We start from the raw sequence: 67,928 nt of genomic DNA on the forward strand, positions 1-67,928 counted from the left end.
CCTGAAAACAGTACTATTAGAAACGAATGGGACTAATTAGCCAACGATGATTTAAAAACACTTCGGAACGCTACATGAAAAGAATTAGCAGGAATAATCCAGCAATAAATTGAAAAATCATTTTAAGAAACTGACGTGCAATATAATTGGCAGCAAATTGAGAGATCATTCAAGAAATTCTCGGATAGTGAAGAAAAATTAAATCAACAATAATTCAATTAGAAATAATTTATAAAAAAGACTCACGCAACAAGAAAAATCAAATCAGCAATGATTAATTGAGATGTCATCATTTTAAGAAAACCAATAAAACTGATCAAGAATAAAACAGCAAACACAGAGCCATGGAGCGACCAAACCGTATACCTTAAATAAACCAATCAAACTAGTTCTAAAATTGTCCTCCCAGTATTCCTTCGCAAAATATTCAACAACCAACCTTTTATCTCCTTGACAAGCTCCCCTAAAGTATCATAGCCTGGGTATCACGCAATGGCATGACTCGAGACCTTTAATTAATATCCATAATAATATGTAAAAATTTATAAAATAGTCAAGATATATAAGAGAATCAAGATAGCACACGATGGCTGAGGTCAAGTGGGAAAGAAGGAGGACTCACGCCGCCAAAAAATAAGATGGGTTAAAGGGGCCGGAGAAGCTAGTCGGTGTCGTGAGGGGGTGAAAGAGGCTGATGGTGACGAGGAAGGAGGAGGCTGGTCGAAAACTCAAAATTGATGGCGATGCCAATAGCCAGGTGAGAGAGAGAAACTCTTTTCTTCATTTTTTTTTGGGGTGGGTATAATGTGTATTTATTCTATGCTGGGGGTTTTTAGTAAAATATTATGGCTAATCATTATCTTTCATGAAGCGTGTATGTTGATGAATTTTTTGATTAGTTTCTTGGCTAATCTAAAAGAAAGTTTTTGTGTATTAGTCTCAGTAACCATACTTGTTTAAGTATGAATTAATAAGCATTAAGAATGCTTGATTATCTTCTAAGTTTCTGTGACGGATAACCTAAGCATCCTTAGAAAGCATATAGAAGACTTTTTTTTTCAAAAAAAAAAAAAATCCAAGCTCCAATCGTGGGAACTGAACCAGGCCTTATCTAAAAGAAGTAAATTCTGCATGGTAAAAATAAAACAAAAAACCTGGCAAAGAGATTCTCTTTGCCTGGCAAAGAATCTCTCTATATCCACTTATTACCGTTGAAGGGCCCCATCTTGCCGCCAAAAATGACTACCATCTTCGATCACAACCGTCGGATACAAACGATAATAAAAACGAACAATGGGCCCATGGGACCCCACACCAGTGCAATTCCAAAGAGCAAGAAAACGAAGTGTCTCCTCCTTCCCACAAGTGTTCTTCAAATCATCACCATCCATTCAGTGCCTCCTCTCCTCCTGTACTAGTCTTTTTTAATCGACTTGGAGTCCACTTTAAGCGATTAGGATCCCAGATGGGTGGTTTTTCCTTTTTCCTTTTTCTGATTTGTTTTTCCATTTTGGCGTTAAATTATTCAACTCCTGCCATTTCTTGATGAATCCTTATCTGGGGTCATTGTCAATTGTTACTGTCTTTGTTTATTTTGTTTCTTGGCATCTTTTCTTTAGTATTTTTTAGCTTGCGGGTCTATCTTAGATTACTTGTTTTACTTTTCTTATCTCTTTGTTGATGACATTAATTGGTAAATTCTCAATCGTTGATTTAAAATTCTTGAATATATGGTGTTGTTTTAGTTTTGAGGAACTAGAGTTCCAAAAATCAAAACTTTGAGGTGGTGGAGTGAGAGATGTTTGATGCAGCTATGAATTTAATCACTACAGTTATTGGTTTTGGTATGAGTGCTACTTTTATTGTGTTTGTCTGTACAAGAATTATATGTGGGAGGCTAAGAGGGGCCGAGTCCAGGCAAATGCTTGAAATTGAGTCCAGAATCGATATTGAACAGGTAATTTTATTTCCTTGTAGCATCTTCTTGTTTGGTAAGAATTGCTTATCCGAAGATAGACATCAATGGGATTTGAGGTGATTGCTGCTGTCTTTCTTTTGATTTTGTTAGGTTTTTTTTTTTTTTTTTGATACATTGATTTTTGTTATATGTATTAAATTGCTCTAAATAGCATCTCTTCACATGGGGATTGAGATCAAAGGGTGGGCTGGCATTTTATGCAAGGCGTAAGATTTCGTGCATGGTTAATTATAACCATTCAATCACTCAAGTTTCTTAATATTTCTATGGATTTGATAGTGAAAATATTCTGTCATAACTTGGATTAGTAAAAGAAAGAATTCAAAAGATGGGGTAACGCCAATTTGGAGAATCCTCATTTGTTATCAATCTGAATGAATAGCGAATTTCATCTATTTCCTCCCTGCGAACAGGGCCGTAGCATTAGGAAATTCAGAAGACACACAGATGAAACAGCACCTTGTGAACTAGTATATGCCTACTCTACTTTTCTAAAGTAAATCAAAACTCGAATGGAGTTTTGGGTTTTTGACCTTATATTTTTCTGGCAGCCAGAGCATGGGATTAGTGGCCTTGAACCAGTTCTAGTTGCTGCAATCCCCACTTTACGGTTCACACGTGAGGCGTTCAGTTCTGCAGAAGATGCACAGTAAGTTTTGAAATCAATATAAAATGGTCTATCTTTGTAGAGTTTTTACTTTATTTTCCATAACAGGGAAAAATCTTTTTCTCCTGTTATTGATCAAGGAGCTTTTAGTTCTTTGTTAGCCTCGTAAGTGAATATGCCTTCCATTAAATTGTTTTTTCCTTTTCTTTATTTTCTTTGATGAATGTGAGCTTTCATTAATCAAAATCAACTAAGCAAAGAATTTCTACAAAGTCCATTACATTGTAGAAGTTCAATATTTGGTAAAACATGGTGTTCGAATCCGCGTGCAAGTCGTTCGCTCTCGGTTTTCATATTTAAGATGATAATCAACAGAATTGAGGCTCTCCACTCCCTTTTTCTTTCCTATTAGATTGAGATTCAACTATATTCAGCTTTTGGACTGGAGTACAAATAAAATGTTGTGGTCGTTGTTATCGAATTTAGTTCTGCTAGGCTATATTGATTGAAAATTTTAGATTATTATCGAAGCTGGTTTTGTGCTTTGAAACTGTCCACCAATAGAGCATTAAAGATGAAAAAAATCATTTATGTCATTGAACACTATGTGCTCTCCCCTGCCCTCTTTGCCTTCAGATTGAACTTCAATGGTTATGTGGTCATTGTTTTTGTTTCTGCTAATAGTTTTGTTTGCTTCTACTGAGTTCAGTCGAACATAAAATGAAAGTGAAATCCTGATGCTCTTGACTTCAGTGTACCAACTGATATTCTATGCATTACGATGAGACTAAATATTGCTTCTTTCAACAGGTGTTCGATATGTTTAGGGGAATACCAAGAAAAGGAAGTGTTGAGGATCATGCCCAAATGTGGTCACAACTTTCACCTCTCTTGCATCGACGAATGGCTAAGAAAACACTCTACATGCCCAGTCTGTCGGTTCCAAATACAAGACTCTTTCAAAGCAAAGCACATGAGACAGGCTGCAATTAGTATGGTCCAATCAATTGACAGTCCTGATACTCCAAGTGAACATTCTAGGCAATGGCTGCTACCCAGCTATCAGCATCAAGCGGGGAACCACAGTAATCAAAGGCATCTTGACCCTCTTCCTGGAAACTCAGAAATTACTCCCGGAGAACCCCAAACAAGCCATTCGTGAACCAAAGAAATTGGTGCTTTCAAGACATTAATTTATACCTTTATTCTTCTGAGCTCTGCTTGCATGTGTGCTTTAAGCCAACTTTTACACTTCGAGGCATTGGATCACATGGCGGAGTAGTTTTATACAACTTGAGATTTTGTATATTTCATTTGTACATAGCACTTCTTCAGTCCTTTGCATTAGAGTTACTCTTGGACTCAAGTCCAATTCATTGTGATAGAATTTCAATAATCTTGAAAGTTCAAAAAAGAAACTTGAACCATCCTTAGCATTTAAGAACTCCATATATATTGACACGGATGACTTCATAAATCTGCAATTTTCTAGTGGATCTTCTCTCCAACCTTTTGGCTTGATTTAGTGCAAGCTCTGGGTCCCTGAGCCATCCTCAGTTAATGGTTTGACTCCAAATGTTAAAATGTTGTATTTGCTACTTTTTTAAATATCCAAAAAATCAAATATGTAGATCAAGGAACTTTCAAGGATTAGCATCCTCGTAGGATTTATAGGCACAAAGATTCTTTATTGAAACATCGAAACCGGCTCCAATCACTTGCAGTTATAGGCACAAAGATCCCTCACTGTCTGATTAGCAGAAACCAAGGGGAACTATTGATTAATGCAAAAACAACCACTTTTCACTGTCCGATAACAGAGGATGTTCTTCTCTTCCCCTTCCATGTCAGAGAAGATATCTATCAGCTGGAACATTACCTCAATCCAATGTGAGATGTTGTACTATCTCTTCAATCGTAGCATAAATCTCTTCACAAAGCTTAACTCAACAATGCATTCAAAGTAAAATCATCGCCCATTACATTTTCTTTCTTCATTATGATGCAAGTACAATACATGACAATGTACAAGCATCACTATCTGTGTGAGAACATATCGGATTCTAGTTCCAAGCTGTTGCGTTGCCGAATAAAAAGCTCCATAGTGAGCGAACCTGTCAACCTGAGCTGTGTAAAGCACAGCATTACAGTCAAATGTCAATTTAATATATGTTACTATCAATTAGGACATGAATGCATTTGTCCTGTTCTAATCTAGAGATGGATATACGTGCTTGCTCTGGTCTAAAGGCTCCCGACCAAGTATCAACTGCAAGCATTCTTGCAAGCATCAAAACACCCAACAGGCTGTATTCTGTCAAACTGCATTTTCAAAATAGAATGAATAGAAAGAGTCCGAGAAACCTCAATGTTAAGGAATACAGACATCATGATGGTCCATGACAAGGCATATCTTCTTCACATCCAACTAAGAAACTCTTCTGGTGAATTCACATCACCCCATTTGCACATACAAAATTAATTTCTTTACCACTTTGAAATATTATACCAAGTTGCTTTAAATAACCTAAGATGATTTCCAGGTTCCAAATTCCCATTTCGTACAGGCCAAATTAAGCCTGCAAATAATCCATTTTCTTATCAATTATTGGAGTACGTGGCTCCTAAGTGTGGAAAGCTGAAGTAGAAAACTAGGGAGAAAGATCAAATGCCTCAGGTCATATAATGGTAGTGAATACACAAAATCATAGTTCACGAAGTTGTGTGAGCAGTATGGAATCATGAGGCACTTCATAATATACAAGCTATCATAACAGAACGGTGTAACGGAAAGGATCATCAGAACAATAGCTGAAAATGATTCTATAAAATGTTGAGAATTTACAATTATTATCAAGACGATATTGATAGAAAGATCAGCTTGTTATTCAAATGTCCTTGAATTGGGAGTACACGGCATGTTGCTGTATGATTGGCCGTTTGGAACCATGGATAATTTCGAGATAATAGTATCCATATTGTATTGTATTATATTATATTAAGGAACTGCTGATTAGCGTGTAAACCAGTGATAACCTGAAGATTAATTCAACATAATGATGAAACCAAAGACGTTGACTTGGTCACTTAGTTGGAATCATCGAGCCCCATAATGAAGAAAGAAAACGGATTCACTTACAAACCAGCATAAAAGCTATGGACAAGGCGTTAGAATTGTGGAGTGAGCCGGCTAGCAGGGAGACATGTCGCCATTTTTGAACCATAGGATTCCTGAGGTTAATCATAACCTTGCAGGAGTGACTCACTAGCTAACCCTCGTGCGAATCAGGATCAACCTAAGTAACGTCATTGGCCCATTTAGCCAACTGGGTGGAACCATTTTGTAATTATTGCAAATGACAGGTGTGATTCTAAACTTGTCTCGTGGCAAAAATCCAATCACAAGGTGACAACTTCTCCCCTTCCACAGTAGCAGCCATGGAGGTTTTGGGAATCTATATAGTCACCCCTTCAGATGACGATGACCATAGCCCCAATCCAAGGGTCACACGTTAGTCATCGAGGACAAAAACTTCTGTTTCCAGAATAACCCACCATGGCAATAAGAAAATTATTAGGTGATGTTAAGAATGGTACAAGCTGGTGAGGATGAGAGGGATAAAAACAGTAGAAAAGACAAAGTACGAAGGTATGGAATGGAACCCGCTAATCATTCTATTTCCAGGTGCTAAATTCCAACGGTAATTTAATTAAAAAACTAACTATCCCGCCGGATTCTTAAAATGGAGGATCCAACGTTCCAAATCGCTTCTTAATTTACAAGCTGACAAATTAGACCGCCTTTCTCTGTCAGCTTCCCTTTGTATCTTTTACTACATCATCAAGCCAGTTAGTTGGCTCGGATTCTTGATTAAGCCCTTTCTTCTTTTTTAGGCCTGAATTTTAAAATATTTTTGAAAATATTTGTATTTTTTCTATTTTAAGTTAAATTTTTTATATTTTTAAATTGTTTTGATATGCTGATATTAAAAATAAATTTAAAAAAATAAAAAAATATATTTTCAAGTAAAGTAAAAACACTTTGAAAAGTAATCGCTATCATAATATTAAATAGGCTCTCGTAAAACCTTCACATTAAAATATAATAAGAATGAATCAATAAGTTTAATGCCGGATAACTATTATGTGAAAGATAATATAATTTTTAAAAAAAATCTATTAAGGTAGGGGATATTTTATATTACTGAATTAGCTCATTTTAAATCTAGTAGGGTTAGGCATGGTTTGTTTTTGAGTTTGGAACAATATTTGAGTGCATTTCAAATATGTATTTGACTTGAAATTAACATTTTTTTTTAGTTTTTTTTATAGTTTTGATGTTAAAAATTAAAAAAAATAAAAACAATTATTTTAATATATTTTTAAATTAAAAAAAAACACTTTTAAAAAACACCTTTCACCACAATATCTAACAAACACTAACTAATTTCAATATTTTAAAAGGTAGTGAGGAAAGAATCACTCAATCCAAGGTCTTAAGTAGGAAAGGGGATGTGGTAATTAGTTTTATGAACAGTAAAATCTCAGTTAAACTAGTGTTATTAACTCTATCATAAAGTACAAATTAAGCAGGGTAATATCAGGGAGTCCATTACGTTACTCAACTATAATTTTTATTTTACTCAACTGTATAGCCAATCAGGTGATCAAAATCTTGTTAGCATAAGACAATTGTGATATTTTCTCAAGGATTTAATTTTAAATCCACCAAATGTGGACAGCCAGTTCTGACCCCATGAGAACGACTCCTATACATGAAAAAATATTGTCGCATTTGAGTGGTAACTACTGATTAATTCCTTGATTAGAATGAGAATTACCCCATGATTAATTGTATAGGAAAAAGTTTATTGGTGGATTAGTCACCAGCTAAGTCATAATTAGCTTAAGCCACTGCTAGAAGCACTGTGTAAACTGCAGAGTAGTGATTAAGGCTAAAAAATAATGGGAAAAAAACAAGCAAATAATTGAGATGGGTATATGCCTCCACTCAGAATTTAATGGAGGCAGGGCTGCCTTCATATATATAGAGCTAAAAGGTGCCTGATACCCTATATACATTTTCCCATGCAACATATGCAATTCTTTCCTGATTACTAATCTTAACAAAAGGCCTGATCACAGCTCAAATAAGTTTAATCTGTATGAACTTATTATAATATGCTGTTAATGGCAGAGCCTGAAACACTGAGAAACTCACCTACTGTCACCACTACCAAGGTGCAAGCAACCAAAGGTCCTACGGTTAGAAGATTTGTTGGAGTCAGGCAAAGGCCATCAGGAAGATGGGTAGCTGAGATAAAGGATTCATCTCAACGTGTAAGGTTATGGTTAGGAACATATGATACGCCTGAGGAGGCAGCTAGAGCCTATGATGAAGCTGCTCGGGCCCTGCGTGGAGAAAATGCAAGAACCAACTTTGAATCGGTTAATCCAAACTTGAACCAATCTGGATCATCCCCTAGTTCAAACGGTGGGCTCAATATGTCAGAGTCAGATGAGAGGCACGGTCTTAGCTTCTCTTCATTAAAGGCTAAATTGAGCAAGAATCTACAAAGTATCATGGCTAGGACAACAGAGAATAAGTCAACCAAAAATAGAGTGAGTGACCACTTTACTTTTGCTAATATATTCCACTTTAGGGGCCATCAATACCAAAACCCAGTGGATATGAAGAGCATCGAGAAAGTTGTGCAGCCAAGCATCATTGTGCCCCATGTATCAGATCATAAGCCTTCTTATTCCTGGGAAACTTCTTGTGTTTCAGATTGTAGCAATGAATGGATTGGATTCAGGCAGCATGGGTTTGATTCAGATGGATCTGATATTGGAGAAGTACTCAGCACTGTTAATGCTGATCAGATGATAGGTTGGGTTGATAGCCCAGATATCGATACTTGTTGTGGAGATCCTTGTTCAAGGAGTAAGAGGTTAAAGGTTTCGTCTTCTGTTGTGGTTCCTCCTACCTTCAGTGGGTCTCCATCCTTTTGTGCTTCTCCTTCCTTTAGTGGGTCGCCATCCTTCTGTGCTTCTCCTTCCTTTAGTGGGTCTCCTCCGTTTTGTGGCTCTCCATTTCATGGTGAGAACTAATGGCATATGGCACAACGGAAGTGAATGATAATGTCTCTCGTGGAATGCGATGAAGCTTCTTCTTCAAAGAGGTTGAGAAGCTAATCACAAACAGTTGGTGTTTTCAATGATGACGACGATAAGTTATTCGTCAGCATGTACAGTGAAAGATAGAGATCAAACTTTGTAATAATAATGCCATAAAGGCTAAGCCATAAGAGTCCTTTTGTCTAATGACAGTGCCAAGTTTGGTTGCCTCTATCTGGCTTTTGTTTAGATGGAAATTAAATTCAGTAAACGCGTCTCCTTCTCTGTCATTTTTGTGGAACGAAGTGTAGAATATTGCAGACGTTTTTTGTACAAACACCGTTGAAAATGCTCGTAGTTTTTTTGACAGTTTGCTGCAAGGGCACTTAAGGACAGAAGTTGAATACTGTCAAGCGATAACATATATAGGTCTAATCAAGTATGTAGCCTTGTATGGGTTCGGATGTGATGAATGTTCTTAATTATTGTTAAAGAATATGGAAACAAAAACCATCACCAGCTAGCTGTTTATTGTAATTAAGCTCATGTTAATTTCTTGGCCAATATCCCTTCATGTTAACATGACTGGCGTCATCAATTCAACATGCAAGCTCTCCACAATCAGAAAAGAAAATTTAGTTTTAGCACATAATACTGTTGATTTTATTATGAAGGGGTGTGAGTTTGCTATGTTTAGAAGATGCAAAATGCAAGCTTTGTCCCAGAAATGAAGAAGAAATCTCAGGCCTGCAACTATTAGAAGGCACTAACTGATCTGTAAGGAAAATCCCTGTTGTCCTTCTCTATATATAAGCATATACAGTGCTTTCTGCAGCTCAAAAAAGCTCATTAATTTTAACTCTGTTGATGGGGGAAAAGGGCCATTCTTAACGAATGATAAAGCATGGGATTTAGGAATTTTACATCTGTGAATAATCAACTGTGTAAGAATTAAGCAACATCATCTTAATTTAACATTTGGGCTGTCCGAAACCAATATAATAATGACAAAGCAGCTTGTTTCCACTCGAACGTTTCACATCATGAGCACCATCCTCATTCTTTGTTTTCCTTGTTAACGCATAGTCACTTATCAACTAATAGCAGCAAGCAAGAGTTCGTTGGATATCCTACCATGATCAAAAGATGAAACAATTTTGATGCATAAGAAGAAAAACAAACAACAGGAAGTACAACACATGATGTTTGTGTCTGCTAGCAAGTGTGTGTTCCACGCTTGATCCCTTGCTATGATAGATTTCCAGCAGTTCATCGTGCCATCAATCAAAATCATGGTTCATTGTTTTTCCTATCAATCAAAGCAGCTTGTTACTTTCTACAGACTAAAATACTAATAGAATGATCAATGATTGAGTAGATTTCTATTGGACTTTTGTGCTTTGTAATTATCTTGAGAAATGTTCTGTTGCATGATCACCTGTGGTCACTACAAGGCCAAAAAGGCGTTTTTTGTAGTCTATGATCAAGTACAGAAAGCCACTCATTTTGAGATTCCGAGTATAAACCTTGCCCGTAAAAAAATAGTTGAGATCCAAATTAATTTTGATTATAAATTTTTTTAACAAAAACCTAAAAAGAATTATTTTTTCTAAGCGTGACCATAAAACTATCACGTAAGAAAATTCCAATGCTAAAAAAAAATATAGATTTCAAATTGATTAATTCTGGGCCCAATTATCCGCATAATGGTCAGTTTTAGCTTTCGGGCTTGGTCCCCAGTTGAAACTAGTTTGCTTAGAACCCACAAGACATGTTCTCTGTCCAATTAAGAGAAACCTATAAAAAGAGAGAAGATGACGCCATATTTCGACATAAACGTTGTCGTATCCTTACCATTTAGTGGCCTTAACTGACTATCCGGGGTCGGTCTTGTCTTCAATTTCTGGTTTGCAGTTCGTACAGTTACGCCGGCCAAGGGTATGTCTTCTGTGATTCTGCCTCCCTCGCAAAGACAACAAGGCACTCTCTTGCTACCTTTCTTACTCTAATTCTAGAATTTCTTGATTCTGTATTACTATTTGTTAATATCTTCTTTTTTGGCTTTGGATGGTAAGGTTTGCTGGAGTTGACGAGGAGAATGAAGGCTATATTTTGCGGGAATCTTGATTATGACGCGCGGCAGTCTGATTTGGAGCGTCTTTTTAGAAGATATGGGAGAATTGATAGGGTGGATATGAAGTCTGGTTAGTCAATATTTCCTTCTTTTGTTTTTTTTTTTTTAATATAATGTTTCTGTCTCAGAACTAATCTAAAATTAAAGTCAGTGGTGCATTTTACAAGCTGTTTTTGGGGTGTTATTTACTGGCGTTAATGATCCTCTCGACTGGCCACTTGACCCATTGAACCTTGTGAATTCAGAAACTAGGGTATATAAGAATCTGTTTGTAAGCTGTTGATTGGAATGCATTTACTTGTGTTTCCCACTTTGAACATTGCAAAGTTGCCAGAAACAACATAAGGCGTAATGATCCTTTTGACTGGCTACATGAGGCATTGAACAACTTGGATTCCATCTTATTGCTAGCTAGATAGATGCCTATCTTGGCCTAATGGAAAGATCTCTGGAGTATACGGATTTCTGATATGCTTTTGAAGAAAGTAAGTTGGAAGATGGAGCTGGGGCAAGTGAGTCTTGTCTTTGTAGATCTACCTATGTCATAATCTGTATTTACCATGAGCACCCTAAGCAGTATTCACCATGTGTAAATGGCACACTAGCTAGTCGACCACTTTTGCTGTATTTAGATGTGCTGTGACAATTTTGATAGGGCTAATGTTCCATCACCTGGACATCCAGTTGGGAATTTAGCTGATTTTATTTTCCTTGTGTAAATAGTGCATTAGTCCAAAAGATGTGTGGTATGACTTTGAATTCTAGATTTTGATATCTAGTTGGCACTTTGACACCAAGAAACTTACCTCTTAGCTGAAAGTTAAATGCACTTGAAAATGAGATTATTTTACCTTTTTTTTCTAATTTTTTCATGCCATTTATTAGTTCTATAGCTGTTAGGGAAAGCTGTCAGCTGATATTTTAAGGGTCAATTTGTTCCTTGGAAATAATTATTTTGAGATGTATATGTATTATTTTCAATGGAGAAATCAACACATTTTTCTTTGGTGTGTGAACCCGTATACTCAAAGATTTATTTGACGCAGGATTACTTGGAATGTCTATGCTCTTCTTGGTTGGATATGCTCCTCTGCATTTCTTTTTGTGGCACATTTTCAAGCATCATCTTCTTCATGTCTTTTTTCCACAAGAACCAACCTGATCCACCACGGAACTGTCATCCTTCATTCCCTGAGACACCATTGCCTTAATTTCCTCATGAGTTTTGGTCAATGTTCTAATTTTGGAATCTTTCAGCATAGAAATCATGATGATCTCAAAGCCAGTGGCAGGTGTCCTATTACCGCCCAACAGGTCTTCTTTTGTATCTATTTTTTTCTTAAAAACAAAAAACTAAATTAGATGATATTTCCTCATAATGTATAATGTCTCTGTTAAAGGATGCATGACTCAAGGATGATGCTTCTTCTGGGTTGTAACTGTTTTTTTCCTGGTTCGTTAACATTCTGGTTTTGTAGGATTTGCTTTTGTCTATATGGAGGATGAAAGAGATGCTGAGGATGCTATCCGTAGGCTTGACCGGGCTGAATTTGGGAGAAAAGGGCGCCGTCTTCGTGTTGAGTGGACTAAGGTAGGTTTGGTAGTTACTTGAGGTGTGCAAGCCATGGAGTCTAATTGTTTCTTAGTATCTGGCATTCCATATCTTTAGTGTATATTGGCTCCATTCATCTATGTGTTCATACAGACACTCTACATGTATGGGTATTGAACATGACCTTTATATGTAAGTTTGTGAGCCTGCGGTGTTAAAAATCTCAATTTCTGGCTTGCACATAAGAAGACCAGGCCTAACTTGATATTTAATAAATTTATGAAAATTTTAGCTAATCCTCTTACCCCCTTTCTCCCATCCTCCCTCCATGAGTATGCAACTCTTGCAATTGCTTCTGTTTGTTTTTCTTTACTTTCTCAAGGATTAGTTTCCATGTTAATGGGGAAAATGTATTGACTTCATATATACATGGTTGTCCTTTTTTATAATTAATCAATCACCCAAAATTATCTGTTGCAGCAAGAATGTGAAAGTAGAAGGCCTGCTGGTTCAAGAAGATCATTGACTAACACGACTCCATCAAAAACTTTGTTTGTCATTAATTTTGATCCAGTTCATACCCGAACTAGGGATCTGGAGAGGCACTTTGATCCTCATGGAAAAATATTGAGCACAAGGATTCGGAGAAATTTTGCATTCGTTCAGTATGAATTACAGGAAGATGCTACGAAGGCATTGGAGGCAACTGACATGAGGTTGCTTTTTCTTATAAATACTGTAGCTGATTACAGTCTCTTTTAGTAACTCTGTTCAAACATTGTCTTACTGATTGTCAATAAAAGAAAATGTGATTAAGTTGTTGTGTTAGTACTTGTGTTTTCTAGGTTTAAAACAAGCTACTTTGACCAAGTTTAATATGCTTCGGTGCAATATCTTATTGTTCAATTTGTGAGAGTCCTGAAAATCCATTATATGGCCATATCAAGTGTTTTCATTTAAAAGTTTTTCCAAACTCCCAATAACGTTCTCACTTTTACCGGCTTAAGAATTTTTTGTCAAAAACCTCTTCTTATTTTTGTGGTTTCTTTTTTGATACTGTGGTGCAGCAAGTTCATGGATCGGGTCATTTCGGTGGAATATGCTGCTCGAGATGATGAAAGAAGGAATGGTTACAGTCCTGAGAGAAGAGATCGTGACAGATCTCCTGACAGAAACTATAATCGTGAACGATCCCCGAGTCCATATCGTAGAGATAGGGGCAGCCCGGACTCCTGTCATAGATCAAATACTAATTCCAGACCTGAACCAAGAGGAAATCATAATTACGATAAAGCTGAAAGTCCTGAAAATGAAAGATATCGCAGGTTTATATTATTTTCAACTAGCAATTCTCTGTTATTTTTGCTTTGTGCTCGTGTTCTAATTTTTCAACAATGTAACATGTGAATATGCTAGGCTTACAAGCATTTTGACCCTATTCTTTTCAATGCAGTCGCACCCCACCATCTCGAGAAAGGTCTCGTTCTTGAGATGCAGCAGAAGGTTCGCAGTCTGTCCTTTCCTATCTTTCGACAAGTCACCACACGTAGCTGGGCTACTCCGTTAATGTGCATTATGTATCAATTACTATTTTTTTTTTTAGAGGCTTCTTGTGTATTGACATGATTTGTGAGGTTTTGTATTTAGACCCTGATTCCATGATTTTCAAAAAAATTGAATTTTTTTTTATTATTGACATGGCTTGTGGGGTTTTGTATTTAGATATTGTTTGTTTATGTAGTCACCTCATGCTTTCAAAAAAAAAAAGAACTTCAAATAAAGTTTCTATTTTTTTTTTTATCCTCCTACAAAAAATACTTTAAAAAACAATAATTATCATAATATCAAACATTATTTTTCTCAAGTTCAAATTTTTGGTTCTGCTGAGGTTTTGGATGCGGGCAGCATTGGTATTGTTGATTTCAAATAAAGCTGGGACGTAGTGCTGAATTTTGAATAGAAGTTTGAGAGCTATTGTTTGTAAATGTAATAATCTACCATTGTTGTTGCTGTTGTTATCCCCGTCCTAGGAGAAAAACACTTTCTACTTTTGGGGCTGAGAAATCGTCTTTTAGGCAATTTACGCACAAATCATTGGGCCTTTGTTCAATGACAAGCAGTAAAGCTTACAAAATGTCAGAGTTGTGGGTTTTTGTGGACTTACAAATATTTGAAAGTTTGAATTTGCCTATGTTTTTGTTTTCAAGAATGAAGTTGTCTTATGTTTCTTGTGGTGATTGTCTTAAGTGATAAAATTAGGTTTCTGGAAGCGGTCAAACCCGGTCAGCAGAAAATCCACCAAAATTTGTTCCCGAACAATCTGATTTTACTGCATTCGACTCCACCAATCTTGGAAATCAATCCTGCCTTGGTTCGATTTCTCTCTTCCTCTCTTCTCTTTTTTTGTCTTTTGGCGGGGTTTTTAATTGGTCATAGTTTATACACTCCGTTTTCCACCAGCAGGCTTTGATTGCTTGCTGCCCTCCAATGAGGTGTTTAGCATTTTTTTTTTTTAGATATTTTAAAAATAATAATAATAAAATATTTAATTAATATTTTTTATAATTTTAATATATTAATATTAAAAACAAAAAATATATATAACAGTTTCCACTGCAATCTCAAACATTGCTCAACCAGTGATGAGATTTCACTGTATGCTTTAATGGGGCAGAATATTTATGCATAGAACGTAAAGGATTAATTTTACTGTATGCTTTAATGCGACAGAATACAAGACTTTAATGCATGCATGAACAGAATATTAGAAGACTTTAAGTGGCTTCCTTGCATCTGCGTAGAGGATTTGTAATTATTCATGTCAAGTCCCCCTTTTGTTTTTCTGTGAGAAGCAACTGCTTAGCTAGGCGGTCTCTTGAAAGGCACCCGTCGGCATTCTTCATCAAAAGCCAAGAATCTTTGTTTCGAATGCAGGCACTCTACTCTTGACGTGGAAAAGACGCCCTTTTTCTATTGGAATGTAGCTGGCCTTCCTACCTCTTCTTTCCCGTTTAAAAAATGTGTTTTTTTTTTTATTTTTAACCACGGTAAGGGTTTAAGTTAAAAAATTACTTTTTTTATATTTTCATGATTGAGTGCTGTAAATATTAACATAATGATAGCTAGAAGTTTATATAACTATTAATTTAGAACCTATAAAATTAGTTAAGGTGCGCATAAACTAACTAGGACATCCACGTTGAAGAAAAAAAAATGTTTAATTGATTATTTTTTAAAGTATTTTTATTTTAAAATATATTAAATTAATAGTATTTTATTTTTTAAAATTTATTTTTCATATTAAAACATCAAAATATCTAGAATTACCAAAAATTTATTAAAATGATGTGGTCAAGGAGTTGTTAGCGTTGTTGATGGGATTCACATCACACTTGTCATTCCATAACTACTTCAACCATCGTAATCTCGGTTGCTATAAGTTGAAACTAAATCTATCTTTTCAAGATAATCATGCTGCTCAGATTACTGTCTTTTAGATTTCTACATCTCAGCCCTCACAGCCTAGTTTAAATTACTGTTTCTTTGTGCGTAGATTCTTGGATTCAGACAAGGGCAGGGATTTTAAAAGAAGCACGATGTGATTTGCGGAGGCAATGTGTACAGGTGTTTTTAAGGTAGTGTTTTTAAGAAGCATGGTTGTTTTGTAAACTGTTTTTTTTTTTACTTTAAAATATAGTAAAATAATATTTCTTATTTTTAACATCAAAATATCTAAAAATATTAATTTTTTTAAAAAAAATAAATGTAAAAAAAGAAGAAGAAAACGGCGTCGCAGCACAAACAGGCAGGGCGGTGGGGACAGAAGCTACACAATTTTGCGAATGCGAAGCCCGAAAAGCTGTATAAAGCCGACACACAAACAGCGTCACGTTCCAAGGACGCATCCACGCGTCTTGGTTAGCTCGCCCTTGCCATTCAAGAAGCCATCGATACGCAGCTATACGGCACTTGCTTCGATTGCTATTGCTAGATAACTTGAAATCAGGAAATCATTCTAGAATTCATGGATATAATTTATTTTTGTGTTTGGAACTGTGTATTTTAAAAATATATTTAAATTAAAAATAAATTAAATTACAGTTTTTTCCAGTATTTTCTGATAATTTTTATGTGTTGTTATCAAAAGTTAAAAAAATATTTTTATATATTATAAAAAAACCTTTAAAAATAACTGTTCAAGACAATGACAAACGCACACTTTAATAATCTAGTCTTATTTATAGATTTTAAAATCTTTGTTTAATATATCTGGGGATGTTCTCGTTGACAAGTAATGATATCCCTGTCAGGTAAAATATTTGAACTTCAATTGATGGAATGCAACCATTTTTGCTGCTGCGTTACTTCTGCCATGCACTGTGCTTAACGGTCAAGTCGGTTACTATTAAGCCCTGTTTGTAGAATTCTACGATGAAATACATGTTTTACATTAATTATGAGTTTAATATGATAATAGTTTGGTTCGATCTCGGACATGTTTAAAATTATAGTAATGATCGTGGTTTAAAGTACTTTTTACATAGAAATATATTAAAATAATATTTTTTTATTTTTTTAAAATCAACACATCAAAACGATCTGAAAATAAAATAAAAATTTAATAAAAAAAAATTAAATTTAAAAGAACGCGATTAAAACCGTGTTTCCGACTTTTAAAATTATGTTATAAGGTATATTTTAAAATAATTTTATTATTTAAAAATATATTAAAATAGTTAATAAAATCATAAAAAATAGTAATTGTATATTTAAATAAAAATATTTTTGTAAGACATTAAAAAAAAAATTCGCTCCCGGATACAGCTCAGAGGAAAATATTTATATTCTCGCAGTGAGAAGATAGTGAAATCGGATTCTCTTGACTATCTGACGATGACACTTTTCACTCTCATGTTTGCCCTCGGCATCGCATTTTCAGTCAAGACGTGACATTTTAAGATGCTGATTTCTATTTGAGATTTTGCTGAAAGGTGCCCACGTGAGGAGTGTTGTTCGGCAGCGTTGTTGGACAGGATTTTTTATTAATTTTTAATTTTCTTTTAAAAATTAAATTAATATTTTTTAGAGCTTTTTTAATTGTTTTAATGTGCTGAATTTAAAAAAATAAAAAATATTAAAGAAAATATTATCTTGATATATTAAAAAAAACATTTTAAAATACACATTACACCGTAATTCTAAACCCAACCAATAATACAATAAAAAGAATATCATAGGCTTGCTGTCGGTGCTTTATGAATAGCACAAATGAAGGGGGTAATTTTGACATTTCAAAACATGGTATGGAGACTCGGTGATCAAGTTCATGAAAATAGTTTTTAAACATGAACTACAATAATGAGTTGACCTGTGATGGTTTAATTTTTTAAATTTTATAAAATAAATTAAAAATAATGTCAATTTAAAAAGAAAAAAAAATCAAAGAATTTTGAGTAAATCATACTCAAATTGAATTATACGAAATTAATTATGTCTCGATTAATTTTTTAAAATCTAATTCTTAAATTATAAATTAATTTGTGTCATCCTTTTAAATAATACTTATAAGAAATTTCGAGCAGATCATACTCAAAGTAACTAAATTATATTAGATTAATTCTATCTCCATTGATTTCTTAAACTCAACTTGATAAGCTCTCAAATTAAAACAATACATATTATAAATCGGCGAGTGTGGTGTTAGGCATGAGTTAAAGCTAATGATGCTGCATATATATATATATATATATATATATATATATATATATATATATATATATATATATATCCTCATCATGCCATGATAGGATAAACAAGTATGAAAACAGTCCCAACACCTAACGATCCACTATTGTATTGCAATTTTTTGAACATATATAGCTTTTTTCGGCAAGAAATTTGATGAATATAGCTGTCAACATGCTTCTGGTAATCATCTCGTCCGTGGCTGCTCGAGTTTAAAAACTTTGAACTTTTGCGAGGACCAACCTAACCTTTTTTAAAAATAAAATACATAAATATAAATAAGAAATTTATTCTCAGCATCAAGATAATATACAAAATTCATTCTTAAAATACCATGAAAATCTTTTTTGATCAGCGTGCGTATAAACTGAACTTCATTGATAAGACTTTAATAAATAAATTTTGACAATGAAATTCCTAAATGAATGAAAATAGATTATAATATTCACAATCTACCATCTTAGAATCAATAGCCCCAATATTTATGTAAATTATTTATATAATGATCATTAAAGATTTATATAATTATTAATTTTAAAATTTATAAAATTAACTAAAACGCATATAAGCTGGATTGAATATTCATGTTAATAAAAAATATTTTAAAAATAAAAAATAGGATATTTATTCAACCTTGATTCTGGATATATTTTTTTATTTCAATTTCAGATATTTATGAATTCAAATAAAAAATAAGTGGTTTTAAAGTTAGGTTACCGTTCAATATAATATGAATAACACACCAAATAAGAGAGATGTTATTAAGAGTGTTTGACACAATTTTTTTTCATGTTTTTTTCTATTTTTAAAAGTATTTTTAACTTTAAAAAATATTAAATTAATATATTTTTATTATTTTCTATTCATTTTAATATAATTATATAGAAATAAAACTAAAAAATCTTAAAAAACATCATACACTATTATTTCAAAATTGATATATAAGAAAACATTAATGGGTCCGTCATCGAGTTCCCCCAGACTCAAATACATTTGGTTTCTTTGTATTTCTTGATCCACTTGAAGTGCGTCTTGGTAATTCTACCCTGCAGACACCACGTCATCCGTGTACTTAACACGTGCCGCTAATATCAACCGTCAAAGACCACTTATTACCTATTACACGTCCCTATCTCACACGCTTAAGACTCTCGCCACGTCAGCATCAACTCCTCGATAACATAAATAAAAATTTCCTAAGAATAAAAACACATTCAAATTCCACCCGCATCTCAACGGTCGAATGCCCTGTTTCAAAACGAATAATAACCACAGGATCCATCAATCATGCTCGACAAGTAACCATCTCTGTCTTGTGAAAGAGTAAACTCTGATTTAGTCCCTATTAGTTTGGCATGTTAATAAATCAGTACCACATGGTCTCATGTGTTTCGCGTTTTCCAAGTATTTTTTATTTTAAAATATATTAAAATAATATATATTTTTTATTTTTTAAAATTTATTTTTAACAATTTAAAAATATCAAAAAATTAATTTGAAGTGAAAAAAATTCAAATTGTTTGAAAAGCACCATCACACCACAATAACAAACACTCTCTAATATATTTTGTACTGTGGTAGCTTTTGCAGTTGTTTTTATAAAAAAACAGGTTTAAGTGTGTGTTTGGTATTGCGATATGAAGTGTTTTTTTACTTGAAAATATATCAAAATATTTTTTATTTTTAACATAAATACATCAAAATTATCAAAAAATATTATAAAACATTAAATTAATTTTTTTAAAGCCAAATACATTTTTAAAATGCATTTGAATACAGTTTCAAACGCAAAAACAATCTATAAGAAAAACACTTTTAGTTGCGGTTTTTTAAAAAAACATGTTTGATTAAAATTGCTATGAGATAAATTTTTGTATGTAAAATAAATAAGAAACAAGTTTATATTAATTAAAATAAAACTATTGCATTTATAAAATTAAAATTGAAAACATAATTATATATGAAATTCAGTAAAAAAATAACAAATTATTTAACTAACAACATATTTTTTTATAATTAAAACAGAAGTTACCCAATATTAAACAATCTTTTAATAATCCTTGAGGAGATGCAAAACCTCTTTGGAATTTAAGGGTGTTTGATAATGTGGTAGCGGTTGCTTTTCAAATGATTTTTGTGTCAAAATGCATAATAATAATATTTTTTTATTTTTTAAAAAATTAATTTTGATATCAGTACATCAAAACGATTCAAAACATATAAATCATATTAAATTTTAATAAAAAAAATTAATTTTTTTTAAAATACAGTTTATACTATGTTTCCAAACATATTCAAACACGAAATTCTCTAAAACTCACCCTAAACTGTGGGCAAGACCATTTTTTATTAAGCATGAAACGATGTTTTTTGGCATGTTGTGGAAAGGAATGCTACAAAATATATTATTTTCATTTTTAAACCCTTGCTTTGTTAGAGAATGGTCTTAAATTTTTTTTTAATTTTTTTAATTTTAAATTAATATTTTTTTATATTTTTAAATCATCCTAATATTAAAAATAATTTTTAATATATTTTTAAATAAAAAATATTTTAAAAAATAATCACAATAACTTTTTTTTTTTTTTACCTAGCCTAATCTTCTCTCCCACGTACCCTAATCTTTCCGTTAGTTGAAACTTTAAAGCAATTAACCCAACCGAAGGATAAAAGTGTAAATTACATATTTTGAGGGACCAGCCTAATAACTATTTTGAAATGACATAAATTAAGTATAATGTACACCCTAACAAACCCCCCCCCCCCCCCCCCTCTCTCTCTGTGAAAGTACTACGTCGTAAAATAATGTTTTTTTAGCAGACAGTGTGACTGACACATTTGCTTCTAAAAATTTACCAGTAGCATAGAGAGAGAAACAGTTCCGGTGAGAGAGAGAGTTTGATTTTTGAATGTGACCGTGATTACTATATTTATCATGTTCTCTCGTGTCTGCTAGTGTGTTCATTCAAACTTGACCTGCTTAGCTTCGTGGTTTTTTCTTTTTTATTTGTTTTTTACACTGATTTCGACCGTTTGATGTCGGTTTCTCTATATTCAAACAAAAGCGAATTCTGGGCATTTCTCATTTCTGGTAAGTGTTATTGGGTTTCTTTTGTTTTTTAATAAAAAACTTGTTTTCATTGCTCATTCTGGAGGCACTACTTAATTCTAGCTTGCACAAAGTTTGAGTCTTGAAGGCAGATATCGTGCTTGCTTTGAGTTCTTGTTTCAACTGAGAGAGAAAAGGGGAGAAAAGTTTGAAGATCAAGCTGCACGGTGGGTTGTTGCTTTCTGGAGAGAAATGACAAGTTCTGATTCCTGAGGCTTAAAGGTTGGTTCTAGGAGTGGATTTTGTTTGCCTTTTATGATCCTCTTCAGAAAAAAAGAAGAGATCTTTTTTTTTTGCCCCCTTACTTTTTTCTTACTGGGTTCTCTTATTTGGTTTCTAAAAATCCGTCAATTCACATATTTGATGGTTCGATTATCTTACTGTATTATATTGTTCTTGTAGAAACAGGAAGGGCTTTGAATTGTAGAGGTCTTTGAATGTTGACGAAGGTCAAGGCAAATTGAGGTATATATTTTTGCATTTATTGATTTGGATTTTTTTCTAAATAAAAACAAATTCATAGTGCGGTTGGTCTATTGATTATAATATCTTGAAGAATTTAAATACACTTGATGTATATCACAACTGTAGATAGAGACTTGTACCTTCTCTTCAAAGGAAAGTCTCTTTCTTCACTCTCTCAACCAGCTAGCTAGCTCTATCTACGAGGATAAAAATGGCAATACACAGCCAAGAATCCACTTTCTCTGAAATCTTGACCATTGGATATCTATCAAGATCACCTTAACAAAGCTTAGAAGATAAATCTGATACCCATGTTCTACCTTCTTCATGGTTGAAAAGTAAAGTTTCAGAATATTTTTCTTCACTTCCCAGTATACCCTTGACAACCACTACTACTTTCTTCCACTCAATCCAGCAGTAGTTGTATAGCTTAAGGTGATACTCAAAAGGGTGTTTTGGTATTTGCATAATGTTATGTCTTAAAAGTACGGCTATATTTTTTAATCGTTAAAAAGTAGGTTCTTTCATTTTCATGATTCGATCCATAATAAATTAGAACAGTTTTGTGTTTATCATTTTGTGTGATATGCATTAATTTGGTTTAGTTTTGGTTGGCGTTTAATGACCACTTAAAAAGCTACGGAAATGACTTGCTGGAGCATCTTCAAGGGTACTTTGATTTGGTTGGTCAGGTCTTGTTTTCAGTGAAACAGACTTTGTGCGATCATACAAGATTTTCAAGGCTCTTGATGTTGGCTTATTTGTTTTTTTATTTGTGGTTTATTTTAAAAAACCAGTAGCCTTAGTTTATAATTTATGTATGATGATTGTAACTGCTCCACTGCCTTTGAATTTTCTATGCAAATATCATTTCCTTTCTCATTTCGTAACACCCAGGTCATCCATCGCTTTAAGGTTTGGTTTTCTTTTTAATTCAGTTGTTGCAGCTCTGGTAACCAATTTGATCCATACACATTAGAAATCATGGTGGAAGATAGAGGGAAAGAAGTTTTGGTTGATATTCAATCAGTTGAAGACTGGTTATCTCATGCGCAAGAGCTTGTTCCTGTGGCCCTTGACAAGGCCAGGGAGGTTAAGGGCTTTCCTGGTAGATGGAAGATGATAATTTCCAAGTTGGAGCAGATCCCATCGCGTTTATCAGACTTATCAAGCCACCCTTGCTTCTCCAAGAACGCTCTTTGCAAGGAGCAATTGCAGGCTGTGTCGAAGACGCTCAAAGAAGCAATTGAATTGGCAGGCTTATGTATGGGTGAGAATTATGGGGGTAAGCTTAGGATGCAGAGTGATCTTGATGCGTTATCTGGTAAATTGGATTTGAATTTACGAGACTGTGGGCTTTTGATTAAGACTGGGGTGCTTGGCGAGGCTACTTTGCCTTTAGCTGTGGCTAGCTCATCAACAGAACCCGATGCTGCTATTCACAGCAATACAAGGGAATTGCTTGCCCGGCTTCAGATTGGGCACTTGGAGGCGAAGCACAGAGCTCTTGATACACTTGTTGAGGTCATGAAAGAGGATGAGAAGGCTGTTTTAGCTGTTTTGGGGCGGAGCAACATTGCTGCTTTAGTCCAGTTGTTAACAGCAACTTCTCCTCGTATTCGAGAAAAGACTGTTACTGTAATCTGCTCACTTGCAGAATCTGGAAGCTGTGAGAATTGGCTTGTTTCAGAGGGTCTTCTGCCACCTCTCATAAGGCTTGTTGAGTCAGGTAGCACTGTGGGTAAAGAGAAGGCTACAATTTCTCTCCAGAGATTGTCAATGTCAGCAGAAACAGCCAGGGCAATTGTTGGTCATGGTGGGATTCGACCACTGATTGAGATCTGTCGAACTGGTGATTCTGTATCACAGGCTGCTGCTGCTTGCACATTGAAGAATATCTCAGCTGTCCCTGAGGTTCGGCAAAATCTAGCAGAAGAGGGAATCGTGAAGGTAATGATCAATCTCCTAGACTGCGGGATTTTACTGGGATCAAAAGAATATGCAGCAGAATGCTTGCAGAATCTCACTGCCAGCAATGACAGTCTGAAAAGAGCTGTTATTTCAGAAGGTGGAATTCGAAGCCTATTGGTATATCTTGATGGTCCACTACCCCAAGAATCTGCAGTTGGGGCATTAAGGAATTTGGTTAGCTCAGTTTCTACAGAAATGCTGATATCTTATGGTTTCCTCCCCCGTTTGGTTCACGTGCTCAAGTCTGGATCACTGGGTGCCCAGCAAGCTGCTGCATCTGCAATTTGCAGGGTTTGCACATCATCAGAGATGAAAAAATTAGTGGGGGAAGCTGGGTGCATCCCTCTTCTTATCAAATTACTCGAGGCTAAATCAAACAGTGTTAGAGAGGTTTCTGCACAAGCAATCTCGAGTCTGGTGTCCCTTTCACAGAATCGAAGAGTAGTTAAAAGGGATGATAAAAGTGTGCCAAATCTAGTGCAATTGCTCGATCCAATCCCACAGAACACTGCAAAGAAATATGCTGTAGCTTCCCTTGCATCCCTTGCTTCGACTAAGAAATGTAAGAAGTTGATGATTTCATATGGAGCAATTGGATATCTCAAGAAGCTTACTGAGATGGACATCCCGGGCTCAAAGAAGCTACTTGAGCGACTAGAAAGAGGAAAATTAAGAAGTTTGTTCAGTAAGAAATAGAGAGAAACGAAAATCTACTTTTGTATGATAACTTCTCTTCCCCTTTTCCTTCATCTATTCAGTGTTTCATTTTCTGTATGAAACAAACTAGTCAACGACAAGCTGGGGCACTCAAAAGTGTGGCTAATCTATGCAGTTAATGTTCTATTTATAAAAATATATAAGAATCCTCGAATGCCAGCTTCTTTACCTTCTTCTAGCTTTCATATTTTGCACGTGGACAGCGCTGTTGCAATCATATTTCTGGCCCCATGTCTTTTTCCTTTCTGTTTCGCCATTTATCTGTGTGTTTGGATTGATCAGAGATCTTTATGCCGTAGGCAGACCATTTCAAGTGTAATGATGTAAAAAATAATTTTTAAGAAATATTTTAATATATTTTAAAATAAAAAATATTGAAATTTTCAAGCAAAAATTATTTTAAAAAACTACTGGTATCACTGTTTCTTAAACATCTCTTCGAAAAGCAAAAATATTTTCATCTTTGCAATGCCATGTTGTATGCAAATTGCAAGTGAATGCTGCTGATAAGCTTCAGAATTCTTTGTTTATTTTATTTTGCGCTGCATCCACTAACTACTCTGGTGTCGAGGATGCAAAGAAAACATGTTGAATAAACCCTTGTACTTTCAGTTGTTAGGAAATGATAATGATGCCTCCTTGTGCCCAGCTATTGTGCTTAGTGAATAGAGCTGTAAATACTAGTAAGCAGTGCCATCATACCACTGATGCTTCAGATTTGCTGCGAGGAACAATTATAGCTATAAAACCAGACAACCTGGTAACTTGTTGACCTGAAGATTAGCTTGATTTGAGTTTTATTCCGAGCTGGATTTTATTTTTACTAAAATGATATTTTTAGCTGACCTGTCTAGTTTGTTATCTGGGTTTTGATTCGGGTCAAAACTTAGACGGAATTTATAACCATGGATAAAACTTGGTTTCAATTAATTTTGCCATGTTACATTTGAAAAGTAGTGCCTTCAACAGAACCAATTACTGCAGATTTGAATATTGCATGAAACGAAAAGGCAAGGCCTACCCTTTTGTTTTATGTGATTTGTATTCTGCAATCACAACCTAATCGTAGAAGATATGAATGCAGCCAAAGATCTCACCTCTGGTAAAAGATTTCCAAGACTTCGTTTCTGTTTCCGTTTGTGCTAGCAATGCACTGGCAAACTTGAAGACATAAACATGACCTCGTTGAAGATATACTGTTGGTTACAGGCTTAAGGCACTCAGTTCTGAGCCCCGCCGCCATGTTACCTTTCTACTCTAAGCATCCATCGGTTTCAAATGAATTAGCAGCTGACATGGGATGTCTTAACAAGCCATACGCCTTTTTCCCCTCTACTTCTGATTTAATTTTAGATCCTAGAAATAACTCCTTATAAAAAATACATTGCTCCTGATGTAAATGATTTGCTTAAAATTTAATGGAGAAACGACCTAATTCCAATATATATATATATATATTTTTTTTTGACAAATCTCTATCACCATTGTCATCTCTCAAAAAGGAAAAAGATGGACACCATTATCACCAAAAATCCTCTAAAGAGCCCAACAAAAGATCAGTGGGCTAGTATATTGTCCTCGCAACATTTTTGGGCTCGCCCAAGTTCTTAACAAACATTTCCCATATTGAGTTGCGTGCAAGGCCGCCGCACTGTCTAGAAGCAGCTTTATCTACCTATACACTTCGTCATCTGTGATCCCACAAACAATTCCCTGCCTGACACGTGATTTGATCAGAGCCGTAGTTGTGATAACCAATAGGATCTTATGATGAAGAGTGGTCAAGCGTTGAAGTTCATACATAGACAAGACAGTGGATAAAAGAGACCCTAATAAAATAATTTTGTTTTCTAGTACTGGGGAAGAGAGCACCAAACACGGCCTTGTCATGGTCTCCTATCAGTAGCTGATATAGAAATTAGAAATTTAGAAACCGAAACAACACCGGTTGCTGACGCATTAGCCAATCCTATCTTTTTAAAGAACAAAGTCTAAATGCTTTTTTAGAGAGAGAAAAGCTAAGAAAAGATTGTGAATTTGGAGGCTATATCCATCTGGGCACTCCCTTCGGTATTATACAATCTCTCTCTCGCCCATCTCTTTTTCTCCATAGAAATAGTGGATTTGCTAACCCTTTTGTCTGATTGTTGACCTCTGCTTTCTTTGAGGTTTTCTCGAGGAGAAAACTTTGTTCTTTTTTAAGAGTATGTTCATGTTTTTTTTTGTTTTCTTATTTGCATCTCTGTAACTTTATCGCTGATGAGCTTGAGGTTGTTTGGTATCTTTAATTTTAATTGGGTGTTCTAAAGTTGTTTTCTTTCTGTTAGATTCTGGGAAGTGATTGTTAGGTGCATAACTAGAGTTTGCTTCTTTGATTCCGACTGTTATTGTCCTTTTTTCTTGATATGGGCTCAGTTAGGTAAGAAATTTTTGTTTAATCAGGTCAATAACATTAATCCAGGCTTGAATCCTGATTGAAAGTTTCTTTTATTACTTCTATTTCCGTGCTAGCCAGGGAAAAAGCATACAATCTGTAATTTTACAAGAGTTTGAGAATCTGATTGTTGCCAAATTGAGAATTGTTTCTTGACCGTTGATTTCGTTAATGATGTAATAGTTACGTGAGTTTGGCGATTCATCAAGAAACTATGACAGGATCTTACAATACCCAATTGGAATTGGTTTTCGCTGTTAAAGAAAATCCCATGTGTTGCTTGTCTATGATTCATCAAAGAGAGCATAAAAGTCTGAAGAGACGGCCTTTGTCGCATACAGAAAATGGCTGAGAATTTCTTGCCTTGTAGATGAATTTTCTGGGTTTTATTGATGTATTTCTTTTCACTTTTGTCATGTTAGAATGTGCTTTGTCTATGTTCAATGCTGTTGAACTCTATTATTTCTTGAGTTCTAACAATAGTTCAGTATTTGACTTTGCAGGTTTGATCCGGGTAAAAGATGAGTACACTCGATGCAACTAGAGCAGAACTGGCTCTTGTAGTTCTGTATCTGAATAAGGCTGAAGCCAGGGACAAGATTTGTAGGGCAATTCAATATGGTTCAAAATTTTTGAGTGACGGACAAGCTGGTACTGCCCAAAATGTTGACAAATCAACCAGCTTAGCTCGGAAAGTTTTCCGTCTTTTTAAGGCAAGACTTATAATGTACTTATTAGATATGATTGAGTTGGATTTCATCTGGCTTTCTTTATATCCCTTCAAATCTAGGAAACGAAGAGCTTCTTTCCTGTAGTTCTTTCTGCAGCCAAAACCATGTGTATTTGTTCGGTAAATGGAAGCCAAAAGTCCTTTAATTTGGTTGTCCATTTGGTTCCTAGAAAGCACTAGTAGAATGAATGAAATTTTATCATGCTTATTTACCTTGTCTAATTGCAGTTTGTCAACGATCTGCACGGTCTTATTAGTCCAGTTCCTCAAGGGACCCCCTTGCCTCTTGTTTTATTGGGAAAGGTACAAATGATTTGTCAATAAAAATGTTTCTGTGACATCTTTGATATCTCCATGGTGGTGACTTTGTCAGTTTGATGCTTATTTCAGTCTAAAAATGCGCTGTTGTCAACTTTCTTGTTTCTTGATCAAATTGTTTGGTTGGGTAGAAGTGGAATTTACAAGGTACGGAATGCTCCACTCTATTTTTGGTTATTTATGTTCCAGAATGAAATTATATGAGAAGCATTAGCCAGAAACGTGAGTTAGCTTGATTTTTACAGAACAAAGAACGTGTTGAGCTAATTGGCCGGATTTCCCTTTTCTGTTGGATGGGATCCTCAATTTGTACTACTTTGGTTGAGGTTTGTAGCGTCTCCATTTTTTTCTATTCTTTTCCTAGAAATTGACATGGGTGAATTACCCCCTAACCCCCCCCCCCCCCCACAAAGTAAAGGAAAGGTAATGAGAATCTCCTTGCAAGCTGAAGATGGTTTCTATGACATGTTCTACCATTTTCACATCAGGTTGGGGAGCTTGGGAGGCTTTCTGCATCAATGAAGAAGTTGGAGAAGGAGCTTAAGGAGGGTGAAAAACATCATGTATGGATATCATTGTTTTAGCAGGCTGATTGTTTTAAATGCTTCCATGTAATGGTTATTTTTTGGTGGTCCATTTTGAGTGCAGAATGAGCAATATCATGCTAAACTTAAAAAATCAAATGAAAGGTCACTAGCCCTTGTCAAATCAGCCATGGACATTGTAGTTGCTGTTGGGCTACTTCAATTGGCACCCAAGAAAGTCACTCCTCGAGTTACAGGAGGTTTTGGGTTTGTTAGCTCTCTTATCTCTTGCTACCAGGTACTAATTCTTTGCATGCTTTGCTCTCATTGTTAATCAGGAAATCATCACTATATTAATTTACTTCTTTGAGATTACCTACGTATTGCCCACTAAAGCACTGCTTGGTCGAGCTTGCTGTGATTGGATTTTAATTTTAAAACAAAATTGTAGTTTCCCAAAGTTATCGGTGGGTATGTGCTCTGTTTACTGAATGTATTTCTTCTTGTGACATGCAGTTGCTTCCATCGCCACAAAAGTCTAAGACAACTTGAAGACACAACACCGTTCTGCTCAACAAGTTAAATGTCATCTAAATAATTACTTAAACCTTGTGACCGATCCTTATTTGTGTAAGCTTTGTTAGCTACTAGTCATCCTGAGGGTGACCTAGAAGGTTCATTTACCTATTTAATTTTCGCTATATTCAGCATCCTTGTTGTCACAATTCACATTTCATTACAATCTCTTGCATTAGTAAAATAATAATTCACCAATTTCATCTCTGGTTTGCATTTCAGATTTAAGTGGTAAGAGTGTTTGTTAATGAGGCGCGACACGCCGGCAAACAAACGCACAAGTAGTTAACACTACAAACATTGTAGCTGGTCTGCAGATGTTTGGTTTGGGTGGACCTTACAGTTTTACACTTTAATGAATTCTATCAGATCATGCATTTGTGCATACCTAAAGTGGGGTACTATTGTTCGGCTTTTCCATTTCTGGCGTTTCAAGTGCCCATCATTTAGCTGCATTCACATGCTTTCATAATTTTTGTGTAAATGATTATGGCCGGTCTCAACCTTCCTGGCCAAACATCACCTGAGCGGGATGGTAACGTTTTATAGTTTGTTTCTGCTCACTTGGGTGTTTGGTTTTATTATAATTTAGACAGGCAGAAAACTCTTTTTTAGGGTGAAAAAAAAATCCAAAAAGCGTATCTATGATTTGGATATTAGCATTTTAGTGACGAGGTACTTTGTTTATTTCTAGTTATCCCTGTTAGAGGCTATCCCACGCAACATTAGTTATGATGCTAATACAAATCCTCAGACTTTTCAATTTGTTTCAAGTATACCCTGGTTCTTTAATTTTGTGAATAGGATGACTCTGAAAGCACTGGCAAATTTATCGGGTGTGGTAAATAATTTTTTTATATTAGCATATAAAAAAAATCAATTTAAAACAAAAAAAAAATCAAATTTTGATGAAAAACATGTTTAATTTCAATTCCAAACAGGAAATCACTAAGACAAAAGGTTATTTTAAAGTTTTTTCTCATGTCTACAATATAATCTTCAATTACAACGTAGGAACAGCTAACAATGTACAAGCAAGATTTTGAAAAACACAGAATCTTCGATAGCTACTTAGCAATTGGATAATAGCATACGAGGGTCTCCATTCAATCCCTTACTTATTAATTAGAGTGGAATGAGTATAGTGGTTATCAGGTATATCTAGATTTTTCAAGGAAATTGCTGGGATCAACAAAAATCATTGCACAATAAAATAAAATAGATGCGAGAGAGAGAGGCATTCACAGTATAAATGTGACATGTGATCAATACGGTATAATAAAAAAACTTATGAATACAAACAACTTATATATTAAATTAGACAATAACATGTGTATTTATTATTATTTATCATTTAATTTTAATTATTTGTTTATAATATTTATTTTCTAATTTGAAAATATATTTTGTATTTTATAAGTATAATTTGTTAGGATACCACGTACTCGAGGCACGCCTTCTTCATTTAAACGTAGAGTTTCTCGGTACATGAATCCTAGTCCAGTTGATTTTTATGTTCTATGGTTGTAGGGGTTACATAGATTAGATGCCATATCAAATGAAAATGCATGTTTATTTTTCATTTGAGAAATATGATTAATTATTGTTCTAATGACCCTATAATTCATGTTAATACATTAAATTTTCTTTTGTTATGCAGGATTTGAGTAAGATGTATTACAGATTTCATGTCGCAAAAAACATAGATAGACTCGTACATATTATTATATTTACATTATGTTATTTTTCTACTTAAAAGTTATTTTTACTATTTTTATAATATTATTTTTGCTAATCATGTAGATTTTAAAGTGTTTTATATATTATGCATTTTTATATTTAGTTTATATAACTATGATTTAATATTATTAATTAACAAACAAACATGTTTAAAATTTCAAATCGGTCATTAACAACTATAAAAATACACATAAATAAAAATAATATTAAAAAAAAATATTAATTTGAAATTTTAATTAACAAGTAAAAATAATGTTAAAATAGCTTCAATTTCAATTACAAATTTAAGGTTTGATAATCTGTAGTTTTGTATAGCTTGTTTTATATAAAATATTAAGATGGACTATGCAGCTTGACACAACTACTATTAACAATAACAGTTGGTTAGTGGGTGTTTACAACAGCTAATGACAGTAAATAAAGCCATGTTTTTTAATAGCAGTTAGGTTAAAAGTATGCTATTTTCCAAATATTTTTCTCTGATATCCTGTTTTTTTAAAACTTTTATAAAATTGTGCTAGTTTAATAAAAGACCCATATTTTATCTAGAATATACATTGGCTTATACACCACCTTGGCAGAAAGAGCTTGGAAGGTTTCCAGCGTAGTCACTCTGGCTTTTGAGAGATCAGGACACCAACTTGTTATTCAGCCCAAATTCATAGAGGTCTGGTAAAATAAACAAAGAAAGGTCATAATTATTATAGGTAACAGGCCTAGAAAGCTAACTCATCATCCATTTCATCGGCCGCTTCATCATCTTCCGAGTTCCAATCTTCATCCAGCACTCCGACCCCCAACCCATTCACAACCTGCTCCAAATCAGCAAGTGCTTGCAAGGGCACACCATGATATAAGGCATCATCTTCAGGTAAACTTGGTGGTAGTGAACTTTGTGGTGCACTACTCAGGGTTTTCAATACAAACTTTCCAGAAGGTCCAAGGATTTCAACACCAAATGCTGATGATAATGGCCTGCCTTTAACTTGAACATGAGCCACGCTGAAATATCACAAGAAAATGCATTAAAAACAGAAACTGTGCATTATAGCCAGCAGTCTTAAGTTGCATACAACTCTGCATTAAGGAATTATTTCTCTTAATTTTTCTGATATTATTAAGGCTGATTAAAATTTTGAGAAAAAATATCAATTTCCAAACCAACCGATGCCCCAGAGTCTTAATTTGAGTAAATATGGTTTCTATTTTATTCCCACAACACAGATTTGGCCACAACTTAGCATCATCACATTTTATGCACATACAGGGAATCGAGCCTGGTCAGTTGAATAAAATATATTATATGAAAATATTCCAGGATCCTATTGAGAAGATTGGCACGCCATGAGGGGGGGGGGGTGTTATGAGGTACTCTGGAGGAGTGATCCCACTCACATCAAAGTGGGACTGGCTATGATAACTATTCATAGGTCCCACTATTATGTGAGTGGAGCATACACATATATATGGACACCAAAACCAAACTGCTAAAGAATAGCGGGTTGCACAAACCATATATAGAATAAGCCATCCATTTCTTGCCTCTGAACCCTTCTCAACAGCTCAATCTGCAAAATTCCACCAATGCAAACAACAGGTTCTGGAAGCTTGAAGTTCTGCAAGCTGCTCTCCTGTTCAGGGGCTTTGACGAATTAGGATTTCTGTTGAGAATTCGATTATATAATGACAAATAACACTCTTTAGAGAAAATTCTACAATAAAAAAACTTTTCCTGCCGCATGAAGACAGCTCTATGGGGTCTTAAGTTACCATGCAGTGTTCTCAAAAAGTTTGCACTTGTTCTTTTATCAAACAGGCTACAAAAAGAGACAAAGCCAGCCACTGTATATGGTTCATGATTATGTTACTTATTATTTAGGAACATCCCTGGGGGTTGTAAATACAAGAGCGCTGTTTGCAGAAAACTTGGCCACTACAATGTTTAATTTAGTCTTCAAGGTTTCCTGCAATAAGTAATCAACTCAGGTGCATGCTGCCGAGTGTAAATATTGGATCCCAACTCCATGTCTATCTTAGATCGCTAAAATTTCCTGCAAAAGTAACTAAGACAGATCCATCTACTATGCCTGAAAATAGAATGCTGCACCTTTTCATATGCCAATTAATAGTTCACTGAACTATGGTTTTTTATGCAAGCTCCACTTATAGAATTGATAAAGAAACTGTAGAAATAATAATGCAGTTCCATGGCCACATTGATATAGGTAGTGTTTTTGTTAAGAAGGAAAAAAAAAATCACAGCAACATCACTAAGATTAAAAAATGGAAGACAGGCATGACATACCTGGGCCATTGGAAACTCTGGTGAAGAGTAAGTCCATATGAACTTGTCATCAGCACAGTTATCCAATGGTTCACCCAAAGTGTCATCCATTGGGCACTTGGGATGACCCAAATGAAACTGCACAGATTCTGCCGAATATATAGGTGAACCCTGCTGAAAATAAGCTGAACATAAAAACATATGATACCTCAATAAAGGACAACTATATGGTCAGAACAAACTGGGAGAGTGAATGAATTTGATGAAATTAACAGAAGAATAACCTTGAAAAGGTTGTATATTAATTTCAGTAATAACGCAAATATCAGCAACCAGTTTATACACTAGTGTCTCAGGTACTGCAGCCTTGCGCTGTCCTTTACTTGACCAGTACGAAGGTCTCCTTCCAACACGGTCCCCTTTTCGCAGAGTGTTACGAATGCTTTCCTCTGGATAATTATCAGTGCTAGAAGCACTTATTGCATCCTTAATGCAATCATCAAAAGGAAATGACAAGCACGCTTGAGCTAGAAATGCATATGCTTTATGCTCCCTCTTCAGAGTTTCCCATTCCACAAATTTGCTACATCCGACTTCTGAAGCTTTTTCCATAACACAACTAGGTTCAATTACACAATCAACTCTAAGCAAGTGAGGAAACATACTCAAGCACAGCTGCTTACAAAGACCATTTGCAATCACTGTGAAGCAAACCAAACCCAATCAAAACCTTCAGTTACAAAAACAAGATTCAATGTTAAAGGGAAACTTTCTCTACCCAAACCCTGCAACCATCACTAAAATTTCAATCAAGATTGAAATTGATCAGGTTGTCAAGACCAATTTTCAAAAACTATCAAAAAATAATGTTCATTGATTTTTTATATAGCAAAGTTGAAAACAACTGGGATGCAACCTGTTGAGAAATAATTGAAAACTGTATTGGCAACAGCAACAGGTGATTAAGAAGATACCCTTAGAGTAGAACTCAGGGACAATGGCATAAAGGAACCTTGAGGAGAATCTAAATTGCAGCTACCACCAAAGTAATCGATTGCAAATTTCAATTTGAAAGAGATAACAAATGTTTGTGCCTAAATTGACTACAAAAACAAGAGGAAAGAAATGCAAAAAATAAAGCACCGACCAACATTTATTGCAACAAGTGCCATCCATTTTTTTCTTCGGCAACAACTTAGACGATCACTTAAAGAACACAGCCATTCTGATAAGAATACTTCATATCAAAAGGAAAAACAGATGTTTGCAATGTGCTTCTGTGGATATCAAAACAACTGCAAAATGTTTAAAGATTTCAGTCTAAACATAAGAGTAAATACTCACCAAAATCTCGCCAAGAACGAGAGACATAACTAGCACGGACAAGATCAGATGGATCTTCCAAACACCTGAGAATCTTCATTGATGTGTCATGGTCAAGACAATTCAAGAAATCCATACGGATCTCCATTTATAATGACCTCAGCCAATTCACTAAAAACACCTTGATCTGTTTGAATCTCAAAACCTGATTCAAAAAATATATACATATATATATTACTAACAACTTCATTAAATAACATCCACTGTTCAAGCAGATTCCAATATTGAAATAACCAAATGCTTAAATTTAAAGTTTCAGTTCGCTCTCATCTCACCCTCCTAAAACAGCTCAACTACCAAAAACCCTGATGTCAAATTCAATGTAAAAAAAAAAATCATGAAAACCACAAGCTCCCAAGAAGCTAACAAGGAGCTGGGGCCTTTTACAAGCTGAATAATTAGAATTCATTCCCTAATCACTCACGTAGTTAATGTAACTTCGAAAAAACTAGTTGAAATTGTTAGACAGAGCAAAACCTCTTCAAATTTTCTAAAAGGGACAAAAAAGAAGAATGATTTTGCATTAATATGCACAGAATTCAAAAGGGTTTTTGTTTAATTCCATTAAATTCAACAAAAAAAACACATTCAGGATTCTATATAATTGTAATTTGGTACAGGTAAAATCAAGATTATCAATAATGAGGATGGTTACGATCACTGTACAAAACCCAGAAAACAGATGAAAAAGAACTGCAGATGATTGTGATTAACTGGATGAGCCCGTGAAAAAGAAATTCAAAGTCAATCGAACATAGAAGAGAATTTTTGCAAATTCAAGAGAGAGAAAGTAATTGTCGATTTTTTGAAAATAAAAATAAAACAAAAGGTATGGAGAGAAAGCCAGGGAAGTAGACAGAAGGTAAAGAAAGGAATTTGAAATTCTCACCTTTGTTGACGAAGAAAAGTATGCATCTTTGTCACAAACCCTGGAGAGAGAAAGCAAAGGGAGGATTTTGTAGAGGGAGAGAGTTGGTGGGGATTATCGTGACAGAGAGAATGCTTCTTTTGTATGTAAACATATATTGGAAACCATCCCGGCCGGGTCGACTCGGGATCTGGAACTTAGTTGATTTAGGATTAAAATTGGATCGAGTTGAAGAAAAAACAAGGAAAAATAAAATCCAGTATAACCTAACGACCCGATTGATCTGGCAAAATTCGATTATAAACCTTTTGACTTTTTTCTTTTAAATGATATTATTTTGATTTAAAAAAATATTGACCTAACTGATTCGATCAAGCCTGAAATCAAGGTTTTGAACCGTTGAACCGGGGCTACAGAGCTGAATCCTAAAACTATGTATATAAATGACAGATATAATTTAATATTTCTATAATAATATTAATAATGATTTGCTTGGATTGGATACCCTTGTTCTGTGACTATTTGTTTGTTTTCTTGGTAAAAAATAAATTCCATGTTACAAGTTTGAGGGTAAAAATATTCTCCAGCCAGTTTTTATCGAGACAGAAAAAGAAATAGAGACATGAGATAATGAGATTTGTCTCGGTGTGTTTTTTTATTTTAAAAATAAAAAAAATTATTTTATAACTATTTTAAAGATAGATTTATTTTTGTTTTTGTTTTTGTTCTTGTCATATCAATACAGCATGTTTTTATTTTTTTTTGTATTTGTTATAGCATCATGTATTTGTTAAAAATAAAACGTTACTAGTTAATTTATGATCACTATAAAAAATTTTTGATAAAAAAATTAATAGTATTTAGAAAATAACTAATTAGATGTTATTAATTACTTTCTGAGCATCTTAAATTTTTTTTCAATGATATTTAAAGAAAAAAAAACATGAAAAGAGATAGCAAAGAACCCAAGACAACTACCTACTACATTCAATTTTCGAATTAAATAGGCCATGAACTTTCAATAAATAATTTTACTTGGTTTAATTAAGTCATAAAACACATTATTAATTTAATTTATTTTTTTATATAAACATTATATTAATACTATTTTAAAAATATTATTTCTTAAAACAAGCTAAGTCAGGTTTTTACCAAGCTGAGTATTCACAAACACACCTATCAAGTTGGTTGGACCGTATTATTTGATCAGCTCCCACAAGGTTTGCTTTAATGGTTATCAACTAGCTAGGTTTACAAATTTAACTTGTTTTAATAACATTATCAACAAGTTATTCACGACAACTACCTAGTTACATTCAATTTTCAAATTAAATAGGCCAAGAACTTTCAATAAACTTCATTGAAATTATTATGAATCTACATCCTCAGACAAGAGCAAGCCAAAACTTCACATCAAGTTCGATTCTGACAAGTATATTTAGATCTTGTGAGAAAGAAAGAGCAATATCATCATCGTTCCTGAATTCGTAATGGCTCCAGGAGTATTAAAACTTATACGAAATCAATTTTTTACACTTGCTATTAAAAAAAATATTATTTTTTCGTGTCGGCTGTTTTTTGTTTATTTATAAACTCATGTTAAATAGCAAGGAAACTAAATAATATTCAAAATAAAGAATCCTGATTAAAAAAAAAAAAAAAAAAACGATGCCGTGTGAGTGTTCTCTGCCTTGAAAGAGTTGTATTCCAGGCGAATCATTTGCAGTGGGCCCAGATGCTGGGATGATTGTCCGAAGTCTCCAAGATAGGCAAGCACAAGCCCAGCAAACTGACAGGAGTGTCCAGGCCCCGTGTGCTTGCCTTTAATACGTGGCACTTGCTTAATTATTAGATCTGGTGAAATCAAGAGCTCATCATTAAAATTAAGGTATTTTTAGTTGGTTCAGCAGTCAATGTCCAAATCTTATAATCATCGCTAAGAGGAATTAATTTCTCCGAATGTATTATAAAAAAAAAAAAAGAATTTTCAGATATACAAAGAAGAAGTAAGAAAATTATTTTAAAAATAAATTTAATTCTGAATATTGGTTAAGTTGATTTAAAAAATTCATTATCGTACAGGAAAAGTAGAAAATAATTTGAAAATTCATGAAATTCCACCTTGTTGGAGCTCAACCATCCTTAAAGCCACATTCGATCCATTTTTATTTGGGAGTGCTGCAACATCTGCGAAGACAGTCAAGGCTCTTCCAGAAAGTTATTGCCTGTATCATTAGGGCTTGATCCACGATTGAATAGCATTGCTCAAAAATTGATCACTGCTAGTTTGTTAGTTTATTCATCTCACATGATGCATTTGCAGATCAGTGATGGCGTGCTGGTGAGCTATTTGACTAGAAGCACACAGCTATCCTTAATTCTGAAATAGTTCATTCCCTGGAAATTCATGGTAATTCAAACCATCTATCTCATATTCCCTCGTTGATTCATCGTAAACAAGTTTAAAACTACATATCAAGGCTGTCTAATTAAATATCTGACTTGTGACCTCTTAATCTTGAAAGAAAGGTTGTAAACCCTTAATAAGAACTCATTGAGAAGGGTTTGTGTGTGAACACACAAAAAAAAAGTTAGTTTGTCACACCCAAACATCATGGGGACCTTAAAAAATTCGAAACTCACAAAAAAAAACAAATTTCTAGCATCTTCAATGAATAAGTTCGTAAAATTTTGAATCTTTAATGAAGAAGAAGCAATTTTTCTATGCCTTTTTATTTTTGTTTACCTTTTCTATTATTTTCTTTTTTTAATGAGAAAAAAAAAGCTTTGCACAACAAGTTTGCATTTAACAGTAACGGTCTACAAAATGAGCACATAGCATTAAAATAATAAAACACAGAGGAAAAAAAATAAAACAAATTGCAAGAGGTTGGGCCTGACGCCCAGACTCAGCCCACTCTCTTTTTTTATTGGGTTGGATCTAGCCCAGTCGTACTAGCTGGGCTAGATCCAACCGGCCCAGCCCGGTTACTGGTTTAGACTAATAACTGGTTGATTCTCTTTTTTTTTTTTCTGTAGGTGTGCATGAACTTATTCACACATGCCTGCTACATTCACCAGTTAATTCTGAAATAGTTCATTCCCTGGAAATTCATGGTAATTCAAACCATCTATCTCATATTCCCTCGTTGATTCATCGTAAACAAGTTTAAAACTACATATCAAGGCTGTCTAATTAAATATCTGACTTGTACTTTCATGTGATTATCAAATGAGCCGTAAGGATGCTGGAACTTTCATTTTCTGCAACACCAGATATACAAGCATCACTTGAGCACCTACGGCTATAAACAGGTAACAGGATTAGAAAGCTGACTTGTCATTCTCTAAGTTCCAACTTTATTCCTGTACTTCTACACCTTGTCCCTTCAATATATTTAAAATCTGCTCCACTGTACATTGACCTCTACATACCCACCAAGAAAGGGACGAGGTCCATCATCTCCAGGTAACCCTGGTGCAGTCTAAATCTGGGCTTCTAATACAAACTTTTCAGATGGTTCAACTATTTCAACACCAAATGCAGGTGATAATGATCGGCCATTAGCTTGAATGTGCGACACACTGCAATGCAACAAGAAAGGAATTAAAAAACAGAAATTGTACATGGCAGTCAAGAGGGCAGTGATTGCACTGAACATAGTGAAAACCATGCATTAAGAAAAGTCATTTTTTGTTTCCAAAGGTTGGAAGCTGCTTAGGACTGGTGGGGTAGGGGATTTGACCAAGCCAAGCAAGTGGACATGTAATCTGCATGAGTGTAACTTTGCAAACTAGTCAAACTCAAGGTAGCCAGAGGCGGTTTAGTAACGATATACCAATTCACATTAACGATCTTCACGAACTGATGCATATATATTTACTGAGACCTATAATCAGATCCCCACATATCTGGTCAAATATAACATGTTTAAGCACAAGCAAGGAATCGAGATTAATCAGTGAAATAAATGCTATTATTCTAACATGATCTAGAATCCAATTAGGTAAACTAGCATATCATATGGACTAATTAAGCATTCCATACATGTATATCTCTTCAGTGGCAGTCAAAACTAGGCCATTAAAAAAGAGTGCGTGGAGCAAACCATATGAAGAATAATCCATTAATAACTTCTCTATGATCAACTATGTCCAATTGTTCAGCAAAATTCCTCCAATGCAAAGAACAGGTTCTGGAAGTTTGAACTTCTGCAAGCGGTTTTCCTATCCTGTAGAAGGCATTTGGCATATTTGTAATTATGTTGAGAATGGGAGCATCGCATCGTTGTCATTACTCAAAGGCCTATCCACTTCGACACACAAAAGAACACACACACACCCAAGTGGTATATTCAGGATACAAAACATAGAGTACATAATACAACGTTGCTTTCAAGAATTTGCAGTTCTGTTCTTATTCCTTTATCACGCATGCAACAAAGAGACCAGTTAACTAGTGTTGAGGGTTCATGATCTTATAAATGCTTCCCAGGAATTGGTGATCATATACAAGGTCCTATCTGCACTTGCTTGCAGAACCTACATACTCTAGTGGTTGATTTACTTTCCATAGTTTCCCGCAAAAGTACACGTGCTATGACAGGCATGTGCTACTGCACTGACTAATAAATATAGGATCCTGATCTCATGTGTCTGTAATAGTTGTGCCCATTAATTTATTCTCTATAGCTTCCGGCAAAAGTAAATTTAGTATAAAAGACGCTTGCTATTGTACTGACTAATATAGGATCCCAACTCCCATGTCTATCTTATTTGTGCCTAGTCCTGCTAATTGCCACTACTGATCTTCTATGGAATCTCCAATTAAAATCTCGATGCGGAATTGTAGTGAATAATGATAAAGTTCCATATCAAACATTTTATCAAGATTGAGTGCAAACATTGCTATCAGGTATCAGCAAAGAAATTTCCCATCAATGCACAAAAAGGAGGACAAGACTCAGTTCAACCACTACTAAAGTTTTAGCTATAAGAGCGAGACTTTTCAGGCTCATTTCCAGGCTGTTAATGAAGTTTTCTTCTTTTCAGCCGCCTTGTTGCAGGGATAATTGAGGTTAGTTTGCAAGCTCAGCACAATCATTCAAAAAGCTACACACTAGTTTATACTCTTTCTTCGAATAAGAATAAGAAGAAAGTTTGAATCGGGTAAGTCATTTCAAGAGATATGCTGCATCTCAATCATGAATGTTATGCTACTTCCAAAAGTTGTAAAGCTATAATGGTGGATGGAAGGTTTTTAGTCAGGCAGGAAGCAACATTTCACACTGCAATCAAAAGACAAGAAAAAGGAAGAGAGATGCAGGATACTTGAGCCATTGGAAACTACGGTGAAGTGTACGTCCATATGAATTATCATTAGCAAAATTATCTGATGGCTCACCCAATTAAGGAATCATCCAATGATCAGGGATGACCCATTCAAAAGTGCACAGGTTTGGCCGAATATATAGGTAAATCCACAAACAAATAAGCTGGACATAAAAACATAGAATAACTCAATAAAGGTCAACTAGAAGGCAAAAAAATTAAAGGAGTTCAGAAGAATTAACTTGAAAAGTTTGTATATTAATTTCAGTAATAACACAAATATCTGAAACCAGTTTATATGCAGATCTCCTTCCAAAACGGTCTCCTAGCAGCAGAGTATTACGAATGCCTTCCCTTGGAAAATGATCAGTGCTAGAAGCACTTATTGCATCCGCAATGCATTGTTTAAAAGGAAATGATATGCTACCTTTAGCTAAAAAGGCATAAGCTTTATGCTCCCTCTTCAGAGATTCCCATTCTGCAAATTTGCCACATCCAACTTCCAAAGCTTTTTTCATAACATAACCGGGTTCGATGACACAATACAGCCTATGCTAGTGAGGAAACATTCTTGAGCACAGCTGCTTGCAAAGGCCATTGCAGTCACTGTAAAACAATTGAAACCCAACCTAACTATTCAGTAAGAAAGACAAATTCAAGGCGTGTAAGCTTTTTCTACTCAAGCCCTTCATTAATCACTAAAATCTCAATCAAGATAGGAATTAAGCAAGTAGCCAACAACATTTCTTAAAGTTTCAAACTATCAGGTTCTTATCTTTTTTATTTTAGTAGCAGTATATAGGAGACAACAATGTTACATCCTCGAGATGAAATAGCTGTAAACTACATGTCCAACACCAATGCACAATATAGAAGATCCTCATCAAGTAGAATATGCAGTCTTGAGGAGAATATAATTGAATTGCAGTTTCCAAAGAATGAATCGATTGCAAAGTTCAATAAAAGAGATTGGTGTATTCTCAAAATGGCAAGAAAAACTGCAAGGCATTGTATTTTTTATAGGATGAAACGGAAATCTATACAGATTTCTTGAATCGGCTTGACCACGACATGTCAATGAAGATTCTCATGTGTTTAGAATATCCATCGGATCTTCTCCTTGTTTAAACTGAACTTTTCATCCGTTCTGCATTTGTCTTTATACCTCTAGAAACTCGCTGTAATTTTCTTTTGCGAAGTACACAGACAAGACTTGGTGAATTTCAGGTGATTTTGTGTGGATGTCGTGGCTTAAGAAAAAAAGTAAAGTGGAATGCATCTTTGGTTTGCAGCTCGGTTACTGTAAATGGAGGTTAGTTGCATGTTCTGGATCTAGAAACAGTAAAAAACACTTTGCCTTCTTTTTCTAACCTTCAAACCTGATTCCAAATGCTAAACAAAACATAAAAAGCTTCAATAAACAACATCCAAAGCTCAAGAAATTCCAATATGGGCAACAACAAATCCTTTGACAAGTAGAAAGAATTTAAAGGGTCACTTCACTTCCATCGAACTATCCTAAAACAACCCACCACCCCAAACCCTGGTGAAAAATTCGAAGTAAAATAAGATCCCGAAGCTTACAAAGTTCAAACAAGCAACTGGGTGCTTGTGAAAACTGAAACCCAGTAACACAAATCTCACGCAAACAAGAAATAACTCTATGATCGCAAAACTAATGCCCACATCATCAAAGTCAACTCCAGAGTATAGTTTGTCCATTAGACTTGGAATTAATTATGTATCTCATAAGAACATAACTAAAAACTATTGTGTACTAGTTTTCTAATAACAGGAACCTTAGATTAACTACAACCCAACCCCCAAACGGCTAAAACTCCATAACTCCAACCTCTTCAACTACTGATTTGTCCGAATTTTTTCTAAAATTAATAAATATGGTTGGGGGTGAGGTAATTGTTGTTTTTTATATTTTATATTTTTTAAAAATTATTTTTAATATTAATATATTAAAATAAAATGATATGAAAATATTAAAAAATATTAATTTAAAATAAAAAATATATTATTTTTTAAATTTTTTCTAAAAATATTTTCAAAACACTGAACCAATTAAAACAGGTAGCAAACGCACTTACATCGTTACGCAAGATCAAGAAGGAAAGTTGCTTTAGTGGAGATCATCGCACCAGAAAGATGCTGCAGCTAGTGCATATAAATAAATGAAAACCAGCCCAAGTTCGCCAAGCCCATTTTCATTTTAATCAAGGGTGTAATGTACAATACATTACCGGTTTTTTTTTATCAAATTATTTTTTAAAATATTAAAAACTATAATCATTTTTTTATTTTCACTGTGTAATTTTTAAATACTAATTCTGGTTTTACAAGCAAAAAAATATCTTGATAATCGTATTACGTACAAAACATAATTAAAAATATTTATAAATAGTTTTTTTGAATATCCTAAACCTCACTTAAATGTGATAGTTTTTTTATAATGAAATAGATCATATAAATACACAAAAATATTTGTATTTATTCTTAACTTCCAAATACAAATCACCCTCACATAGAATATTATTCAATTATATCTTTTTTGCTTTTGATTTTAATTACTGCTTTTTGTCTCAAGCTACTCTTCTCCTTACATGTTAAATCCATCTCATATAATACGAAGCCAAATAAAAAATATATAGTCACTAAAAACTTACATGGTCGTTAATTTTAGAACCCGTAGAATTAATCGAAATACGCATAATGACCCGAACACCTACGTTAATAAAAAAAATATATAGCCAATAAAATTATATGTTTCCTCCAAGAAAACAAGATATATAAGAAGCTGAGTATGTTGATAGCTCATCCTTATATGAAATCCATTCCTATTCAAGCATAATTTTAGGTTAATTATTGAACAACATAAAAAAAGGAATTATGTAACAAACAAAATAGAAAAAAAAAACTTTGATAACTTGCAAGAATTGACACAATTCTTCTTCATAACATGCCTTTTCTTCTTCTTTTTTTAAGACAAGTCATTATGGAAACTCAACTGAATGAACATTTTAAATGGGTCGGTGGAATCTCTCACTTTATCTCGATGATTGATACATCCACCTGGGTCCAAAGGAAACAACTAAGAAATTATTCTCCTTTGAAATCTAATCTAATTAAATCAAATCAACGTCTATCTACTTGTAAAACTATAGCTTGGTTTGAGATATGTTAATCAATTTCTTAAAACTATGATAAAAACCAAGAACAATATCATCCCCCTAAAAAACAAATCCTAAAAGAAAACGAGAACCTACTCATTGTAATTTAATACCCTGGCTATTTGCATTTAATTATAATTTTTATTTATTAATATAGGTGTTTGAACTAGTTTATATATTTTTTAATTAATTTTATAGATTCTAAAATTAATAATTATATAAATATCTAATAATTATTTTTAAATTAATGATGATATAAACTTTTACATCCACTTTTAAAAATACACATAATGGATCCTTCAGATAAAAAAACAAAGCGTACAGATAGTTAGGATGGGGAAGGGAAGCAGCACCTTAAACTTATATATATATATATATATATATATATATATATATATATAAAATGTGCACTCCATATTTGTCAAATGGACTACCTATAGGGTTTTGGCTAGTGTAAAATGCTTTTCACTAAAAAGTGAAAAAGAAAACGCGTTTGGACTTTGGAGTGGAAAAAAAAGAACCCAATCCCTTCAACCTCTTCACGGCCAAGGAAGTGGGTAGTGACAATTTTCTAACAACCGATGGCCCACACCATTACTTCTGTCTTGTGGACTCACCATTGACTCTATTGGTCAATACAGAATCTCCATTCCACTATATATACAAGGCACAGGCAGACACTCACTCCCACCTCTAGTAGCTGTAGCAGGCTAGCAGCCATCAACCTCCTTTCTCTAACCAGAGCAGTTACACACTTGTCCTCTTAGATCATCCACCAGTCCTTCTCCCCCTTTTAGTTTCCGTTTTAGGAAGAGGAATGGACGACTATTTCTCATCAGGTTAGTCACTCAAATTTTACCCTTTCAACTCCACAACTCGTTCTTGTTTTTGTTTATTATTCTAATCAATTTCGTTTCGTTTCGTTTTGTTATGTTAGTCCTGCCAATCGTACTGCTATTAATGGAACTAGGATTCAAATTTGATCCATCCCATGAAGAATTAATAAGCAAGTATCTGGTGCCGAAAACCCGTGGTGATATCATGAGAGGCTTGCCCATGGCAGTCGTTAACCTTTGCGAGCATGAGCCATGGGATCTACCTGGTAATAACAATATTATCACTAGCTAGTGCTAGCAGTATCTTTGTGTTTGTTTTCTTTCATCTTACTATATCTGCCAGAATATTTTTATTAATGCTGTTTCTTTTATCTATTTCTCTTTGCAGGTAAATCCATTATAAAGTTAACCGGTCAAGTAGCGTGGTATTTCTTATGCCCTCGCGAACTTAGGGGCAAAGTTCACCGCAGAAAAACCAAGGCCGGATACTGGAAACCGACCAGCCAGGAAAAGTCAATAACGGCTGAGCATACTATGAAAAAGATTGGGGTAGTGAGGACTTTGAGATTCTATGAAAAACAAGTGAGGACTGGTTGGATGATATACGAATTTGACCTCATCGCCGAATCTAGCCAGTTTAAAAAGGTACTAATTAAATGCCATGGATACATGATGCAACACTGGGTTTGATGTATGAGTTGGGAAATTTTACATCCTTTTTTGTGTTTTGACATGTGCAGGGGCAATATGTTCTCTGTAAACTGGAGTTTGATTCAAAAGGAGAGAAGAGCAAGAAAGGGGAACAAAGCCACCATATAGCTCCAGTCTCCCATTCTGAAGTTGAACCAAGTCAGAGCATGGATTCTGATTCTGAAAATATAAACCCAAGTGAGATGGCTATGAGATATTCACCTTGTGATGAAAGTGAATTAAGCCATCATGCGGGTTCCCATTTTGCAAATCAAAATCCAAGTGAGCTGATGAATAATTCATCTCGCCAACTTAGTGAGTTAAGCCACCATATGGCTTCTGAGTTTAGAAACCATAACTCAAATAACCTAATGCGTAATTTAGTTTGTGATGGAAGTGGGTCAAGCCACTCCACGGTTTTTAATTGTGAAGATCTATACTGGAATCAGCCTACAGTTGATTCAGCTTATAATGGAAGCGAAAGCACTTACATGGCTTTCGATTCTGAAAATCAAAACCCAAATGGGCTCCCGACAGTTGATAATTCAGCTTCTAATGTCAGCAAAAACCATGGCATGGCTTTTGGTTTGGCAAATCATAACCCGAATGTATCGCTGACAGTTGATAATTCAACTTCTAATGTCAGTGAAAGTCATCATATGGCTTTAGTTTTGGAAAATCAAAATCTAAACAATAGCATTTCTATATTAACTTGTGAGAATTCTTTAATGGCTTCTCGCGGTTTGGAAAATCAAGAACCATTCTTTCCACCTTGTAGTTTTATAAACCAGTCAACGTATGATAAGAGTGAATCAAGTAGCCTAATGGATTTTGATTTTGTAAATCAAAATCTAGTAAAGGAATTCGATATATCAGCCTTCGGTGAAGGTGTATGGAGTAATACCACAGCAACTCCTCCGGATTTTGGAAATCAAAATCCTTGTAAGAAGACTGATATGTCAACCCTTGAAGAAGGTTATTCGAGTTACTTTAACTCCTCCTTTTCAGATAATGATCCAGCTGATGTTGCGCTTCCAGAGGTAAGAACTAAATACCATGCATTACAGATTCTTTTTAATTTTTGTTCTGGGGTTGGAGTAGCAAACCCAAAGCTTATACTTACTTTACATGATACTTCCAGCAGGTAAGCCCTGGACTACAAGCAGGGATAGAAGGGTGTTTCGAGCAAGAAAACAGCCCCGACCCTGCACTTGTCCAGCTTCCTGCGTGCATGGAGGAAAGCCACTCCTTCAGGGGATTTAGTCCCTTGGAAAATCAAGAACCATTCTTTCCACCTTTTAGTTTTATAAACCAGTCAACGTATGATAAGAGTGAATCAAGTAGCCTAATGAATTTTGATATTGGAAATCAAAATCCAGTAAAGGAATTCGATATATCAGCCTTCGGTGAAGGTGTATGGAGTAATACCACAGCAACTCGTACGGATTTTGGAAATCAAAATCCTTGTAAGAAGACTGATATGTCAACCCTTGAAGAATTTTATTCGAGTTACTTTAACTCCTCCTTTTCAGATAATGATCCAGCTGATGTTGCGATTCCAGAGGTAAGAACTAAAAACCATGCATGACGCATTACAGATTCTTTTTAATTTTTGTTCTGGGGTTGGAGTAGCAAACCCAAAGCTTATTCTTACTTTACATGATACTTCCAGCAGGTAAGCCCTGGACTACAAGCAAGGATAGAAGGGTGTTTCGAGCAAGAAAACATCCCCAACCCTGCACTTGTCCAGCTTCCTGCGTGCATGGAGGAAAGCCACTCCTTCAGGGGCTTTGGTACCTTGGAAAATCAAGAACCATTCTTTCCACCTTGTAGTTTTATAAACCAGTCAACGTATGATAAGAGTGAATCAAGTAGCCTAATGAATTTTGATTTTGGAAATCAAAATCCAGTAAAGGAATTCGATATATCAGCCTTCGCTGAAGGTGTATGGAGTAATACCACAGCAACTCGTACGGATTTTGGAAATCAAAATCCTTGTAAGAAGACTGATATGTCAACCCTTGAAGAAGGTTATTCGAGTTACTTTAACTCCTTTTTAGATAATGATCCAGCTGATGTGGCGCTTCCAGAGGTAAGAACTAAATACCATGCATGACGCATTACAGATTCTTTTTAATTTTTGTTCTGGGGTTGGAGTAGCAAACCCAAAGCTTATTCTTACATTACATGATACTTCCAGCAGGTAAGCCCTGGACTACAAGCAGGGATAGAAGGGTGTTTCGAGCAAGAAAACAGCCCCGACCCTGCACTTGTCCAGCTTCCTGCGTGCATGGAGGAAAGCAACTCCTTCAGGGGCTTTGGTCCCTTGGAAAATCAAGAACCATTCTTTCCACCTTGTAGTTTTATAAACCAGTCAACGTATGATAAGAGTGAATCAAGTAGCCTAATGAATTTTGATTTTGGAAATCAAAATCCAGTAAAGGAATTCGATATATCAACCTTCGGTGAAGGTGTATGGAGTAATACCACAGCAACTCCTCCGGATTTTGGAAATCAAAATCCTTGTAAGAAGACTGATATGTCAACCCTTGAAGAAGGTTATTCGAGTTACTTTAACTCCTCTTCTTCAGATAATGATCTAGCTGATGTGGTGCTTCCAGAGGTAAGAATTAAGTACCATGCATGATGCATTGCAGATTCTTTTTAATTTTTGTTCTGGGGTTGGAGTAGCAAACCCAAAGCTTATTCTTACTTTACATGATACTTCCAGCAGGTAAGCCGTGGACTACAAGCAGAGATAGAAGGGTGTTTCGAGCAAGAAAACAGCCCCAACCCTGCACCTGTCCAGCTTCCTTTTCTGGGGTTCGAGTAGCAAACCCAAAGCTTATTCTTACTTTTCATGGGCTTTGGTACCTTGGTATCTAATTGAAAAGATCTGTTCTCTGGTTCCTATCTGCTATTTAACAACAAAACTATCCATACGAAATAATCGATGGAGTTTATTATATATGGTTTAAGAGGGCAACTACTGATGCTCCTCTAATCTGATAACGAGGGTTACTTTTGTCGCTCTAGTTGTTTGGATCCTTGCACGGTTGCTGATCTGCACGTTTTGCTTACTTTATGGTGGACGCTGCTTAGTTCGACTTCGTCCAGTCCATGCAGCTTTAAGCTGCAATCCTCTAAAATATAGCCTGCGCTGTCCTAAATCTGCAGCTATATTCGTAGAAAGATTTGAGTACTAGTAGCAGAAAACACGACTTGTTCTCTGCGATCCTGATGCAACTGCTATCCGTCAAGTACTAAGATATTAAATGGGAAGTACTATTCAAGCTGTACGCACGTATGTATAGTTACTTGCTTATTATTGTTGTGTTGTATGAAGGTGGAATTGTGTCAAGAGCAAACAGCTCTTATGGACTATGTATCTACGTGTCAGTGTGTTTCAAAGATGTTGAACAATAGTACTTATGTTTAATTAATATGTTCAAATTCTCTTTTCTTAGCTTTGTTAATTGTTGGGTTGCCATTGCAATGTATATCTGCACTAGAATGAGGTGATAACGTTACTGAACGTCTACAATTACAAGAGATCAATATTATTATTGAAGTGTGATAGTTTAAAGTGTTTTTTTAATAAAAAATATATTAAAATAATTTTTTTATTTTTTAAAAAGTATTTTTAATATTAGCTCACCAAAACAATTTAAAAATATAAAAAAATAATAATAATTTTTTTTAAAAATAATTATAAAACCCCTTTTGAAGAAATGTAATTTCAATAAATCTGGATATTCCCCTGGCTTACTTGCCACTTGTCAAAATTGCATCATCTCAGAAGTCAGTGGCTGTGTAAACTTTGCCTGTATCAAGCTTTGTAGCTTGTCATCAATCTCAAAACAAGATTAGTTTCCTATATTATCGGAATCCAGCATCAAGCATGACATCCAGGGCAAGAGAACTTAAGCTAAGCATGGGGAATATCCAACACTGAGAACAAGTGATCGTAGGAAAGTGATTGCAGCAATGTAAGCATTTAGCAGAATAACCAGGGAAGGGGGAATGGAGTTCTGCTGTGTCACTTTGAGCAATCAAATCAAAATCCGGCAGGTCAAATAAACCTTAAATGGACATAATTTTATTGAGTGTTTACGAATTTTGATCCCAATCTACAAATTAAAAGTTTTCTTTTAGTATACCAGCTGGTTATATGTTTGACCGAGTACTACTTCATGGTAAAGTTAGCAACGTGTAGTTTCTGCAATATATATTGGGAAGATTATTCTAGAAAATTCTGGAGGGGTAAGAGAGTACTCAATCAAGAGCAAGCACCATAATTAACTTGTCAAGAAAGTTATTGTGATAGTAACCCTAGTGGAATCTTGTTTCCTGTCGTTAATTCCTTGATGTAATTGCGACTCCCATTTGATATGAAAAAAGAGTGCTATAATTAAATAATCTTTTTTGGGTGTTAATGAAAGGAAAAGTGTGTAAAAGGAGCTGCTAGCTAATTATTGCTTCAGACCTCAATCTAGGCAGTTAGTTGAATCCTCTTATCCTGTCTTCAAACACATAACATCCAAGGAGAAAGCCAAACCCAAAAAGTTGTATGCTGACTAAAAAAAAGGACCACCGAAACTGAAGGGAAACAGGTGGATAATGCTGTCGTACAATTTGACTTGCATGTCACCATTCTTGAATGTTCGAGAATTTTCTGAGAAAGTTAATTAGCTTGAACTGTAAGTTGTGGGATATGCTCAAACGTCTCCCTTCGGATCTTAGCTTGGGGAAGTGGGTCTCTCTTTTCTGGTAATTTTTTATTTTATTTTATTATTGCCAATCTAATTGGCTAATGAATGGCACATCACACTGTACGGACATTAAATAACACTGTTTAAAGGAGGTTCCACTTAGTCAATTTTCTTATATGATCGGTCAGTATAACTTACACGAGAATGCTTGAATGACTGGGCTGCAGAAGCGCATGATTGCCTGTAAATACACACAGAAACGCACCACACCTTCTTGTGCTCATCACAGATAGATAGCCTTCTTGCACCTTTGCTAGATCAGTGGATCACCGCTCCATTGCCTTCCTTTTCTTAGTTAGTTTAGATAATTTGATCTTGTGACTTTGCTTAGGTTGTGGGAGTTGTTAGTAACTTTTGCTTTTTTTTTTTAATTATTATTCTTGCAGTTTCAAACAAAGTGAGTGACAGATGACAAGCTCAACAGTACCTTTTCCATCTGCCCCAAAAGGCTATGGATTCCATCCAACCGATGAAGAATTAATCAACCATTTCCTGAAGTTAAAAATGATGGGTGGCTATGATCACGAAGTCGCCATAATTGCCGAGGTTAATGTGTGCAATTCTGAGCCTTGGGAACTGCCTGGTACTATTTAAATATGTGTCCGTGTATGTTTGTTCATTATTTTTTCTAATTAATCAAGAAATTATCATGTTGATTCTGCAGGGCTTTCAGAAATTCAGTCAAATGATACAGTGTGGTACTTCTTTTCTCCTCGCAATTACAGGGACTCCAATCGTAAGCAGGCTAAAAGGACTACTAAGGCAGGATACTGGAAACTCACTGGTAATGATCGCATAATCAGGGCTATGAGCACAGGGGAGGAAATTGCTAAAAAAAAGTCTCTGGTTTTCTATAAGGGTCGTGTTCCTAATGGAGTCAGGACCAATTGGATCATGCATGAATATAATCCGACTTTCAACTTCCATAACCAGGTATTGCTCCCTTTCAAAGTGATTGTACATACATTCATTTTCCGTCAAGTTTATTGATATCATCAACTCTTTTCAGATCTTAGAACCAGCCTTTTCTTCTGTACCTGGTTTATGTTTTTTGGTCAACTATGTGCAGAAGGACTTCGTTCTCTGCAAACTGAAGAAAAATTCAGATGATAAGCTAACATATGAAGAAGGTGGATCAAGTTCCAATATGGCTTCTGATTTTCCAAACAATGTGACTGAGGTTAGAAGTAGCATGAATCACACGCAGTTTATATTTACACGTTGTTCTATTAAGCATATCAAGTACTTACATTTCTTTTAATGATTACTTCCATAGGAAGATTTTCTGGAAGCATTCCTCGGAGTTGATGAAGGATATTATAATTGAACTCTGCCCAATAGCTTACAAATGGGATTGTGTACCGAGAAAATCCCCCTCCGACAACGAGTTTTCGATCATCTATATCTGTCTACCTTTGCTATATAGTGCTTACTGTAGCCAACTTTATGTTCTTAAATAAGTTACTATTTTGGTACTTGTATGTATGTGTTAAACGTGGGACTCGTCAGAGTTCATATGTATTGTGTGTAGCAGATAAGCCATAGGAACAAATTACCTCTAGTTGTTCTTCATGGTGTTTCTCCTTGCTTGTTTTGCTAGAGTGGAATTTAATGCATTTGAAGTATGTTCAGCTAAGTGACTTGTTTATGACTTAGCGTTGATTGTTTAAGTAATTCTAGCTACTGAGATGTTTAAGAAACGAGGGGGCAAAAAAACTGGTGTATCTACGGCCTCTTGAATTGCAATCAAATATGGTTTGCTCCTGACGCTTGATATATCGAGGCTTGTCCTTGCCCTGCATTCAGTGAGGATATTTTCATGAGAATTTGCAAAATTCAAGAATGTCAAGCAAAATCCCACAATTCGTAAAGAGTACTATGGATGTGTGTATATATATATATATATATATATATGGCAATCCCATAGTCGAGGCCCAAACAGTGTGGTTTATTTTTGGCTAGCATTATTAGCCGAAATTTTTTGGCTCCCATATCTAACCATTCGTGGCAAGAGTTTTTGAGGTTAGAAACCACTTTTCTGTGTACCATCAGCAATGGGACAGATGGAAAAGGTATTGTTGAGCTCGTCATCTGTCACTTTGCTTAAAACTTCAAGATTAATAATAAAAGGCAAATACCAATAACTCGCACAACCCTGAGCAAAGTCACAAGATCAAATCATCTAAACTAACTAAGAAAAGGAAGGCAATGGATCTAGCAAAAGTGTAAGAAGGCTATCTATATGTGATGAGCACAAGAAGGTTGTGTATACCTAAACTTCTTTTGGTCTAAACTCAAGTTAAAGTCAACCTAAATTCAACCTAAATTAATTAACCTAGTTATGTAAAAAAAAATTGCAAAAAAATTGTTTCTCTCTCTTCTAATTCATGTGGCTGTCGTGACCCTCCATTCATCAAATAAATGATTCAAGCTTTTGATCTTGAGTTTTTTTGTTCAAGAAAGATAGAAGTAGCAAATAAGTGGTTTCCTCTTGTATTACTTTTGATTATGATTTGTTTATGGAAGGATCAAGGAAGAGATTAAAGTTTATAAAGATTTGAAATTTATGTTGTTAATATTGATTCATAATTATTATGGTTTAAGGTTAAGTGATTGATTTTGGGTGTGTTGTTAGAAATAAGGATTTGTGAATTGATTAGTTATGGGTTAAGAAATTTGTTTCAACTTTGCTGGAAAATCTAGACATAATGGTCTTGAGGTTGAAGATGATGAAATTTTATTTTGGTCTTTAAACTTTGAAAAATTATAATTTGACCCCTGAAATGTATTTTAAAGTTCTAGGCAGCATTCCTACGAGGCTAAGGATGATGGATCCGAGTTTGATAATTGATTTGTGTGGTTTTTAGTTTAGTCCTTGAACTTTGTAAAATTACAAATTGGTCCCTAAAATGTAAATTGAGATTCTGGCCAGAATTGCGGATGAATTATAGGTGAAATTTTAGTATGGTTATGTATTTTTGACACTTACAATTTGGCCATCCAATTCTGGTAAAATTATGTTGTGGTCCCTAATTTCTAAAAATTATCGTTGTAGTCCCTACACTTAAGAGACTAAACCTAGTTTTCCTTTATGCATTGTAGTTTTTTATTTTTATTGTTTTAAGTTGTTTTTTAGTATATTTTACATATTCATTGTAGGCACTTTTAACGATGCTCAATAGAATTTTTGGTTTTTTCATATGATATTCCTTTTACTTTTATGTTTTTGATAAGTGCAAAATATACATATGTTTTTATTTCTTTTACACTATGTTTTTAATGTATTTTGAGCCTATGCAAGCTTATTGGAAGTTATTTTTATGAGTTTGGCATACTTAGGAGACTTTGTAAATTAATTGCTAAAAGATAAGAATTTCTGCATTTTATGTTTTAAACCTTGCTTTTTGTGACAAATTTTTCACTAAGTTTTAATTTCAGAATGTGAACGTAAGCTAAATCAAGGTTAAATTACACATATCAAGTTTTCCAGGAAGGTATTATGGGCAGAAATCTGAGTTTATTTGAACTTTTAATCAGACCTGTAAAATTAGGTCGAAATTCTCCTTGCAGCCAAATCCTCTACTTTCACACTATATATTCAAATGAACATATCTTGAGCCTCGAACATTGAAAACATAGGATTCAAAAGCCCAAAATCATCTACATATCCAGAACTACAACTTTTATGAAGTATACCAGGTTAGATAAAATCATTTTAAAGGTGAAAATGCAGACACAATCTAAATGATAAGATTGGTCTTCTGATCTGATAAGACAACTGACGATGTCAAGCATCTCACTACGGCTAAGAGTTTGACATAGAAATGGTGGGTTTTAGGACCCAAAAAAAGTACATATCATGCCTTTAACATGTCATGAATGAAAAAATATAGTTGGGATGATTGGATATTGCAAGAAACCAAGTCAGAAACAAAGTCTAAGTGGCAGCAGAGTTGGAATTACAACATATTTATAACAGCAGTAGAGTCTGTTTTCAACACAAATTTTGAGAGATTTAACCTACTTTAAGGACCAGATAAAAAAGAAAGTAGTTAAGTAGTATAAAGACTTCTAATTAGCCAAGGAAATTTGAAGAGATTTGTCAGCCAAGAAAGAGAATAAATAGAGTAGAACACAACTGAAACAGGGGCTCTTCAACATTATTTTCTTCTCTGCTTTTGTCAATTTTTTAGCAACTATGAACTAATTCTTAATTCCTAATTTTGATTTAAGAGGAATGTACATCATCTCCATTAGCAAGTTGTAAGAAGTAAAGTTCTCTTTGTAATTCTTTCAAATTCAAGTATTTATTTTTCCTTATTCAAAATTATATTATTGATTATTATTCAAGCTTATTAAATTGTTTTGAGATGAAATGCATGCTTTCTAGTTTCTTTCAATCCATAATTGTTGTTAGAGACTGGAGTAAGAAGCAAAAGAATTAATTAGATTGATGCAACTCTCATCTTGATTTATTAGGAAAAATAAACTAAGTTAAATTGTCAAGTTTTTTAATGTCTGCTAAAAATAAATGTATAAACTTTACTCCTAAGACTATTGCTAAGTGGATGAGAAGTGCTTTCAATGTTAAATTTGTTTGATGGTTAGAAATTGATTAGAGAGTTTTGTCTAATTAATTTACTCGTAATCTTATTGATTTCCCTCAGCTTTAAGGGATATCGAATTTATTTACTTGACGTGAAAGAATACTTGTTTTATTTCGATAATCAACAGATTTATAGGAATGAATGTATGGACTCTTGAACTGAGTTAACGACATATCGATTTATTATTTTCAGAATTATTGTTTTTTTAATTTATCATTCAAATCCCATGCTTTTTTTTCATCTTAGTATATTATAGAAAGATAATAAAAAATTTCTCATGAATTCAATCTGGGCTTTTATGATCATCCTACAAATTTAATATAGATGAAGTGTCTTTCTAATATTGCTCCGGTGGTGCCGAACATAAACCGGGATTCGGATCATGACAAACATGTTGTGCGTTGATGTGTGTATTTGTAGGCAATCATGTTCCTCTGCAGCACAGTCATTCAAGCATCCTCGTATAAGTTATACTGACCTATCATATAAGAAAATTGGCTAAGTGGGACCTCCTTTATACCGGGTCATTTAGTGCCCGTATAGTGTGATGTGACATTCATTAGCCAATTAGATTAGCAATAATAAAATAAAATAAAATAAAAAATTACCAGAAAAGAGAGACTCACTTCCCTGTATGATGGGAAAAAAAATTAAAAAATTGATTAAATTAAAAAAATAATAACTAAAAAAATTGAATTTTTTATTAAATTGAGAGACTCACTTTCAATGAGAAAAATATTAAAAAAACTGATTAAATTGAAAAAATTAAAAAAAAAATAATTAAAAAAATTAAATTGTAAAAAAAACTAATTAAACTTTTAAAAAAATCGACTGGTTTGGTTTTGATTTTTTAAGTCTAAAACTGGAAAAAACTGAACAGAACCCAAACCGAAAAAAAACATAGCTAAACCAAAAAAACCGAGCCAAACCGAAAAAAATCGAGCCGAAACCGAGTCAAATCAAAAAAACCAAGCCAAACCGGTTTGAACCAGTTTTGTCCTAAAAAACCGAACTGAACCAAACCAAAATTGATTTCAGTTTGGTTTATTTTTTTTAAAAAAAATTAATTTAATTATTTTTTTAATAAAAACTAAATGAGAAAATCATCATCCCTACTCCCCTAGAATCCAAAGGGAGAGGTTTGAGCATACCCCACAACTTACCGTTCAAGCTAATTAACTTACTTTCTCAGAAAATTCTCGAACATTCAAGAATGGTCACAGGCAAGTCAAATTGTACGACAGCATTATCCACCTGGTGTCATTCAACTTTTTGGGTTTTGCTTGTTTCTTAGATGTTATGTGTTTCAAGACAGGATAAGAGGATTCAACTAACTGCCTAGATTGAGGTCTGAAGCAATAATTAGCTAGCAGCTCCTTTTACACCCTTTTCCTTTCGTTAACACCCAAAAAAGATTATTTAATTAGAGCACTCTATTTTCATATCAAATGGGAGTCACAATTACATCAAGGAATCAATGACAGGAAACAAGATTATTTTCCTTTCATTAACACCCAAAAAATAACTTTCTAGGCAAGTTAATTATGGTGCTTGCTCTTGATTGAGTACTCGCTTACCCCTCCAGAATTCTCTGGAATAATCTTCCCAAAATATATTGCAGAAACTACAGGGTTGCTAACTTTACCTTGTCGTAGTACTCGGTCAAATATATAACCAGCTGGTATACTAAAAGAAAACTTTTAATTTGTAGAATGGGATCAAAATTCGTGAACACTCAATAAAATTATGTCCATTTCAGGTTTGTTTGACCTGTCCGGATTTTGATTTGATTGCTTAAAGTGACACAGCAGAACTCCATTCCCCCTTCCCTGGTTATTCTGCTAAATGCTTATATTGCTGCAATCACTTTCCTGCGATCACTTGTTCTCAGAGTTGGATATTCCCCATGCTTAGCTTAAGTTCTCTTGCCCTGGATGTCATGCTTGATGCTGGATTCCGATAATATAGGAAACTAATCTTGTTTTGAGATTGATGACAAGCTACAAAGCTTGATACAGGCAAAGCTTACACTGCCACTGACTTCTGAGATGATGCAATTTTGACCAGTGGCAAGTAAGCAGGGGAATATCCAGTGTTACTGAAATTACATTTCATCAAAAGGGGTTATATAATTATTATTTTTTAAATTAATTTTTTTATATATTTTTTGATGTTAAAAATAATTTTTAAAAATAAAAAAAATTATTTTAATATATTTTTAATTAAAAAATATTTTAAAAATCTAATATATAATATAGATCTCTTGTAATTCTAAACTTTCAGTAACGTTATCACCTCATTCTAGTGCAGATATGCATTACCATGGCAACCCAACAATTAACAAAGCTAAGAAAAGAGAACTTGAACATATTAATCAAACATAAGTACTTTTGTTCAACATCTTTGAAACACACTGACACGTAGATACAGAGTCCATAAGAGCTGTTTTCTCTTGACACAATTCCACCTTCATACAACACAACAATAAGAAGCAAGTAACTATACATACGTGCGTACAGCTTGAATAGTACTTCCCATTTAATATCTTAGTACTTGGCGGATAACAGTTGCATCAGGATCGCAGAGAACAAGTCGTGTCTTCTGCTACTAGTACTCAAATCTTTCTACGAATATAGCTGCAGATTTAGGACAGCGCAGGCTATATTTTAGAGGATTGCAGCTTAAAGCTGCATGGACTGGACGAAGTCGAACTAAGCAGCGTCCACCATAAAGTGGGCAAAATGTGCAGATCAGCAACCGTGCAAGGATCCAAACAACTAGAGCGACAAAAGTTACCCTCATTATCAGAGTAGAGGAGCATCAGTAGTTGCCCTCTTAAACCATATATAATAAACTCCATCGATTATTTCGTGTGGATAGTTTTGTTGTTAAATTGCAGATAGGAACCAGAGAACAGATCTTTTCAATTAGATACCAAGGTACCAAAGCCCATGAAGGAGTGGCTTTCCTCCATGCACGCAGGAAGCTGGACAAGTGCAGGGTTGGGGCTGTTTTCTTGCTCGAAACACCCTTCTATCCCTGCTTGTAGTCCAGGGCTTACCTGCTGGACGTAAGATGTAATGTAAGAATAAGCTTTGGGTTTGCTACTCCAACCCCAGAACAAAAATTAAAAAGAATCTGTAATGCATGGTATTTAGCTATTACCTCTGGAAGCGCAACATCAGGTAGATCATTATCTGAAAAAGAGGACTTAAAGTAACTCGAATAACCTTCTTCAAGGGTTGATATATCAGTCTTCTTACAAGAATATTGATTTAAAAAATCCGGAGGAGTTGCTGTGGTATTACTCCATACACCTTCACCGAAGGCTGATGTGAATTCCTTTACTAGATTTTGATTTTCAAAATCAAAATCCATTAGGCTACTTGATTCACTCTTATCATACGTTGACTGGTTTATAAAACTACAAGGTGGAAAGAATGGTTCTTGATTTTCCAAACCACGAGAAGCCATTAAAGAATTCTCACAAGTTGATATAGAAATGCTATTGTTTAGATTTTGATTTTTCAAAACTAAAGCCATATGATGACTTTCACTGACATTAGAAGCTGAATTATCAACTGTCAGGAGCTCATTTGGGTTTTGATTTTCAGAATTGAAAGCCATGTAAGGGCTTTCGCTTCCATTATAAGCTGAATCAACTGTAGGCTGATTCCAGTATAGATCTTCACAATTAAAAACCGTGGGGTGGCTCGACCCACTTCCATCATAAACTAAATTACGCATTAGGTTATTTTCAGAATCAGAAGCCATATGGTGGCTTAACTCACTAAGTTGGCGAGCTGAATTATTCATCAGCTCACTCGGATTTTGATTTCCAAATTGGGAACCCGCATGATGGCTTAATTCACTTTCGTCACAAGGTGAATATCTCATAGCCATCTCACTTGGGTTTATATTTTCAGAATCAGAATCCATGCTCTGACTTGGTTCAACTTCAGAATGGGAGACTGGAGCTATATGGTGGCTTTGTTCACCTTTCTTGCTCTTCTCTCCTTTTGAATCAAACTCCAGTTTACAGAGAACATATTGCCCCTGCACATGTCAAAACACAAAAAAGGATGTAGAATTTCCCAACTCATACATCAAATCCAGTGTTGCATCATCTATCCATGGCATTTAATTAGTACCTTTTTAAACTGGCTAGAATTGGCGATGAGGTCAAATTCGTACATCATCCAACCAGTCCTCACTTCGTTTTCATAGAATCTCAAAGTCCTCATTACCCCAATCTTTTTCTTAGTACCCTCAGCCGTTATTGACTTTTGCTGGCAGGTCAGTTTCCAGTATCCAGCCTTTGTTTTTCTGCGGTGAACTTTGCCCCTAAGTTCGCGAGGGCATAAGAAATACCACGTTACTTGACCAGCTAACTTTATAATGGATTTACCTGCAAAGAGAAATAGATAAAAGAAACTGCATTAATAAAAATATTCTGGCAGATAAATAAGATGAAAGAAAACAAACACATAGATACCGCTAGCACTAGCTAGTGATACTATTGTTTTTACCAGGTAGATCCCATGGCTCATGCTCGCAAAGGTTAACGACTGCCATGGGCAAGCCTTCCATGATATCACCACGGGTTTTCGGCACCAGATACTTGCTTATTAATTCTTCATTAGTTGGCTGAAATTTGAATCCTTTTTCCATTAATAGCAGTAAGATTGCCAGGACTAACAACACAAAACGAAAACGAAAACGAAAAATGATTAGAATAATAAACAAAAAACGAGTTGTGGAGTAGAAAGGGTAAAATTTGAGTGACTAGCCTGATGAGAAATAGTCGTCCATTCCTCTTCCTAAAACGGAAACCAAAAGGGGGAGAAGGACTGGTGGATGATCTAAGAGGACAAGTGTCTGCTCTGGTTAGAGAAAGGAGGTTGATGGCTGCTACAACTACCAGAGGAGAGTGAGTGAGTGAGTGAGTGAGTGTCTGCCTGTGCCTTGTATATATATTGGAATGGAGATTCTGTATTGAGTCAATGGTGAGTCCACAAAAGTAATGGTGTGGGCCATTGATTGTTAGAAAATTGTCACTACTCACTTCTACAAGAGACTGGAATGTTCTCTTGCTTACTCGCCTGCAAGATTGACAGTGTAATATATAAAGTATTTAAGATCGTGTATTTAGTTATGTAATAAACCATGGATGTTGTATAACTAACCAAGAGTCAATAAAGTCAACATGCAATTGACGAGACAGATAATTTACAAATAAGATAGAGAAAACAAAACTTTGGGACTAAAATAAAATAAAAAAGTTCAAACTTTAGGGATGGCACTTTTAACAATTTAAATTAAAAAAAAAAACTAACAGGATTTAGGATTTTATTGTAGCGTTGGAGGAAAATCATTATGGATTCAAGTAGTATCACGATGATTTTATCTTTTATTGCTCTTAACAATTATCTTGACATTAAGAAAAAAATTATATTTTCAAAAGGATTTAAATGTTATTTGTGAATTTATCAGGGATAATTTTATCATTTAAATTTAAAATACATGGTAAAAATATTTTCTTGCCTTTGAAATCTTAAAAAAAAAAAGGTCTTTTACTAAGGGTTTTTTTCATCCTTTTCTTTTTAATTTGTACATTAAAATAACACTTATACTTTTAGATGCTCATAAAAAATGACCTTATAGAGAGGAGTTTATTTATCTTTGCATTGTTTTTGTACAGTAAAAGTACATAATTAACCTTTGACTTTTTAGATTTAAAGAATGTCTTTTGAGAGCGTTTTTGTCTTTGCGCCACAATCTTTTTATAATAATGGTATGCCTTTTGGTATTTTTTTTTTATAATTTGTCTTATTAAAATATTCATAAATCAGTAATATATGTTGACGTGTGCATGACATGCGGCAACGTGTCAGAGTCCTCTACGCTATTTTAAAGACGCGTGTGGACAATTACGATGGCAAAAAAAAAATGATCATTATCTTATCCTATACGCAAGGATTTGGTGCAGCAGTTGGGGTGGTGCGTTTACTCAGGCAAGTGGTAGTTTGACATCGACGAGTTTTTTTTTCTTGCCTTTCATTTCTCTCTCTTTAGCCTTGGTTTTTGTGTCAGGCCTTTAAAAATTTAGTTGTGTCTTTCATTTTGTATTTTTTTGGGTTTGGTCTTTATTTTTATTTTTTTTGCTTTGATTTTAATGCTTCTTGAAGTTTTTTTTCAATTTCATCATTCTCTGCATTTAATTTAATTTGTTTTTCACTTACAATCTGGTCCTTGTTATTTTGATTACTGTTTTTACAAGTTTTGCATTTATTTTATTTTGTCCTTTAGAATTTTAATTCATTTTTTGCAAATTTTGGTCCTTGTTTTTTTCATTATTCTTTTTCTATCCTTTTCTTCATTTATTTTATTTCAATTTAGTCCCTGATTAGTTTCTTTTAATTATTTTTGGTGCAAGATTTTGTCCTCATTGTTTTTTAAAAAAATTTTATAATTGAGGATTTTGCTTTGTAATTATTTCTGCCTTTTACAAGGTTATCTCATTCTCATGACCAAGTTCACAAGTTTCAATGATTTACCTGGTTTGAGTTCGGTATTTTTTTAGATCCTTTTTAGAATTTGTTTTTTTTTCTTTTTTATCATGTGACACTGACTTATTGAGCTATGAGCTTTGTGAATTGTTCAGATTTTCTTTTCATGGGGTTATTCGCATCTCAGGTTGCAAGTTGGTCGGGTTAACATAGGTTGGCTCAGTTTTTTTAGATTGATTTTTTTATTCGGTTTTATCCTTTGCAATTAAATTATTAACACATGAGTATTATCGTTGTTCCACCTTCCTTTGTGTGAGGTTATCCATGGTGCGTGATGGTCAAATATCTCAGCATCTCCTTTGCAAATAAATGACATGTCTAGCTTGATGGTGGGCGGAGTGGCAGGTGTATTTTTTTTCTTTTTCATTCTCTCTTACTTGATTTTCATGTTAGTTTTAAAAAAATCGACTCAATCCCTAGGATTTGTTATACTTAATATTTCATCTTTATTCTCTTCAATACATTTTTTAAAATTGAATTTTTTTATAGAATTAAGAGGATTTTCCAATTTCACCGATGTTTTCTTTATTAAATTAAGATTTTTTTAATTTCACCCCTAATAAATATTTTCACCTATCAGATTTGGTTCTTGTTGTTTTTATTGCTATTTTTTAAGATGGTTTTGGCAAATAAAATTTTTTTTGACAATTTTATCATTCTTTTGTTTTTTTCCTGTCAAATCAAATCTTTTTATTATTATTATTACTGTGATTTTACCATGCAAGATTTTTTTAGATTGATTTTTTTTTATTTCATCCTCCAACATTTAATTGAACATGTATTAAGCTTCTTATTTTAGTCTGGGTCTAGAATTTAACGGTTTACAAGTTTAAGAGATTAACTTCGATCTATAAAGTTGACACAGACACGGGTTTCTGTGGTTTTTTTTTTCATCCTTTACCCTTCTGTTATTTTTTTATTCGCTTTCTATGATATTTTTGTGGCCAATTTTAAAATAACATAGGTCGCCTTGCTTTTAGTATTTTTGGTCTTTGTTAAATTTAGATTTTCTAAAGGAATTTTATTTTATTTTATTTTTGAATTGAATTAATTGATTTCATCATCCAACATTTGATTTTTTAGGTGTTGAGCTTCTAAGTTGAGCCCTAGTCAAGAATTTAATGGATTATGGTTTGAGAGTTTAATCCTAGTTTACAAGGTTTGCATCGTTTTGATATTTTTTTTTTCGATGAAAAATATGATTGTCCCTATTTTGGTTTGTTATTAAATTAAATTTATTGATTGTATCCCTAACATTTAATTTGAGGCAGTACTTGAAGGAATTTTGTTTTTTTAATTTTCTTTATAGAAATTTGTATTCTTTGTTTATTTATCTTTTTTTTTTATTGAGTTATCCCAATATCATGTCTCAAGTTATGGATTCAACAAGTTCACTAGGTTTGGCTCAACCATTTTTTCATTGCTATTTAATATATTTGGATCTCAAGTCAATGATCATAATCTTGGATTTTGTTCTTTTTTAAAAAAATATGCATCATCTCAATATCTTTTCTATGATAAAAATATGATAGGTCCAGAACGTTCACAAGCCACCTATCAAATAGTGATCGTTTACTTAGTTATGCTCGTGGGTTTTAAAATTGTGGTTCATGAGCTTTTCAGTCTTTTAACGCTTTAATTGCACAATTAACTGATTGTGATGCCTTTAAAAAAAAAACTAACTTCTAGGGGATTTTTTGTATTTTTATTATGGTTTTTTTAGTTATAATCAATTTGAATGAAGGAAAATTTAATCTTTTAACAAATATAAATATAATTAAAAAAATAAAAGTGGTTGGCGTATGATATGTACACACTAACAAGTGAGAAGTGCTCGCGTGTTTTGAGTAGAGCATGCGGTGCTCCTAATGGTTGAATGTTACCTTACACGATGGTGTTGAAAGCATCACATTATGCTTTTTCTAGTGGTTAGACGTGTGTAAATGATAGAGCAGAAGTTAAGTTTTGATTAATTTTTTTTCTTCTTATTTTATCTCTTCTTGCCTTGGATTTTGGACCAACCCTTTCAAAAGTTAAATGTGTTATGTCTTGTGTTTATATCAATTTTGATCCTTATTTTTTTTATTGCTATTTGTTTTGTTTTTAACACCTTTTTAAGTTGATCTTTTTTTCAATTTCTTCCGTCAGTATTTTATCTCAATAAATAAACGAAGTTTTATGGCTCATTATGGAGCCTATATAGATGAAGCTTTTAGCCTTTCGAGCTAGGCACATTGCTAAGCCCATGGTCGATTGAGCTTGGCATGCATCCAACCCCAAGAATATTAGGTATGACAGCTTACTAGACTTATATTTTTTTGGGGCCGGCGCTTAGCTGAATCCAAAAATATTAAGTCTGGTAGCTTATTAAACTCATGTCCGTTTTGACTTAGTGCATAGCTGAACTCAAAGTCGGTGGATCTAGCAACTAACCAAGCTTAGAGATGTTAGGCTCAGCTCATAACCTTGCCCAAAAAAATTAGGCCCTAGACCCATGTTATTTGGGCTTGATATTCTATCAAGCATAAGGATATTAGATGCGGATCGAAGTCTTACTCACCGGTCAATAAGTTATCACTTTCCTTTGGACATTTTAAACAACTTAGGCTAAAAATTATTTTTTCAAAAAGCAATAATTCCCAGGCACTAAAGAGCAACTCAATTCTGTTCATCATGGGAACAATTTCACTCCACGCAATCAACCGCGGTTTCAGTATAACAGAGGTCGTTTTCATCCATCTCAGGCTGTTTATTCTAATCGTGATGGTGGCAGGCAGTATAACTCCTACTATTCTGGTCAGCGAGGTCACTTTTCAAGCAACTATCGGGGTCGCAACAATTATCACAAGTACCGGTCTTGGCAATCATCTGGTTCTTCTTCTCCTTCAAAACTTGGTGCAGGCCCAACTCAATGCCAATTCTGTAATGAGTTCAATCACACTGCTTTTTATTGCCCTCGGTTGCGGAACTCTGCTTCTTTAAGTGATCTAAGTCATTCCTTTGAGGGGTTAGACGTTCAAGCCTCTCCTCCATACCAGTGGCATTCTGACATTGGAGCATCTCAACCAACACTCCAGGTGATTTAGACTCTTGTAAGCCTTATTTTAGTTCTGATACAATACGGATTGGTGATGGTAATAAATTGCCCATAACACACATAGGCCATAAAATCATTCATCGTTCTCATACTTTAAATTTAATAATGTGTTAAACACACTGCTCCTGCCATCTCACCTCTCATTCCCCTGTCCAGCTCTTAATACCATCTCTAATACAGTACCACAAAAAGCTCATCCTATGGTTACAAGGTCACAGGATGGTACACGAAAAGAAAAGCAACTTTTCTCTTTACTCACTATACCGCTTCTTCTCCGACTCCATCAAACCAATGTGAACCTGCCACTTTTGCTCAAGCTGCTAAGCTTCAATGTTGGCGAGATGCGATGACTAGTGAGTATAATGTTTTATTGGATCTAAATGTGTTTATAGATTGAAAAGGCATGCGGATGGAAGTATTGAATGGTAAAAGGCTCATCTTGTTGCACAGGGATTTTCTCAACCGGTAGGAGTTGATTTTCATGAAACTTTTAGTCCAGTTGTGAGTTGTGAAACCACACCACTATTCGTATTGTCCATTTTTTTTGGCTCTTTCGCACCAGTGGCTTATTCATTAGTGAGATGTTAGAAGGCATTTTTGCATGGTTCCCTTGATCAGGTTGTGTAAATGCGGCGACCCCTCGGTTTTGTGCATCTGGATTGTCCTGGTTATGTGTGTCAGCTTCGGTTATATGGCTTAAAACAAGCCCCTTGTGTTTAGTTTCATCGTTTTACATCCTTTTTCTCTTCTAAGGGATTTGTTTGCAGTAGAGTTTATTACTCGATCCGTTTGTTTATTCCTCTGGTAGTGGGAGCCATTTTGTTTCTTCACACGGATGATATTTGATGGTGTGCAAATGTGTTTTTTTTTTTTTAAAAAAAAAGGAATTTATTTGGGTCACGGCCCAAACGGAGTGATTCAGTTTGTTTAGTCTACGGCTCAAATAGAATGAAATAAAAATCAGTTAGTTTGAGCCACGGCCCAAACGAACTAAAATAAAAGACAACGGCAGCAGGAGGCAGGAGCTGCTTCTCTGCACTTTTCTTCGCATTTGCACAATTTTAATTCACCCGCGCGCGCATGCATTTGGTTAATGCCTGTCAATTTTTTCCACTCGTTTTGACTTGAAAAATTATTTGAGTTTCAACCTTTTACTAAGAAACATTTTCCGCTCCTGCACGTATCTCTAAATATTTTTCCGCGTTTTGAGAAGATACAACACGGAGTCTTCTCGTTCATGCATGCAATATTTTTTTATAATTAACAGATATATTCTTCATGAGTATACATTTTTAGCATCATCTTTTTTAGTCAATGATAGACAAGCACGGATCACTTTCATGCACATTAAACGTTTTATTTCTCAATTAAAAATTGTTTATAACCACTATATCACTTACTTCTCCACCAATAAAGTTATAATGGGCATTGATATTTTTATTAACTGTGAAACTCTTTGTATCCTGATATATCCCGATATATAAATATGATTAAGATCTATAAATAGCTTAACTTATTAGATAAAAACAAAGGTTATAATTTTTTCAAACTCAATATATTTATTTTACATTTTTTTTTTAAATTTTCTTATACACCTACTAATTTAAACAATAGAGAATCTCATTTCAAACTTAAAGTCACCAGTCAAGCCTCTATGTACATATCCATAATAAAAGCCACATATCTTGGCCTAGAATAAAGTTCGTGAAATTTATACGAAGTTTTTTCACGATTTCATATTGTTATCTAATCGTCTTCTTCAACAGATCATCAGTACCTTGAAAAGTGAATTTGCTGGGAGTGATCTTGGCTCTCTATATTACTTTCTCGGTATCCATGTCACTCGTCATAAGAATGGTCTGTTTCTTTCTCAACAACAATATGTGACTGATATCCTGAATCATGCCTCCATGGTGGATTTCAATCCTGTTAATACACGTACTCAGTCACCTCAACTAGGCTTCGATTCTTCTTCCAAGCCATTTCATGTCGCAGTATTGTTGTTGGCCTGGACATTTCCTTTGCAGTTGATACTGTTTGCCAATTTATACATGATCCACATGACTCTCTTTGGCAGGCTGTGAAGCGCATTTTGCGCTGATATCAAAGGTACTTTTGATCATGGTCTTCATTTGCCCTCTTCTTCTGTCGATACTATGGCTGGTTAAAATGCCCATTGGACTGGTTGTCCTGTGGTTATTGTGTGTTTCTAGGCCTTAATCTGATCACCTGGACTGCTAAAAAGCAACATACAGTCTCTCGTAGAAGTGCAGAATCTGAAAAAGGTGCCTTAGCTGCTGTTGTTGCTGAGATTCGTTGGCTACGTGCCCTTTAACAAGATCTTCACATTAGTCCTTGCCGGCCCATTGAGGTAGTCTTCGATAACATCTCTGCTACGTATCTCGCTGTTAATCCTATTCAGCATGCTCTCACTAAACTTATTGCGGATGATTTGCAGTTTGTTCGAGAGCATTTTACCTGGGGTGATATTGCCGTTCGTTTTCACTTCAACAAGTGCATAATTCTCAAGGGAGAAAAAAAAAATTGCCAGCACCAGATGCATTTTAGTGATAAACCAGGAGTTCCCTAGAAGCCAATCAATCAGTGGTTGCACTTTAGATTTTCTAAAAACAGGATGCAAGTTCCACTAAGAAAGAAAATTTTCTTTACCCAGAAAGAAAACATGCGAAGGCAATTCTATTTGTTCAAGGAAAATTTACGAATTGGGCAGGCAATACAGGAAACTAGCAGAACCACAATGTACAAGTGCTACAAACAAGACTATTCAAGACCTGCAAGATTACGAGGATCAAATATATACAATGCCTGGGTGAAAACTCTACAAATGCCAACAAACCAACCTAAATTTTCTTCTTCAATGCTGACCAGCAAGCTTGTTCATTTTACAAATCTCACTGCCTATGCTACTGGGGTATACAAAGGCGGCGTCAACACACAGACCTCCTTTGGTGTGAGTGCAATCAATCTGAGTCATTGAAAATTTGATCTTCATTAATTCGCTTGGACGATCGACAACAAAATCCCCGACACGGTAATAAACCCAATTCCCGGGGTTGTCCAAAAAGCATTTGGATGCTGCACGTTGACCATCAGAAGTTGTTAGCTGGAATCTTACAGGTTTTATATCCCAGCCGTGGATGTGCTCAGAGTTACAAACTCTACGACCCATTCTCTTTGAGGACCTGCCAAGCTGGAGTCTGAAGAATAGGCTATACATCCCTTTCGGAAATTCAAACTCGAACTCTCCATCTATTTCAAACCACCAAATCTGTTGAAGATATGCAACTGTGTGGAATCTAAATCCAGAAAGAGGAACAATATATCAGTCCAATGTTCCTTCTAGCATTCAGAGTCCAAAGACATAAAGACAACCATAAGCAGGACAATAAATACAAAGTTTAAATTGTTTTAAATAAACAGAATTCTCTCTTGCTGGTATGTTGTTGAATGAAAAATTAAATAGTGTCAGACTAAATTCAATAACGGCAACTCAATTCAATAAACTAAAATATATCAGTACATAGAATGAACAATCTCTAATAAGTGCAAATAGCAATTTGTGGAAATGAAATTG

At 34.6% G+C, this 67,928-nt stretch overlaps 10 protein-coding genes and 1 long non-coding RNA gene across 27 annotated transcripts in view; 7 read left to right on the forward strand and 4 right to left on the reverse strand.

The window, feature by feature from the left end:
• The first annotated feature begins 410 nt into the window (after positions 1–410).
• Positions 411–4,012, forward strand: LOC133681635 (RING-H2 finger protein ATL7-like). Of its 3 annotated transcripts, none has more exons than XM_062104729.1 (3): positions 411–757; positions 2,530–2,627; positions 3,396–4,012. In XM_062104729.1, exons 1-3 carry the CDS (start codon positions 695–697, stop codon positions 3,745–3,747), a joined length of 513 nt encoding a protein of 170 aa, XP_061960713.1. In that variant the 5' UTR covers positions 411–694; the 3' UTR covers positions 3,748–4,012. The 3 variants fall into 3 exon arrangements, with proteins under 3 accessions (XP_061960713.1, XP_061960711.1, XP_061960712.1); XM_062104727.1 differs by lacking the exon at positions 411–757 and adding an exon at positions 997–1,957; XM_062104728.1 differs by lacking the exon at positions 411–757 and adding an exon at positions 1,965–2,448.
• Positions 4,013–7,775: 3,763 nt separating this feature from the next.
• Positions 7,776–8,696, forward strand: LOC133683009 (uncharacterized). Its single transcript, XM_062106530.1, has one exon. The coding sequence runs from the start codon at positions 7,776–7,778 to the stop codon at positions 8,694–8,696; it is 921 nt and encodes a 306-aa protein (XP_061962514.1).
• A 1,830-nt stretch (positions 8,697–10,526) lies between these two features.
• Positions 10,527–14,080, forward strand: LOC133681867 (serine/arginine-rich splicing factor RS41-like). Of its 3 annotated transcripts, none has more exons than XM_062105037.1 (6): positions 10,527–10,682; positions 10,778–10,906; positions 12,315–12,427; positions 12,869–13,104; positions 13,456–13,713; positions 13,842–14,080. In XM_062105037.1, exons 1-6 carry the CDS (start codon positions 10,643–10,645, stop codon positions 13,876–13,878), a joined length of 813 nt encoding a protein of 270 aa, XP_061961021.1. In that variant the 5' UTR covers positions 10,527–10,642; the 3' UTR covers positions 13,879–14,080. The 3 variants fall into 3 exon arrangements, with proteins under 3 accessions (XP_061961021.1, XP_061961023.1, XP_061961024.1); XM_062105039.1 differs by having other exon boundaries at positions 10,546–10,640; XM_062105040.1 differs by lacking the exon at positions 10,527–10,682 and adding an exon at positions 11,883–12,128 and having other exon boundaries at positions 10,766–10,906.
• Positions 14,081–20,908: 6,828 nt separating this feature from the next.
• On the forward strand, positions 20,909–24,563 carry LOC133682718 (vacuolar protein 8). 2 transcript variants are annotated; one of them, XM_062106213.1, is made up of 4 exons: positions 20,909–21,224; positions 21,306–21,464; positions 21,645–21,707; positions 22,646–24,563. In XM_062106213.1, the coding sequence occupies exon 4, from the start codon at positions 22,692–22,694 to the stop codon at positions 24,372–24,374; it is 1,683 nt and encodes a 560-aa protein (XP_061962197.1). In that variant the 5' UTR covers positions 20,909–21,224; positions 21,306–21,464; positions 21,645–21,707; positions 22,646–22,691; the 3' UTR covers positions 24,375–24,563. The 2 variants fall into 2 exon arrangements, with proteins under 2 accessions (XP_061962197.1, XP_061962196.1); XM_062106212.1 differs by having other exon boundaries at positions 21,317–21,464.
• A 1,678-nt stretch (positions 24,564–26,241) lies between these two features.
• Positions 26,242–29,175, forward strand: LOC133683063 (peroxisomal membrane protein 11D). 3 transcript variants are annotated; one of them, XM_062106571.1, is made up of 8 exons: positions 26,242–26,465; positions 27,318–27,542; positions 27,788–27,862; positions 27,950–28,024; positions 28,123–28,203; positions 28,366–28,440; positions 28,526–28,699; positions 28,918–29,175. In XM_062106571.1, the coding sequence occupies exons 2-8, from the start codon at positions 27,351–27,353 to the stop codon at positions 28,951–28,953; spliced, it is 708 nt and encodes a 235-aa protein (XP_061962555.1). In that variant the 5' UTR covers positions 26,242–26,465; positions 27,318–27,350; the 3' UTR covers positions 28,954–29,175. The 3 variants fall into 3 exon arrangements, with proteins under 3 accessions (XP_061962555.1, XP_061962554.1, XP_061962556.1); XM_062106570.1 differs by having other exon boundaries at positions 26,244–26,465; positions 27,333–27,542; XM_062106572.1 differs by having other exon boundaries at positions 26,461–26,599; positions 27,333–27,542.
• Positions 29,176–31,238: 2,063 nt separating this feature from the next.
• LOC133682672 (F-box protein At4g00755) lies at positions 31,239–35,422 on the reverse strand. Of its 2 annotated transcripts, none has more exons than XM_062106136.1 (6): positions 35,274–35,422; positions 34,346–34,529; positions 33,286–33,603; positions 33,023–33,186; positions 32,230–32,348; positions 31,239–31,719 (listed from the first exon to the last, which is right to left on the reverse strand). In XM_062106136.1, exons 2-6 carry the CDS (start codon positions 34,470–34,472, stop codon positions 31,434–31,436), a joined length of 1,014 nt encoding a protein of 337 aa, XP_061962120.1. In that variant the 5' UTR covers positions 34,473–34,529; positions 35,274–35,422; the 3' UTR covers positions 31,239–31,433. The 2 variants fall into 2 exon arrangements, with proteins under 2 accessions (XP_061962120.1, XP_061962119.1); XM_062106135.1 differs by having other exon boundaries at positions 33,286–33,702.
• Positions 35,423–38,363: 2,941 nt separating this feature from the next.
• LOC133682029 (uncharacterized) lies at positions 38,364–42,773 on the reverse strand. Its single transcript, XR_009836598.1, has 4 exons — positions 42,683–42,773; positions 40,657–41,189; positions 39,362–39,484; positions 38,364–38,837 (listed from the first exon to the last, which is right to left on the reverse strand). It is a non-coding gene; the product is annotated as an uncharacterized LOC133682029 (long non-coding RNA).
• Positions 42,774–44,453: 1,680 nt separating this feature from the next.
• On the forward strand, positions 44,454–48,754 carry LOC133682017 (uncharacterized). 5 transcript variants are annotated; one of them, XM_062105248.1, is made up of 8 exons: positions 44,454–44,601; positions 44,700–44,864; positions 44,987–45,243; positions 45,339–46,328; positions 46,430–46,852; positions 46,961–47,380; positions 47,489–47,911; positions 48,020–48,754. In XM_062105248.1, exons 1-8 carry the CDS (start codon positions 44,580–44,582, stop codon positions 48,119–48,121), a joined length of 2,802 nt encoding a protein of 933 aa, XP_061961232.1. In that variant the 5' UTR covers positions 44,454–44,579; the 3' UTR covers positions 48,122–48,754. The 5 variants fall into 5 exon arrangements, with proteins under 5 accessions (XP_061961232.1, XP_061961234.1, XP_061961233.1 ...); XM_062105250.1 differs by having other exon boundaries at positions 48,023–48,754; XM_062105249.1 differs by having other exon boundaries at positions 47,492–47,911.
• Positions 48,755–50,049: 1,295 nt separating this feature from the next.
• LOC133681405 (protein NTM1-like 9) lies at positions 50,050–51,696 on the forward strand. 4 transcript variants are annotated; one of them, XM_062104445.1, is made up of 5 exons: positions 50,109–50,354; positions 50,447–50,643; positions 50,725–50,993; positions 51,070–51,240; positions 51,337–51,696. In XM_062104445.1, exons 2-5 carry the CDS (start codon positions 50,469–50,471, stop codon positions 51,385–51,387), a joined length of 666 nt encoding a protein of 221 aa, XP_061960429.1. In that variant the 5' UTR covers positions 50,109–50,354; positions 50,447–50,468; the 3' UTR covers positions 51,388–51,696. The 4 variants fall into 4 exon arrangements, with proteins under 4 accessions (XP_061960430.1, XP_061960429.1, XP_061960428.1 ...); XM_062104446.1 differs by having other exon boundaries at positions 50,050–50,643; positions 50,734–50,993; XM_062104444.1 differs by having other exon boundaries at positions 50,109–50,643.
• A 5,341-nt stretch (positions 51,697–57,037) lies between these two features.
• LOC133682306 (NAC domain-containing protein 87-like) lies at positions 57,038–59,606 on the reverse strand. Of its 2 annotated transcripts, none has more exons than XM_062105590.1 (5): positions 59,458–59,606; positions 59,197–59,361; positions 58,819–59,075; positions 57,833–58,723; positions 57,038–57,728 (listed from the first exon to the last, which is right to left on the reverse strand). In XM_062105590.1, exons 1-5 carry the CDS (start codon positions 59,477–59,479, stop codon positions 57,591–57,593), a joined length of 1,473 nt encoding a protein of 490 aa, XP_061961574.1. In that variant the 5' UTR covers positions 59,480–59,606; the 3' UTR covers positions 57,038–57,590. The 2 variants fall into 2 exon arrangements, with proteins under 2 accessions (XP_061961574.1, XP_061961573.1); XM_062105589.1 differs by having other exon boundaries at positions 57,038–57,731.
• Positions 59,607–66,981: 7,375 nt separating this feature from the next.
• Positions 66,982–67,928, reverse strand: part of LOC133681469 (F-box protein PP2-A13-like) — a 2,006-nt gene continuing 1,059 nt past the window's right edge. Inside the window, exon 3 of the mRNA XM_062104522.1 lies at positions 66,982–67,650. Within this exon, the coding sequence (XP_061960506.1) occupies positions 67,209–67,650 (442 nt within the window). The 3' untranslated portion in view covers positions 66,982–67,208. The remainder of the gene's footprint in view (positions 67,651–67,928) is intronic.

This window comes from Populus nigra, chromosome 2, assembly GCF_951802175.1.
Source record: "Populus nigra chromosome 2, ddPopNigr1.1, whole genome shotgun sequence".
Lineage (NCBI taxonomy): Eukaryota > Viridiplantae > Streptophyta > Magnoliopsida > Malpighiales > Salicaceae > Populus > Populus nigra.

Bases quoted from the DNA above. Each gene is read 5' to 3' on its own strand.
- LOC133681635 (XM_062104727.1), top strand. From the start codon at position 1,799: ATGTTTGATGCAGCTATGAATTTAATCACTACAGTTATTGGTTTTGGT. The intron at 1,958-2,529 runs GTAATTTTATTT...TTTTTCTGGCAG, and splicing joins CCAGAATCGATATTGAACAG to CCAGAGCATGGGATTAGTGG. The intron at 2,628-3,395 runs GTAAGTTTTGAA...TTCTTTCAACAG, and splicing joins AGTTCTGCAGAAGATGCACA to GTGTTCGATATGTTTAGGGG.
- LOC133683009 (XM_062106530.1), top strand. From the start codon at position 7,776: ATGGCAGAGCCTGAAACACTGAGAAACTCACCTACTGTCACCACTACC.
- LOC133681867 (XM_062105037.1), top strand. From the start codon at position 10,643: ATGTCTTCTGTGATTCTGCCTCCCTCGCAAAGACAACAAG. The intron at 10,907-12,314 runs GTTAGTCAATAT...CTGGTTTTGTAG, and splicing joins TAGGGTGGATATGAAGTCTG to GATTTGCTTTTGTCTATATG. The intron at 13,105-13,455 runs GTTGCTTTTTCT...ACTGTGGTGCAG, and splicing joins TTGGAGGCAACTGACATGAG to CAAGTTCATGGATCGGGTCA.
- LOC133682718 (XM_062106213.1), top strand. From the start codon at position 22,692: ATGGTGGAAGATAGAGGGAAAGAAGTTTTGGTTGATATTCAATCAGTT.
- LOC133683063 (XM_062106571.1), top strand. From the start codon at position 27,351: ATGAGTACACTCGATGCAACTAGAGCAGAACTGGCTCTTGTAGTTCTG. The intron at 27,543-27,787 runs GCAAGACTTATA...GTCTAATTGCAG, and splicing joins AAGTTTTCCGTCTTTTTAAG to TTTGTCAACGATCTGCACGG. The intron at 28,441-28,525 runs GTATGGATATCA...TTTTGAGTGCAG, and splicing joins AGGAGGGTGAAAAACATCAT to AATGAGCAATATCATGCTAA.
- LOC133682672 (XM_062106135.1), bottom strand. From the start codon at position 34,472: ATGGAGATCCGTATGGATTTCTTGAATTGTCTTGACCATGACACATCA. The intron at 32,349-33,022 runs GTATGTCATGCC...GCCCCTGAACAG, and splicing joins CAGAGTTTCCAATGGCCCAG to GAGAGCAGCTTGCAGAACTT. The intron at 31,720-32,229 runs GTTTGTGCAACC...GTGATATTTCAG, and splicing joins GATGGCTTATTCTATATATG to CGTGGCTCATGTTCAAGTTA.
- LOC133682017 (XM_062105248.1), top strand. From the start codon at position 44,580: ATGGACGACTATTTCTCATCAG. The intron at 45,244-45,338 runs GTACTAATTAAA...TGACATGTGCAG, and splicing joins AATCTAGCCAGTTTAAAAAG to GGGCAATATGTTCTCTGTAA. The intron at 47,912-48,019 runs GTAAGAATTAAG...TGATACTTCCAG, and splicing joins CTGATGTGGTGCTTCCAGAG to CAGGTAAGCCGTGGACTACA.
- LOC133681405 (XM_062104444.1), top strand. From the start codon at position 50,469: ATGACAAGCTCAACAGTACCTTTTCCATCTGCCCCAAAAGGCTATGGA. The intron at 50,644-50,724 runs GTACTATTTAAA...TTGATTCTGCAG, and splicing joins TGAGCCTTGGGAACTGCCTG to GGCTTTCAGAAATTCAGTCA. The intron at 50,994-51,069 runs GTATTGCTCCCT...AACTCTTTTCAG, and splicing joins CTTTCAACTTCCATAACCAG to ATCTTAGAACCAGCCTTTTC.
- LOC133682306 (XM_062105589.1), bottom strand. From the start codon at position 59,479: ATGGACGACTATTTCTCATCAG. The intron at 59,362-59,457 runs GCTAGTCACTCA...TTGTGTTGTTAG, and splicing joins GGACGACTATTTCTCATCAG to TCCTGGCAATCTTACTGCTA. The intron at 57,732-57,832 runs GTAATAGCTAAA...TCTTACGTCCAG, and splicing joins CTGATGTTGCGCTTCCAGAG to CAGGTAAGCCCTGGACTACA.